Source organism: Vigna unguiculata, chromosome 3 (genome assembly GCF_004118075.2).
Source record: "Vigna unguiculata cultivar IT97K-499-35 chromosome 3, ASM411807v1, whole genome shotgun sequence".
Classification (NCBI taxonomy): Eukaryota; Viridiplantae; Streptophyta; class Magnoliopsida; order Fabales; family Fabaceae; genus Vigna; species Vigna unguiculata.
Genome location: NC_040281.1, coordinates 57,042,731 through 57,114,819, shown reverse-complemented (window position 1 = coordinate 57,114,819; position 72,089 = coordinate 57,042,731). Strand labels below are relative to the sequence as shown.

The following is a 72,089-nucleotide window of genomic DNA, read 5'->3' as shown; positions in this document are numbered from 1 at the left end:
TTGCAGCGACGAGTTGCTTGTTATGGATGTCTGTTGTGGAGGCAACGGCGGGAGATTATTGTTTGGAATGACAGTAGTCTCTCATTGGTTGTAGTGTCTCTCCTTTTATTACATTTGCATTCACTATTGTTCTTATGTGGTCGATTTGAAATGGCTGTAGTCTCTGGAATTGGTTATCGGAAGGTACATGTATCAGTCAGGAGCAATACTGTTATGGCGTAGATGTGCAAATGGTGCATGGAAAATCTGTGGACTGTGAGGCTAAGGGTTTTTATTTACCGGTACAGTGCTGTGTTTTCTGGAGTAATTCTTAATTGGCTAAACTTGTTTGCTTGAATCTGATCTTGGTTGCTACATTTTTGTGTTCTGGGTTTACAAAAGGCATTTTGGGATGAGCGTGGTTGACAAGTTCTGTTAGGCTTTACTCTTTGATTTGATGGTATGCTCAATTCCTTTCCATTCGTTATTTTCATTATTGTTTGATTTTGGATAGGAATTGATGTATTTCTGGCATGCCTGATACTAGAGTTTTGGAGAAGAATTTGTTAATTTCAGGATGCGATTCTTGAAATGGCATGGGGAATTAAGTCTACTAACAACTCTAGATAACTATTCTTTGTTTGCATGAATTTATTTTCAGCACACATCAAGGAGTCTGAGACTTCTCTTTGTTTTTGAGTAGAACGGTTTAAAACAGCACGTGATGACCGATCTTAGCTTGTTATTTAGAGTGACTAAAGGCTACCTTGGTTTTATGGGATCGTCTTCCGTGAGTTTTGATTTAGTTGGTTGGTAAGCTGGCAGTATCGGATTTCCTTGTTTTCTTATTAGGAACAATGTTTATGGAGTTTGATATAATGAAACAACGTATGTAATTGTACAATTTTGAAATATGTGATGTGCTTGTCAGATATTTTTTAGGTACGTAATGTACTTTTAATCGCTTTGAATTACATAGTGTCGGATCCTGAGACAATTACATAGTGTTGGATCCTGAGACAAACAAAATTTAGAGGGTTTCAAAAGAAAGGATTAAGTATATTTTATTTTTTGTTTCTGAACTTTGACATTTAAATTGAAATTTGTGAGTCTAAAATTTTAATACATTGTAATAATAAATTTTACAAAAATAATGTAAATAATTCAAATATTAACGGAATACATTTGACATATTAAAAAAATTAACCTAATTAGGTTAGTAATTAGGTTAAAGGAATTATATTTATTTAGTTTTTAAATTTTGTAAAAGAAATATATTAAAATTTTAGACATACGAATTAAAACTTCAATATTAAAAAAATTCAGGATAAATATATAAAAGTTTTGAAAATATTAAATACATAAAATACATTAAAATTAAAAGAAATATTATATATATATATATATATATATATATATATATTAATTAATATTATATAGAAGGAGAAAAAAATTGAAGGGGGCCCCGTATCATTGTTCTAAGGTCCGCCACTCCCTGATTCGTCAAAGATCCCAGTAACTTTTTGCAGTGACAAAATCTTGAGTCCCAAAATTCAGTTCTTTCAGATGTCTGGATTCCAGGGTTACGAGTTATGCAGCTTCATTTCAAAGAATCCCTCCATTTTGATTCATAGCTTCAAAAGAACATTTGTCCCCTCAGTTGAAGCTATTAGGAAAATTGTGTGCGACCAGAAAGATTTCATTTTTGTGTTACACAGATGTGGCTGGATACTCCCAAAGTACAAAAGGTTTATGGAGGATGTCTTCTTTTTGGAGAGGTGTGGCATTCTTGGGACTCATCTTGCCTTGCTACTCAAACTTCATCCAAGGCTTTTCCTTGCAATTCAAGAAACTTTGTTTAGAAAATCAGAGAAGAAGTCGAAAGTTGGATGAAATTCTCTTCTTGCATACAGGTACGTTGCCCAAGTCTGTCCTTATTCACCATGGACGGTCGCATGCTTTCTTGATGAAGTTTTCCAGCTGTTGAAATAAAAAAATCTCTGCAAGAAAGTCCCCAGTTATATTCATGCGTTGTGCTTGTCTGAGGAGATGTTCTTGGACAAGTATATATCACAATTCAGAAAAAATGCAGCGGGGTCATTAGTAGCATACGAAGGTCATTATTTCGAGGCATAACCAAACCTTCAATTCTGTTTTTTCACTCTTCCACAGGTTCTAATACTGAAATTATTTTGACAGTGTTGTGCAAGCTTAATTTAGTTTCTTATATTTTTGAGTTTTTTTTCGAGACAGGGTTACCATATATCCTTTCCTTCTACAGTAGCAAAGTAGACCTGATTAGATATGAGTTTCCTTATCTCAAGCAAAGCCCATGCGGGGAGTGAAGGAAATTCTGGGTTGATTTCAATCCCACAAAAGCACAAAAAGCACACAGAATCAGTTTAACGTTTGATTTTTAATTATATTGTGTGTTTTTTGTGGGAGGGATTCAATTATACGGTGTGATTGATCGATGTGCATCTGTTGTATTGAATTATATGGTGTGCTCTTGTCAGATGTTTAACTATCAATCGATGTGCTTTTGTCATTGAATAATGCAAGCATTATCACTTTTTATCGCAAGGATTATCACTAGATCGTGGAGGCAGGTGTAGATTATTTTTCTTACAACAATGCTTTATGTTTTATTGAGTTTCCATTTACTACTTTTCCTATGTGCTTAAGGTAGTCTCTCTTATTGTTTGTAAGAAGGTACATTTGTTAGTGATGGTGATTGTCTATGGAAGAGCAATACTTGATAGATGAATCATCGAGACTGTTATGAGACTTCTCCATTGGATTTTCAATTATTGTATTTGTTTATTCATCTTATCTTCTATGTCCTTCAACTTCTTCCCAGATTGATTTTAGTTTTCATGAATTCATGGGCTTTGCAGAGAAACTAAGAATTGAAGGGGGTGCAGGGTGTGCAAATGGAGTATTATTGTATTTGTTTATTCATCTTATTTTCTAGGTCCTTCAACTTCTTCCCAGATTGATTTTAGTTTTCATGAATTCATGGGCTTTGCAGAGAAACTAAGAATTGAAGGGGGTGCAGGGTGTGCAAATGGAGGGTGGAAATTCTATGATCTTTATATCTGGCTTTGACCTTTCTATCTCAATGTTTTATTTACCAGTTCACGGATGTGTATTCTGATTTATTTTCTTAATGGGTGGACTTGTTTTGTTTGATATCATCATGCTTCTATTGATGGTTTCTGGTTCAAAAGAGGCACTTAGGATGAGCATTTGGGACAAGTGCGGTTGGGATTTACTCTCTGGTTTGATGGTATGGTTTTCTTGCTTTGAAAGGTTTTACTCAATTTTGACGTCTTCTCTGGATAACTTCTTGTAATTGAGATCTTAGACTCTTTTAATAATTTTTCAAGACCTCTTTATTTGTTTGAATTTGGGATGGTAATGATGTGTTTCTTACAATAGTGATAATGGAGTTTTGGAGAATTTGTTTATTTCAGTTGAGTTGGAAGACCTTTTTCTACGAGAAATGTTATAATGAATTAGAACTCCTAACAACTCTGAATAAAATATTTTTCTTTGTTAATTATTCTATTTCTCTACCAAATCCGGTTGTTTGTTGAACTGATTGCATTAATCCCTTTCCTGTCCATCACATAGAGGCTGATACTTCTTTTCCTGTTTTGAGTTTTAAAAATCATGAAAGAATTTGAAACTGATCATGAAAGCATGTGACCGATTAGAGGGCATTTTGAAATTGTTATTATTACGAGTGGCTAAGGCTGCCTTGGTTTTATGTGATTTTTCTGAACTTGCTATGTTCTATGGGTTTTGGGTTGATTGTTTTCAATTTTCAATAATGTATGGTTGGCAGTATTTGATATTCTTGTTTCCATAAATGTGAAGTCACCCTTTACTATTACATGGTAGTGTTTTTTTGTTTGACGAAAAAGTATTTCCGGTTTTAATTGGATATCGTTTGTTGACATCATTCCTTTTGGAATGGGATTTGTTTGGGCACTACTATCAGAATGAAGCTGGAAGCTAACTTAAAAAGACAGCATCTCTTTTGATAATCTAATTTATCTGAGCTTCCAGGTTTGGACTAGCTATATTTTCCTGCAGCCGTGTTTAGATTGTTGTTTGTGCAATGATCTGCGTCTCATCTGGTCTCTGAAATCATGTGAAGGTTCACATTTCTTCTGAGTTTGCTCTCTACTCTAATTTCTTTTTCTTTGGACTTGATCACCAAACATAAGGATTGGTTTGTTGCTTGTTTCTCTGAAGAGTTTCTCCATTGGTTTTCATTCTTGAATTTTTGAATTCATGTGGTTTCTATAGTTCCATCTTCTAGGAAGACAAGCCATGTGTGTGTAGCTTATCTTGTGAAGTATTTGATGATGATGATGTATCAAATTTTGGTGTTTGTGCTCTTTCTTTGTAAGCATGTCCTCAAATGTACGATACCTTTTCTGATTTTGAAGCACTCTTCAGTACCCCAACTCACACCCTATTTACTTTTGGGGTCTCACTATTTGTGATAGGATTTGGAGGCACATGCTATTTTTGCTGGCTAAATTTCTCTGTTGTAATCCCTTACTGATTCTGTTCAATCTGAAAAAGCTCTTCACTTTGCTAATTGATATGTGGGAGACAGGTTTTGGAAGTAGTTGATGTATATCCAGAGAAACTTTTAGTTCTATTATCTTTTCATTCATTATTTTATTAAGTGGGAGTTCTTGTAAGAGGCTTTGTAATTTGTATAGTTGCGCCTTTGACTCGTTTTGTAGTGAAGACTTGCAATGGATGTCTGTTGGGTTGCAATGGTGGTAGATTATTGTTTGGAATGGTTGTAGTCTCTCTCATTTGTTGAATAATAGTGGGAAGGTACATTATTGTGTTTGGAATGGCTGTAGTCTCTCTCGTTTTGTTACGTTTCTATTCACTATTGATCTTATGTGGTCGATTTGGAATGTGGCTGTAAGAAGGTACATATATCAGTCACCGTGTTTTTATACAAGTGCAATAGTTGATCACTGAATATTATAATCTTCGAGCCTATTATGCAAGTTTCTCCGTTGACTTTTTAATTCTTTCTGTATTTATGAATTCATCTTGTTGTCTAGGTTCTTTATTTTCTACTTCATTTATCAAGAAGATTCGACAATTTGATTTCAAAACTTCATTTTGTGTTTTTTTGTTTGATCACAAACATAGGCATTCCACTGCCATTTGTTTGTCTGCAGAGGATTTTCTATTATGCATTTGATGAAGTTGGGCTTGTTATTGAAGAAGTGACTAACTTTTGTTTCAATTTTTCCTTCGTCTAGGATGAGCTCATCTCACATTGAACTCAAGTAAGTGTGGTCCTTTCTGGAAGAAATGGGCTATCCTATAAAATGATTTGGTGATTTTGTATTAATTTGGGTGAAGTATATGGTTTTCTCAATCTATCAGATTTGGTGTTTGTGCTCTTTATTTGTCGGTGTGCCCTCGAGTTTGAGTTTTAATATGCTAGTTGAGGTGTTAAAAACATAAAAGGGAGTAATTAAAAACTTGAAAGAGAGTTTAGTGCGACATGCATGCATTCTGATTCTTGCTAAATTTGTGGAGTGGTGACAGACACTATTTGAGTATAGGAGGTATTGGCATTTGTATTGTTTGGCCTTTAACTCGTTTTGGAGTAATGACTAGACTTTGGATGCCTGTTGGGTGGTGGAGGCAATGGAGGTAGATTGTTGTCTCTGTTAATGGTTGAATAGTGGGAAGGTATATGATGGTGCATCTGGAATGTGTGTTGGCTCTCGTGTTGTTATTTTTCTTATGCACTCGATTTGGAATGGTCGTAGCCTCTCTTATTGGTTGTAGGAAGGTAATTGATGACTAAACATTATGATCATCGAGCCTGTCATGGGAATTTCTCCATTTGTTTTTTAATTTCTAAATTTATGAATTCATCTTATGGCCTTGGTCTATCTTCTACCCAATTGATTTTATTTTTCTTGAATTCATGAGCTTTACAAGGAAGCCAAGAAATGGAGTGTGGTGTAGATGTGCAAATGGTGCGTGGAAGTTCTTAGATATGTGAAGCCAAATGTTTTATTTACCATTGCTTGCTGTGCTCTTCTGATTTATCTTTTAACTTACATCAAGCTGGAACGTTTTGCTCTAGATAAGCTAATTTCTTCTTAGAGTTCTGTCTGTTATTTAACTTTGTTGCAGTGCATTTAGAATCGTACGATCCGAATCAAAATTCTCCTTGAGCGATGCGTATCGTTTAATAGATGAATCAGATGTGAATCGTAAAATAGATGAATCAAAATTTAACCTGAATCGTAACGTGAATTGCTGAATCAGATGTGAATCGTGTGATTCGCGATTCGGTTTGCGTCACAATTCATGATGAAGGAAAAAAATTGAAAAAATTAGAAAGAAACACAGGAAAAGAAACTCAAAGAAGATGAAAATTCAGGAAAAAAGATAAACAGTGAAGAAAATGAACAGTAAAGAAAATGATAATCAACTAATAGAATTGCAGAATACAAAGTAAAAAGAAATAATAAAAGATGAAGTCATGAGAAGGGAAGAAGATGAATTCATGAGGTGAACATAAAAGTGAGAGATAATATTTTAAATATAAAATGTTTTCTCATATTCTTTTATCTAACAACTTTAATCATACTTCCCTACTCCCATCATTTAAAGTGACAGTCATTTATATTTATATTTTAATTTTTTATTCTAACTTATAAAAAAAAAAATATTATCACTTTGAAAAACTTAGTTCTATTTAAATTAATATATAAGTGTTCTAATATCCTTCGATTATTGTTTAATATTTTCTTTCTAATTTTTTTCTTATATTTTTCTTATGTTTTTTTTCTTATTTTTTTTATTTACATTAATCATTATTTATGAACTTTTTCATTTAATATTTTTATAAAAAAAAAAAATTAATGTACAATTTTTCTTATATTATATAAGTTATGTATCTTATTATTCAAATTCAGGATTCAAAATTTATGGAATGATTCAATAACCATTCTTTGCTTTGTTGCACTTGATCAGAAAAGATTAGGATTGAGTTGTGATTTGTTTTTTCTGCCGCCAGTGTTTAGATAGATTTTTGTGCAATGATCTGCATCTCATCTAGTCTCTGAGATCCTGTGAACATTTTGGTGTTTTGATTTTTTACCCGTACATTATCTAATGGGGTTATTCGTTGCCAAATATTTCATGACAAAAATCTACCAAAAGTGTTCATTTTTGTTCATACCATTTCATCATGCCAGGAATGAAAAACAAAAGTGTTTAAGTGTTTTAGGTGTTGAAATGTTTTGATTAATTTTTTTAAGCACGTGTTGATTGAACAACTCGGGTTTGACATTTGATCATAAACATAAGCATTTAGCTGCCATTTGCCTCTCTGTAGAGGTGTTTATGCAGTTGAAGTGGGTTTTTATATAGAAGAAGTGGTTTTCTCTTCTTTTTATTGGTGTAGCATGATCTCATTTCATCAATTTGTTGTGCTTGGTTTTGTCCTCACAGTGAACTCAAGTAAGTGTGGGCGTTTGTGGAAGAAGTTGGCTCTCCAATAAAATGACTTGGTGATTTTATATTCCTAGTTTCTGTTTTCATCAAGGTTGTGTTGGTTTTGGGTGAAGTATATGGTGTTTGCGAAAAATTGAATGTGCCCAGATTGAAGAAGTCTTGAATTAATAGTACGTCAGCTTAAGTCAATTGGATGTGATATTTTATTTGACAATAGACATCTATCAATCTGTGTGTTGAACTGTTTGTCATTTTCTTTCATCAGCACACTACGGGGGGGATTGGAAAACCTGATCATTTAGAACAGCCAATGGCTTTGGATGATAACCTAATTTCTTCTAAGTTGGCTCTACTGTCATATTTCTTTTCCTTTGGACTTGATCACCAAACATAAGGATTGATTTCTTACTTGTTTCTCTCCAGAGTTTCTCCATTGGTTTTCATTCTTGAATTTTTGAACTCACCTCAGTTTCTATAGTAACATAACATATACTAGGAAGACAAGCAATCGATGTGTGGTGTTTGAGCTCTTTCTTGAGTTTTCATTAGTACTAGTTCTATTCTAATTCTGAATATGGTTTGCACTCTTCACCCTCATAAACACCTATTTACTTATTTCTGGTTGGGTTCTCACTTTTTGTGATAGGATGTGGAGGCAGATGCTATCTTTTATTGGCTATGTTTCTCAGTCGAAGTCCCTTACTGATTTTGTTCAATCTCAAAAGCTTATTATTTTGCTATTGGTGTGTGGGACAGGCTTTGGAAGCAGTGGATGGATAATATCCAGGAAAATTTAGGTTTTATTATCATTCTATTCATTATTTTCTTCACAGTTATTCTTCGTCCTAAACATGTGGAGTGGGAGTTTGTAAACAGACACCATATGAGTATGAGAGGCTTTGGCATTTGTATAGTTCTGCGTATGACTAGCTTTGCAGTGAAGACTTGCTATTGATGTCTGTTGGGTTGTGGAGGCAATGGCTGTAGTCTCCCTCATTGCTTGAATAATACTTGGAAGGTACATGATTGTGAGTTTGGAATGACTGTTTTATTACATTTCCATTCACTATTGTTCTTATGTGGTGGATTTAGAATGGTTGTAGTCTCTCGTATTAGTTGTGGGAAGGTACAGGTATCAGTCACTTTTTTTCTATTCAAGAATACTTGATAACTTAACATTATGATCTTTGAACTTGTTATGGGAGTTTCTGCGTTGCTTTTTTAATTCTTGAATTTATGAATTCATCTTCTCCTGTAGGTCGTTCATGTTCTACCCAGTTGATTATATTTTTGTTGAATTCATGGACTTTCCATGAAAGCCAAGCATTGAAGTGTGGTGTAAATGTGCAAATGATGCATGAAATTCTGTGCTCGCTAAAGGTTTTATTTACAGGTACAGTACTGTGTTTTCTGGATTAATGTTTAACTGGCTAAACTAGTTTGTTTGATTCTTGACTGTAACTTGCACTACAAGAGAACTGTTACAAAGTGACATTTGAAGTGGACTTGTCGTTCTTTTGGGCTTTACTCTTTCATTTGATGGTTTGCTCAAATTCTTTCCATTCATTATATTTCATTTTTGTTTGATTTGGATGGGAATTGTTGTATTTCTAAGCATGGGCGATACTGGAGTTTTGGAGAAGATATTTTAAATGGTATGTGCAAGTTTTAAATGTGATGTGCTTGTCAGATATTTTCTAGGTATATAGATGCACTTTTAATAGCTAGTTTTATTCTTGCTTTGAACTACATAGATGTTTTATATTACTTGTTTATTAAGCTGTTACACTGGTTTTTATAAAATTATTGTGATTGATGTATTGTCTTTAATAATTTTTCTCATTGAAAAATAATCAGAAGTCCTGATGATTCTCATTTTTGTAAAATTTTTTTATGTTGGTTCATAAAATTTTTTTTAGTAATCATTGAACTAATGCTTTGTATGCACTCAAATTTATTTGTAGAAAGTTATTTGTATTGCCGTTGTTTAATAGAAAGTCATTTTTTTTAATTGTTTAATTTGGAATGTATTTCCTGATCTGGAAAGTATATTTTGAATTGTGTCAAACCTGGAAGATTATAAAAAATATCTGTTTTAATTCAATTTTCAAATCGTTTAATTTTTCATTTAATAACCTTGATAACACCAAGCCTCTCATTTAGCCTTTATAGAATATGTAAAGTTGTTAGCTTTTAATAAATGATCTTCCTTTCTAAAAGATTGCTTTACATTGGATTGATATCAACCTGAAATTTGTTTAATTTCCTTATTGACCGACACCAAGCCTCTCCTTTAATAAATGCTTACTGTACATGAGCATACTTTACATAAAGGTGTCGGTCATGTTAATCAAATTGATGACATTTTAATATTTTAGATTTTTCTTGTGCAGGTTTTTTGGGTTTTGTGAACTGATTCGGTCATGTAGACTTTTTTGGCCATTATTAATGATACAGTAACAATTAAAAAGTAACAACTTTTCTCACATCACAGACAGTTCTTTTTTTTTAATTAAATATTTAATGAAACTACCGCAGAAACTAAAAAATCATCAAAGAAAAAGAGAAACGATTTTTGTAAAAATCTTCTCTCTTCGATTGTCTTCTTCCATTCCAATTATCTTCTTCCATTCCTTCAACCTCTCGTCTTCTCCAAGGTTTGGAAAATGTACAAAGGCTCTACTTCTATGAAAAATTGTTTCATTCTTCTTTTTCCCTCTTTTAGTTGTGGAAAGGTTTTTCTCTTACCCAACATACGAAAGGTATGTGCTTCACAGTTGGAATCAATTTTGACAAAAAGGATTATTTTTTGTGCAGTTTGTAAATGGTGCGGTGACATAGTGATGTTAAGTGGTGGGTTTAGTGTTTGTCATTAACGAAAATTGAGTTTGTTTATTCTTTTTTCCATTTTTATGTCGGTGGAAAGGTTTTTTTCTTATCCAACATTACAAAAGGTGTGTGCTTCGTCTGTTGGAATCGATTTTGACCGAAAGGACCCATTTTTGGATGGATCTCTTGTTGTGATAATATTATTAATGTGACTCCAATGACCTCTACTTGTACTAACTCTATCTGAAAAGTCCTCAACATACGAAAGGTATGGGCTTTGCCGTTGGAATCAATTTTGGCAAAAAGGACCCATTTTTTGTGGAGTTTGTAATGGTGCGATGAATATAGTGGCGTTAAGTTGTGGGTTTAGTGTTTGTCGTTGACGAAAATTGAGTTCGCTTATTCTTCTTTTTCTCCAATTTTTGTGTCGTGGAAAGATTTTTCTCTTACCAACGTTATGAAAGGTGTGCTTCATCTGTTGGAATCGATTTTGGCCAAAAGGACCTATTTTTGGATGGATCTCTTGTGATAATATTATTATTGTGACTTCAACGACCTCCACTTGTACTAACTCCATCTGAAAAGTTCTCACTAAATAATTGCTAACCTACGTTAATTAGTTTGCGCATGTAAGTAAAAGTTACAAAAAAGTCATGCTTGGAGGTGTAATAATTGCTAATACTTCACTAATCCTGTCCGAATAGAAGGACATTTTTGGATTTTCATGAAATTTTTTAAGTTTGATTGATCTACATAAATAACTCTTCTTAAAAAGATCAATTATTTTACTCTTTATCATAATTTTTCTAATATAAATTTACTATTTCTCACCTATTTAGAAAAATATGAATTTGTCACCACTTAGTACACACTAGACAAATTTATCACATGCAAAAGAAAAACATATACTTAAAAAAAGTACAAAATAAATCAATTCAAAAAAGTAAATTAATTGATTTAAAATATTTTTTAACTCATCAATTTTATTGTGTTACAGTTTTATTTTGAAAAAAAAAGTGATATTGAAAGTAAAAATTGACATAAAAAAGAGAGATAGAGATGCAAAATAAAAAAAATAGAAAGAAAGTATGTATGATATTTTAAAAGAAAACTTACAAACTTAATATAAATATATAAATATATAAATAAAAATTTAAATATATATAACAAATTAAATAAAAAAAGAATTGGGGGAGCCGTATGTCATGCCGAAGGTCCGCTACTTCCACGTGGAATGGTTTACACATAAATATTTTATGTTTGGCTAATGTAAATATGAACAATTAAAATAATTGAGGATGTGGATATTACATGTATAAGCTTTGCGAGAGTAATTTCTAGTGTTATCGTACTTGAAATTTGAGTCTTATGTATTACGAGTGTGGAACCTCAACCAATAAATAAATTTGCAATATGAAGAATAAGATCCGAATGATAAAGACATGACGATATCTTCTTGATTGAATACAAGCATTATATGAAAAAGCATATATCTAAGTATAACAATGACATTCACATAGCACACTTGAATTACTTTTACTACCTTATTATCAATTGGCCTAATGAATGCGAGAGAAAATACTCATCATTCCATTGTGTTATAAATTTATTTTACTAAGAAAGAATTTCAATTGTTTAAAAGTTTTTGAATAAGGGAAATATATATAGATGAATAGATAGTCGATGTTATAAATGAACACAGTAATTATAACCAAAAATAAGAGAATAATATTGAAATAATATTTGGTAATATGACTTTTGTATCGTAACTCAATTATTTATGGATTAAATATGTTATTATTTTTTAACTTTTAATAAAAATTGGAATTAGTTTTTATTGAAACTTTGAATCAATTTAGTCCATCAAATTTGTAAATATATGGATTTAGTCATTTAAATCAATATTTTTTAAGGTTATTTGAGGTTTCAAACGCGTTTCTCGACTAATGTTAAAGCGAACATGTGTCAAACAATATAAACAAATTAAAGTATTATAATGAAAAAAGAGATTTAAAAGACTAAATTCACGAATTTATAAAGATGAGGAACTAAATTAGTTTAAGTTTCCAAGAATGACTATTCTAATTTTCACTATAAGTTGAAGAACCAGAGACATATTTAATCAATTATTTATTGAGCAAACCATATGTGGAATTAGAGTTAACAAAACGGGCTATTCGACCCGGCTTGACCTATCCCACCACGGGTTGATCATTTAGTGAGTCAACCCAACCTGACTAACTTATTAGCAAGTTAAAAAAATTCAAATTTGGTCAGCTTACCACGGGTTGGTGAGTTAAACAAGTTGATTCACTGACTTACTTAATTTAAAAAAAAAATACAATTTCTTTTTCTTCGGTCCCATAAAAACTAAATTATAATTGTGATTAAAATCTAAATAAACTTTAATACAATCTAAAATAATGTTCAACCCCAAATACAAATCAAAACCACAAAAATATTAGGTTTGAATTTTCCAACCCAATATGTTGACTAAAAAAAATAGCCCAATCCAACTCAAATACAAACCAACCTGACTCATCACGGGTTCAACTAAAGCGAATCGAGTTTCGGTAGACCGCATAAAAAATTAACCGGTAATAAAATTTGTAAAAAAATTCAATCCAACCCAAACCCATGATAAATTAGATTAACTCACATATTCTAATCCACTTTTAACACCTCTATGTGGAATAAATGTTAATCTCATAGTTGAAGCAATCTTTGGTATTTTGATTAATGTTGATTATTCTTTGTCTACAGGTTCTTATTGTAGATAGTTGTTTTGCATTTGATGTATAGTCATTCTTCTTCTGTTTCTAGCATATACTCTCCATCATTATTTATTTTTTTGTTGTGTTGATATGTTACTTGGACAAGAGGAAGGAAAAAAAAAAATGGGGTTGGGAAGATAAAGTGATGAAAACATAGTGATTTTGTTAGAGGGATTCTACTGTTAAGGAGAGGGGTGAGAAGGAAAGTTGCAAACCTATTGAAGGCGTGTGGATAGTGAGAGTTGTTAGAATTAGAAGAACATCAAACGTTCCTTAAATCCTTCGGGTTTTTTTTCCTACTTTCTAGATTTTCTTTTGTCTTGTTTTAATATAATAATAATTAAATTTTACGGTAATGTATTAAGATATATTGCACTCATGAGTAGTGTTTATAACAATAGTTTTAAATAATAATTATTTTTATTAACTATATTATTAGATAAAATAAACATAGGCTTAAATACCTTTTTGGTCCTCATTTTCGTAGTGTTCGTTGCAGATGGTCCTCATTTTGACAGAATGTTTAAAATGGTCCTCATTTTCGCAATTCGTGTTTTATTTGGTCCTTTTCTGTAACGCCATTTAAATCATTAACGGAGCATTGTACAGATGACACAGTTTGTACTAGGGTGTGTTACGTGTACGGTACATGTGTGGTAATTAGATATTTCGGATAAATAAGTGAGCTAGGGTTTTGTTAAGGAATTTTTGGGCAGTTGGTGAGTTTTGGCAATCTTGTTCTTCCATTCGCAATTGGTGTTGCTGCAATCCCATTATATAGGTATGTTACGGTCCCAATTTTCTTCCTTTACCTCTGGTTGTAATCATTGGAGGCAATCGTGTTGTATCACTTCGTGCACTGTTGGTGGTTTAACGAGAAATGGATTAACCCCGATTTGTAGCTGCGGAGAGATGTCAGCTTTGAGGATGGCAAGAACTCCAAAGAATATTGGTAGAAAATTTTGGGTAAAATCTGTTTTTATTTGTGTGTTAATAATAAATTGGTTTTAATTTTTGGTTTATTGATTTACAGAGTAGTGGTTCCAATAATGTGGGTTGCAAATTGATGAAAAGGATGTCACCATCATGACACAAATGAGGCAGATTAATGAGTTGGAGAAGTCATTGAAGGTTGTTGAGGAAATACTACAATTAGTAATAGGGTTCACTTGTGCTGAGAAGAGGCAGATTAATGATTGTATTATTCGTACTGTTATTGTGTGTAATCTTTTAAAGTCCAATTTGTTTTGTACTATTGTTAAATGAAGAAATAAATTAGTTTGATTAATATTAGTCCCAACATGTTCAAAATGACATCTTAATCTGAGCATTGAAGTAAGTGATATTGATCTAAGCTTGGGAAAGATCAAATTGATCTAAATTCGGAAGAAGTTAAATTCATAACATCAATTCATCATCATCAAAATGCACTACATCAATGATTGGTATGAAGTCCTCAGCATTGACATTGATGAAATTCATTGCTGCAATAGCATGGCAGCAAGGGATAGCAGTCAGAAGCCATTTTCTACAGCTGCAATGTTGAGCATCCACATTCACTATGCTCCTAGCAGCCTTTCGCATGAGTATCTTTAATTTTTGGCCAGAGAATCTTTTTGAAATTTGAATACAGATGCCTCATGAAAAAACCTGTGTTCAACAGTGGGTAATATGTCCTGAATGACAGACACTAATCCCTATGCAATGAAAAGATTATTAGTACTTACAACATTAAACAAAAATTAATAAATTGAACATATATTAAACATACCTTTTGTTGGTCAGACATAAAGGTCATTGTCCCACACACATCAATAACTCCAAGATCACCCATAAACAATTCCAAGAACCATGTCCAAGTTTTTTTGTTTTCAACTTCCACAACAGCATACGCTAAGGGCAGTAACTCTGATCATTAGCATCTCTACCCACAACACTCAACAACTCACCTCCGTATTTTCCTTTTAAAAAACAACCATCATGGAAGTCATTTAGAAACCATGCAGAACATCACAACAATCGAAGGACAAACAAACCCCAAAATAAAATTACGAAAACCCTAACCCACGAGCAAACACAATCCAGAAAACCCTAAACCCACTTACCTCGTTGATGATGATTAACTGGAAAATTGAAACGAATAGCGCAACTGCAATCCAATGATGAAATGACAAGTATTAACTGCTTCCTCTGCAAATCCGAGCTCAAAAAAGACGAAGATGAAGAAATTTTCCTAATTGCAAAATTTCTCTTAAATTGAAAAATTAACTTTAGTTAGCCATATGTACAGTACACGTAACACACCCTAATACAAACCTACAAACCGTGCCACCTGTACAATGATCCGTTAATGATTTAAACGACATTACAGAAAAGGACAAAATAAAACACGAATTACGAAAATGAGGACCATTTTAAACATTCGATAAAGAATGAAGATCATTTTAAACATCTTGCCAATATGAGAACCAACCGCAACAAACACCGAAAATGAGGACAAAAAAGTATTTAAGTCATAAACATACTGAGAAAATCTTTTATGTGGTCAAAAAGATTAAATTCTATTATTTAATTTAAAAATTATAAATATATTTAACGAAAAAAATTATTAAGAAAATCACAATAAAAGCAAATATTGATAAATGTTCAGTTAATAAAATTAAATGAGTAAAATGGTTTTTTAGTTAATCGTAGAGATAGTACCTTAAAATAAATTAAAATGTTTTGTTCTGTTATAACTCGGTTAACAGCTATTTATAATTAGAGTTACGATAGATTAACAATGTTTTTAACAAAGTTTTTGACAAATTTTCCATTTAAGTAAAAAAATATTATTTTATTATTTTATTTTAATTAAAAATTAAAAAATAAATCTATTTTAATTATACTTTTAGAAACTTTGTTAAGTTTTTCAAAAAAAAATTGTGAAAAAAATAATTTTCTTTATAATTAACCAAAAGATAAGATAAGGACCAAAATATTAATTGCATCATAACCGTGTAAATTTCCTCCCACCGCGTAATCTCAGCGGCCAATGTTGACTTTCCCTTTCTATATATATTCCACTGCCCTGGTAGTTATTGCAGTGCCAAAGTTCCTTCTGGCATATTCTGTCTGACATACATGTTATTTGTTTCTTGTTTCGATGATTGTCGTGAATGGCTTTGGGTATTGTGGTTCCCTCCTCGATCAAGTTTTTTCAGGGTTTTCGAATTTACGATCGATCAATGTGTTCTAGTCGGAATGAATGTGTTTTTGTCGGATTAAAGAACGAAGCATTATCAGTGTCTTTGTCGGATTGTTGGATTGAAGAACAATAATTATACGCAAATTCTGAAGATAATTCTTTATCTGATAATGTCGAGTTTTGGATTTTTTGCGTATTTTCTTTACACCTAGTGATCGCCTTTTCTTTGGTCGCCTTTTCTTTGACATTTCTTTTGCATATGGATGATATGGAAAGCATAATAGTTCAGAACAGCAAGGGCTCAGCATAACCTAAGTGTTCTTTGTGCCTCCTTTCTGTTATAATATAAGCTTTTTGGTATTGATCATCGAATGTAGGATTGAACTATGATGTGCTTATCTGCAGTGGTATTTGGAATGATTTTGTAACATCCGGAATTAAGACCCGTTATCGTTTTTTTGAATTTTGGGTGTGTACAGGACAGTGTATGGATGTGTGGTGTAGGAGATCATGTAAGTATTAGGATTTGTTACACTTATGTTTTCTTAAGACGTTCTGATTTCGGAACCTATCAGATTTGTTGTTTGTGTTTATTCCTTTGCAGTATGTCCCGAATCTCTGAGATTTCTTTTGGCGGTTGAGGATGTAGAATCGAGTTTTGATCGCTGTAGCTCTCAATATCCTAATTTCTCGATGAATGTTCTCTCTTATCTTCTTTCTCTCGACTTGATTACCAAACATGAGGATTGAATTGTGATTTGTTCCTCGGATTTTTGAAAAACTATAAATGTGAATATAGTTCTTATTTGATTTTTGAAATCTGTCAAATCTAGGTGATCTGCAATTGTGTTAATTCCTTTTCAGCACATTAGCAGTTGAGGATTAAATAATAATACAATATCCAAGGTAATATAATTTCTTGGATGAGTTTCATTTCTATTATTTAATTTCTTTGAACCTGATCTTGTTTTTCCGCAGCAATGTTTGGGGATTTGTTTAGTGTAACATTTGTCTCATTGAGCATATATTAGGAGCGAAGATGTCTCTGCGGTTTGGTTGGATTCATTGCTGACCTTGCAGTGTGGCTGTCTGTATGCACTATCAGACTATTGGAGGCACTATAAATTGGGGAGGATTTGTCTGGCAACTAATGATTAAATGGAAACTTCTCTTAAATAATTTCTTTCAGCTTTTTGGTCATTTTATTGTTTTTTTTGTCATTTCTTAGTGATTTGAATTTCTAATTTCATATATGAAGTACTGGATTCATAGTGAAAAAAAAGGATAAGAGGATAAAATATGGTGGCCATTTCATATATGCTGTTTGACTGTTATTTTGATTATCTTCAACTCCTTTTGCAGTCCTCTTGCAGTTAAGAGGATGTCTAGTGGATCATGGATGCAATAGCTGTAGATTATTGAACTTACTGCAAAGCTTTATGTTTTATTGGGTTTTCATTTAGTAGCTCTCTTATGTGTTTGGAGTTGAAATGACTATTGTTTCTCTTATTGATCGTAGGAAGGTACATGGTCAGCCATTGTATTAGTCGAAGGAGGAGTCATTCTTCATAGTTGAAATTATGATCATCGAGCCTCTTACGAAAATTTGTTTATTGGTTTTTTAGAAAGTTTATTTGTTTATCCATCTTATTGTCTAGGTCCTTCATCTTTTACCCATATTAATTATAGTTTTCTTAAATTCATGGGCTGTATAGGGAAACTACGAAATGAAGTGGATGCATAGTGTGCAAATGATGGGTGGTGGTGGTGGTCATGTTTTGGGAACAGTGAATGGAGATCCCGTGAAACTTTAGGTCAGGCAAAACTTGTGGAGTGAGGAGATCTTGTAAATACTCGCTATATGAGTGAGAAACTTTGTCATTTTGTTGTTGGGCGGTTGGCTCTTCATTTTGATTATCTTCTTCTACTAGTGTAGCAGTGAAAATGATGTTTATTTCATTGTGGAGGCAATAACTGTAGATTATTGAACATATTACAAAGCTTTATTTTTTATCACGGTTCTCACGATTCAATTTACTATTTTTCTTATGTGTGCTTCAGTTAGAATGGTTGTAGTTTCTCTTATTGACTGTAGGATTGTACATGTGTCAGCCATGGTGTTTGTTTAAGCAAGAGCAATACTTTATCATTGAACATTATGATTGTCGAGCTGGTTTTGGAAATTTGTCCATTGGGTTTCTTTAATTATTAATTTTGTTTATTGATCTTATCGTCTAGGTCCTTCATCTTCTACCCAGTTTGATTAGTTTTCTTGAATTCATGGGCTTTACAGGGAAACTAAGAAATGAAGTGGGTGCGGAGTGTGCAAATGGTGGTAGTGGGCAGGTCTCAGAAACAGTTGGATGGAGACCTGGTGAATCTTTAGGTTTTATTATCTTTGTATGCAGTATTTTCATTGTCGTTATTCTTCATGGCATACTTGTGGAATGGGTGAAACAGTTGGATGGAGACCTGGTGAATCTTTAGGTTTTATTATCTTTGTATGCAGTATTTTCATTGTCGTTATTCTTCATGGCATACTTGTGGAATGGGTGATCTTGTAAACAGAGGATGCGCCAGTGAAACTAAGAAATGAAGTGGGTGCAAGATATGCAAATAGAGGGTGGTTGGCAGGTTTTGGAAACTAAGAAATGAAGTGGGTGCATGGTGTTCAAATAGTGGGTGGTTCGTAGGTTTCGGAAACATTGGATGGAGATGATGGAGATGCGTTGAAACTTTAGGTCTTATTATCTTTGCATTCATTATTTTCTTTGTCGTTGTTCTTCATGCTAAACTTGTGCAGTGGTATATCTTATAAATAGGCACTATATGAGTGAGAGGCTTTGACATGGGAGTTTTTCGACTGTTGACTCTGTTTATGTTGGTTGTCCTCTTTTAGTCGTGTTGCAGCAATAAGGATGTCTGTTGGATCATGGAGGAATAGCTATAAATTATTGAACTTACTTCAAAGCTTTATGTTTGATTACGTCTCCATTTATTGTCATTCTTGTGTGCTGGAGTTTGAGTGGCTATAGTCCCTCATATTGGTTGTAGGCAGGTACATGTGTCAGCCATGGTATTTGTTTAAGCAAGTGCAATACTTGATCGCATAACATCATGATCATCAAGATCATCAAGCATATTAAGGAAATTTCTCTATTAATTTTTCTAATTCTTGAATTTGTTTATTCATCTTATCGTCTATGTCCTTCCTCTTCTACCCTGATTGATTTTAGTTTCTTAAATTCGTGGGCTTTACGTTTCTTAAATTTGTGGGCTGTGGGCTTTACAGGAAAATTAAGAAATGATGTGGGTGCAGGTTGTGCAAATGGTGGGTGGTGGGAAGGTTTTGGATCGGGATCCCGTTTGCATTCACTGTTTTCATTGCCGTTTTCATCATGTTAACTTTCAGGAGTGGAAGATCTTGTAACTATAAACTTTGTTGATTTTAATTATCATTTTCTACACTTGTTGCTGCGAAGAGGATGTCTATTGGGCCGTTTTTCATTATGTTAACCTTCTGGAGTGGGAGATCTTGTAACTATAAACTGTATGAGTTATAGGCTTTGACAAGACTTGACTTTGTTGATTTCAATGATCTTTTTTTGCATAGTTGACTTTGTTGATTTTAATTATCATTTTCTATACGTGTTGCTGTGAGGAGGATGTCTATTGGGTCGTGGAGCGAATAGCTGTTGATTATTTAACTTACGAATAGTTGTTGATTATTTAACTTACTACTAGTTGTTGATTATTTAACTTACTACGGAGCTTTTTTATGTTTTAATACGATACCATTTCTTATCTTTCTTAAGTGCTCGAGTGGAATGGTTGTAGTCTCTCTCATTTGTTCCAGGAAAGTACATGTGTCAGCCGTGGCCTTTGTCTAAGCAAGAGCAGTACTCAATCTTCTTGTTATGGGAATTTCTCCACTGATTTCTTAATTCTTGAATTTGTTATCCATCTTATTGTCTAGATCTTTCATCTTTTACTCGGATTGATTATATTTTTCTTGAATTCATTGGCATTTCAGGGAAACTAAGAGATGAAGTGTGTGCAAGGTATGCAAATAGAGGGTGGTTTGCAGGTTTTAGAAACAGAGTGGATGGACATTTGGTGAAACCTTTAGTTTCATTGTCTTTGCATTCATTATTTTTTTGTCGTCGTTCTTCAAGCTAAACTTGTGTAGTAAGATATGCTATAAATACGCACTATATGAGTGAGAGGCTTTGACATGTCTGTTGTTTGACTGTTGACTCTGTTTATGTTGATTGTCTTCTTCTAGTCGTGTTGCAGCAATGAGGATGTCTGTTGGATTGTGGAGGCAAAAGTTGTAAATTTTTGAACTTGCTACAAAGCTTTAAGTTTGATTACGTTCCATTTATTATAATTCTTTTGAGCTCGTTTTCGAATGGTTGTAGTTTCTTTTATTGGTGGTCGCAGGTACATGTGTCAGTAATGATGTTTGTCTAAGCAAATGCAATACTTGATCACATAACATTATGATCATCAAGCCTGTTAAGGAAATTTCTCAATTGGTTTTTCTAATTCTTGAATTTGTTTATTCATCTTATCGTCTATGTCCTTCCTCTTTTACGTTGATTGATTGTAGTTTGTTAAATTTGTGGGCTTTACGTTTCTTAAATTCATGGGCTTTGGGCTTTACAGGAAAACTAAGAAATGAAATGGGTGCAGGGAGTGCAAATGGTGGGTGGTGGACAACTTTTGGAAACAGTGTATGGGATCTGGTAAAAACTTAGGTTTAATTATTTTTCATTTATTATTTTCATTGTATGAGTGAGAGGCATTGACATTTGTCTCGTTGCAACAGGTGATACTGATGATTTTAATTATTTTTTTCTACTGTTGTTGCAGCAAAGAGGATGTCTATTGGGTTGTGGAGCCAACAACTCTAGATTATTTAACTTGCTAGGAAGCTTTATGTTTTATTATGATTGAATTTACTATTTCTTACGTGTTCGAGTTGGAATGGGTGTAGTCTCTCATATTTGTTGTAGGAAGGTACATGTGTAAGCCATGATGTTTGTCTAAGCAAGAGCAATACAACTGAACATAGTTTTATTATCTTTGCTTTCAATATTTTCTTTTCTGTTATTCTTTAGGCTAAACTTGTGGAATGGTAGATCTTGCATGTAGGCACTGTATGATTGAGAGGCTTTGACATTTGTGTTGTTGGACTTATTATGTTCTACTCGTGTTGCATTGAAGAGGATGTCTATTGGATCGTGTAGGCAGTAGGTGTAGATTATTATTATTACTAAATGTTTTATTAAGTTTTCATTTACTATTGTTTTATGTGATCAAGGTAGTCTATCTTATTGTTTGTAAGAAGGTACATTTGTCAGTGATGGTGATTGTCTATGCGAGAGCAGTACTTGATTGCTGAACAATATGGTCAGCGAGCCTGTTATGGAAACTTCTCCATCGGTTTTTCAATTATTGTAACTCATCTTATCTTTTATCTAGGTCTTTCAACTTCTTCCCAGACTGATTTTTGTTTTCTTGAATTCCTGGGCTTTACAAGGAAACTAGGATTTGAAGTGGGTGCAAGGGGTGCAAATGGTAGGTGTAAATTCTATGATCTTTGGTGTCGTCTCTCTCAATAACTTTTTGAAATTGAGATCTTTGACTCTTTTTATAATTTTTCAAAACCTTTCTATTCATTGTTTTCTGCAATTTTTTGAATTGGGCTGGGAGCGATTTAGGCGTTTTGGAGGAGAATTTGTTAATTTCAGTTGAGCTGGAAAACTTTTCTTCAAGAAATGATATAATGAATTAGAATTCCTAACTACTTTGGATAAAATAATTTTCTTTTTTAATTATTCTATTTGTCTACCTAATTCGGGTGTTCATTGAATTGATTGCGTTAATCCCTTTCCATAACAAAGGATATTGCAGTAGTTTTTATAAAAATTTTATGATCGTTGTATAATGGCCATTAAGGTTTCTGTTTCTTGTGTTGTGAGTGCTCTCTTACTTCTCTCTCTATTGCCACATATGTTTCACTTGAGACTGAGACTTTAAAATATGAGTAGTGGTACACATTACCACTCTCCTCCTCTTCTATTTATAATGAAGCAAGCAAGTACATATGAAAAGATATGAAAAGTCTACTCTAAGATACTAGGCATGATTACATGCAATAGTAGATACGGCAGTAGGTAGTGTAGGTAGTTTCCCACACTCAACATCCTACACATAGGTAATGATACAATAGGTAATAATTCTAACACTCCCCCTCAAGCTGGAGCATACAAATTGTATGAACCAAGCTTGGAACAAATGAACTCAATCCGAGGTCCCCTTAATGACTTGGTCAACACATCTGCAAGTTGGTCATTTGACCCAACGAACTCAGTACAAATTTCCTTGGTCATCAATTTTTCTCGAACAAAGTGGCAGTCAATTTCTATGTGTTTAGTTCTCTCATGAAACACTGGATTTGATGCAATGTGGAGAGCAGCCTGGTTGTCACAATACATCTTCATGGTCTGAATTTCACAGAAGTTAAGCTCTCGAAGAAATTGTTTTACCCATATGAGTTCACACGTGAGAGACGCCATTGCCCGATATTCAGCTTCAGCGGTGGATCGAGCCACTACATTTTGCTTCTTACTTTTCCAAGAGATAACATTTCCTCCAAGGAGGACACAATACCCCGTAGTAGAGCGTCTGTCAATAGGAGAGCCTGCCCAATCAGCATCACAGTACCCAGAGATTTGAACATTTCCTTTATCTTCATATAGCAAACCTTGTCCTGGAGCCTTCTTGAGGTACCTTAAAATACGGATGATGGCATTCCAATGTCCAAGACATGGAGTCTGCATAAACTGGCTAACAATTCCAACTGCGAAAGATAGATCAGGCCTCGTAATAGTGAGATAAATTAACTTTCCAACGAGCCTCCTATATCTCTCTGGATCGGAGAATAATTCGCCTTCTTCTGTTGTTAACTTCTGATTTGGGTCCATAGGACTCTCTACTGGTCTGCAATCAATCATACCTGTTTCTTGTAATATATCAAGAGCATATTTCCTTTGAGAGATTACAACTCCATCTTTTGACTGAGCTACTTCAATGCCCAAGAAGTATTTGAGGCTTCCGAGATCCTTGGTTTGAAAATGTTTACACAAGTGCTCCTTCAGTTGAGATATTCCAGTAGTATCATTTCCTGTAATAACAATATCATCAACATATACTATTAGGTAGACACATTTCCCAGGAGAGGTATGTTTGTAAAAGACTGAGTGATCTGCCTCACTGCGTCTTAACCCAAATTTCTGAACAATGGAGCTGAATTTTCCAAACCAAGCTCGTGGTGATTGTTTGAGGCCATATAAAGATCGATGCAATTTGCATACCATACCTGACTCCCCCTGAGCAACAAACCCAGGAGGTTGCTCCATGTAAACTTCCTCCTCAAGATCACCATGAAGGAAGGCATTTTTGATATCCAATTGATGAAGAGGCCAGTGACGAATTGCTGCCATTGCAAAGAAGAGACGAATAGTAGTCATCTTGGCCACGGGAGAGAAGGTGTCACAATAGTCAAGGCCATAAACCTGAGTGTACCCTTTTGCAACCAATCGGGCTTTGAGTCGATCAACCTGACCATCGGGGCCAACTTTAATTGCATACACCCATCGACAACCAACAGCCTTCTTACCCGAAGGGAGGGGCACGAGCTCCCAAGTATGATTGCTTTCAAGAGCCTGCATCTCTGCAATCATGGCTTGTCGCCATCCAGGATGATCAAGTGCTTCATGCACATTTTTGGGAATAACAACAGAAGACACTGAGGATAAAAGTGAACAATAGGAAGGCGATAATCGGTGATAGCTAAGAAAATTATAAATGGGATGTGGATTTCGAGAGGAACGAGTACCTTTTCTGAGAGCAATGGGCCAACCTGAATCACCTTCACCAGGAGTCGTGGGATCAAGAGACGAGGGAGAAGAATCTGAAGTAGGGGATTCACCATGTTCTTGAACAACTGGACTATTCGTCGGTGTCCTGTGTTGGAGAGAATCAATAGGTGGAGATGATGGCTCAGGAGGACTTTGGTCGAGACTTGGAGGGACAGGGACATTGGAAATATTGTACTCAACCACGGGAATAGGAAGGACCTGTTGTATGACATGGACGTCTTGAACAGATGGAGAGAAGTAAGGGGTCTGTTCAAAAAATGTAACATTGGCAGACATGTAATATTTCTTGGTTTCAGGAGAGTAACATCGATACCCTTTTTGAAGTCGTGAATAGCCCAAGAAAACACATTTGAGAGAGCGAGCGGAAAGCTTGTCTAACCCGGGAGACATGTCATGAACAAAACATACACAACCAAAAACTCTAGGAGAAGTGTGAAAGAGAGGATTGTCTGGAAACAGAATGGAGAAAGGGACCTTATGATTGAGAGAGGAAGATGGCATCCGATTAATAAGAAAACCTGCAGTTAAGATGGCATCTCCCCAGTGATGGACAGGAACGTTGGCACTAAGCAAAAGGGTACGAGCAGTTTCAACTAAGTGTCGATTTTTTCTTTCTGCTATACCATTTTGTTGTGGCGTATGAGGACAAGTAGACTGGTGCAGGATACCATGGGAACTCAAAACATTAGAAAGAGCAGACGAAAAATACTCTTTGGCATTGTCACTTCTTAAGATTTTAATTACTTGACCAAATTGATTCTTGATTTCATTCAAAAAGGATGTGAAGAGGGATAATAATTCAGAACGATCTTTCATAAGATAAACCCAAGTACATCTCGAATATTCATCAATGAAAGTAACAAAATACCTAAAGCCAAAAGATGAGACACGACTAGGTCCCCAGATATCGGAATGGATGACAGAAAAACTAGAAGTACACTTTGATTGAGATCTTTTAGGAAAGGTAGATCTAACATGTTTTCCTAGTTGACATGACTCACATTCTAAAGTCTGGAGACGACTAAGTTCAGGAAACATTTTCTTTAACTTGGACAGGTGAGGGTGACCAAGCCGATCATGTAACATTTTAGGATTGGGGGCTGCAACACATGACACACGTGGACGAGATCCAAAATGGTATAATCCGCCCGCTTCATATCCTTCTCCAATCCGTCTCCCCGAGCCACGCTCCTGTATAACAAAAGATTTGTTATCGAAGGTTACAGAGCAATTCAATGTTTTGGTTAACTGACTTAAGGAAATTAAATTGAAAGGACAATTAGGGACAAAAAGGACAGATTTTAGATTTAAGGACGGAGATAAGATGGCTTGACCGACTCCCTTTGAGGATGTTTTAGAACCATTTGCGAGGGTTATAAAATGAGATTTTTCTTGGAATGAAATGGTTGAGAACAAGGAGGTATTACCAGAAATGTGATCAGAAGCACCAGAGTCAATTACCCATGAATTGTGACCTTCCATGGATTGAGAGATGCAAACAGTTGATGTACTTGGAGCTTGAGATGATTGTGCCAAGCTGTTGGATTTGAGGCGCAGGTACTCTTGATACTCGTCCTCAGTGAACTTGGAGTCAGTAGTCTCTGCCTGGGAGACATTGGCTGTTTTGGCAGGAAATCCATGTAAAGTGTAGCAATTTTCTTGGGTATGACCCATCCTTTTACAATACGTACACTGAGGGCGCCCACGACCTCCACGTCCACCTCCTCTAGGTCCACGTCCTCCTCTTCCTCGAGTAGCGGCCATAACAGATGAATCTACTCGAGCATGAGATTCTTGAATTTCAAGTGTTGGGACTTTCGGGACACGAATCATACGCTGGATCAGGGTGTCCATGGAAGGGACCTCATGAGAGGTCAACAGTTGATCTCTAATGTGATTGAAGTCTGGATGAATGGCGCGAAGAATCATCACCATATAGTATTTGTCCAGCTTCTTCTTCATTTCATCTGAAGCGTCGACTTCGAGAAACATCCGCAGGTCTTCCACGGCTGATTGTGCTTCATTCATGAAGGAGATCATGTCATGATTGGTCATTTTCAGAGATGCCAACTTGTCCGCCGAATCATATAGGCGTTGGATATCGTTGGCATAGATATTCTGAGTCCTCTTCCAAAACGAGTGACATGTTTTGAATGCCCTAAGAGACAGTAACAGTCTCGGCTCCACGGATTGCCACAACAAGGCACACAATTGAAAATCTGCTTGCTTCCACTGTTCGGCTTTTTCTTGAGGCACATGGCTTCCGTCTTTCTCAAGGTGGTCATGATGTCCTTGACCAAGGAACCACATCTCGACAGCAGCGGACCAAGAGAGGTAATTTTGTCCATCTAGCTTCTCGGAAGTAATGGAAGGACTTCCAGAGAATGAAATAACACTTCCAGAGGCCATTCCTGATCAAGGGAACAAAAAAACAGAGAGCAGAAACGCAGAAACGCAAAAAACAGTGGAGATTTTTAAACGACCGAGGGAGATGTCCGCAAGGGTGACGTCTAGACCTCACTGAATCGGAGTTTTGAGGGTTGGAACAGCAGCAGAAGACTCCGGCGAGAGCTACGGAGGTGGCGCCGTGAGGTTCCGAGCAGCAGAAGGCGGCGCGTGGGCTGCACGCGCCTGTTCGCAGCGGAGAGAGAAGCGGCGCGTGGCGGCGCGTCGACGGGAGGCTGGTTCCGGCACCGGTGGGGTTGGCTGTCGCTCGGAGAGACGCTCCAGATCCAGTGGTCGCCGGCGAAAACTGAGGTGGCCGGAGACGGCGGCCGGCGGCGAACAGTGGCGGACTGCGGCGGACTGCGGCGGAACAGTGGCAGACAGCGACGGTTTTGTGAACAGTGACAGTGGGTAGCTTTGGATAGTGTTTTATGACAGTGAACAGCTGCAGACGGTGATTAACAGTGACGAATAGCGGCGGACAGCCGCGGACGATGGCAACAAGTGCCAATGGACAGACCAGACAGAAACCAGAGCGGGATCGACCCGCTCTGATACCAACTTGAGACTGAGACTTTAAAATATGAGTAGTGGTACACATTACCACTCTCCTCCTCTTCTATTTATAATGAAGCAAGCAAGTACATATGAAAAGATATGAAAAGTCTACTCTAAGATACTAGGCATGATTACATGCAATAGTAGATACGGCAGTAGGTAGTGTAGGTAGTTTCCCACACTCAACATCCTACACATAGGTAATGATACAATAGGTAATAATTCTAACAGTTTCCAATTTCTTTTTCTTTTTTCTTTTGGACTCTTGCACATTTCTAAGTAATTTGGGTTTCTCTTAGCTTTCATGAGTTCAGGATTTATCGTGAAATTTGACCCTTTTAAATGATGCAATTGAATATTGAAAGGAGATATTATTGATCTTTAGTTTTATAGTGGTGATTTATTTATTTATTTATTTTCGTAGGTGTAGCAAAATTTAAGTAAGTTTCTTAGAGTTTTTACTTCATTTTACTAAATATTAAGAGCATTGGACAATTTGATTTCGAAGCTTCATTTTGTGGTTTTTTGTTTGCAGCATTGACAAATGAATTTTGCCTTGTATTTCAAATGTATTTCAGACTATCAATAATATGTTGCCTTTATTTTCATTTGCCACTTGAGGATTTAAAAATTTAAACACTTAAAAATCTAAAAATCTTGGTGCCTGTTGTGAATTTTAGGTTTTGTTATCTTTACATTCATTATTTTCTATGCAATTATGTAGTAAGAGCCATAGTCCATTGTGTTGTTTAGACTTTTGACTCTTTTGATTTGATTTGATTATCTTCTATTTTTTTTTGCAGTGAAGACTTACTGTGAATGTATGTTGGGTCATTGACACTATGACGGTAGATTATTGGACGTTACTTTGTTTCTTAATAAATCCAAGAGTTGGTTGAAATGATTGCATTCATCCCTTTTCAGCACACGCTGCTTAGCCTTTAAGATTTCTTTTGCTGATTGCGTATAAAAAATCTTCAGTCAGGATTACGACATGGAACCTAATATCTGAGTTTGCTCTCTATATATTTCTCTGCATTGGTATTTTGGATTTGTTTCTTGTATTGTTAGCCTATTATTAGCATGTGATAGGATGTGGGAACCAGATGCTATCTTGTTGCAGACTATTTTACTCAATCTTAGGCCCTTGCTGATTTTGTTCAATCTGAAAACTTGTGCTAATACATACGTGGGCATAGGTTTTGGAAGCTGTGAAGGAAGATCCAGGCAAACTTTAGGTTTATATTATCTTTGCATTCATTATTTCTCTGAAGTATTCTTCTGTCTACATTTGTGGAGTGGTTACAGACACTATATGTATATAAGAGGCATTGGTATTTGTATTATTTGGCCTTTAACTCTTGCAGTGATGACTAGACTTAATTTGGATGTCTGGTTGGTGATTGACGCAATGGAGGTAGATTTTTGTTTGGAACGACTGGTCTCTCTTAATGGTTGAATAGTGGGAAGATGTATAATTGTGCGTCTCGTGTTGTTGCGTTTCCATTAACTACTTTTCTTATGCGCTTGATTTGGAATGGCTGTAGCCTTTCTTATTGGTTGTAGGAAGGTACTTGATCACTAAACATGATGATCATCGAGTCTGTTATGGGAATCTCTCGGTTGGTTTTATAATTATTGAATTTATTATCTCCTATGAAGCCAAGCGCAATGAAGGTGTGGTGTAGATGTGCAAAATGTGCATTGAAGTTATGTGATATGTGAAGCTAAAGGTTTTATTTACCGTCATTTTGTTGTGCTCTTCTGATTCAATTTTTAACTGGCTAATCTTGTTAGTTTGATTCTGATCTTGGTTGTGTTGATGGTGGTATGCCGACAATGTGGGAGTTTGTCACGGGCACCACAAAACTGACATTTGAGGAGGATTTGTCTGCTATTTTTTTATTAGTTCTGAATTTATGGCATTTTGGGATGAGCGTTATTGACAAGGTTTGTTGTTCTTATATTGATGAAGATATTTTTTCAAAATCAAAAAGAGCGATTTGGTAAAAGAAAAAGGATTTAATTAGTTTTTTTATCCTAGAACAAAAATTTTGGCGAAAAATTGATTAGAGAGAGCCTCTTTATGGGTTTTACTTGTTTACTAGGTATATATTTATACATATAATTTGGCTTGATAATCCAATGAATCTCTGATTCTTTCTTTGACCAAAAGACGTTTTTTAAAGGAGCAATATCCAGCATATGTAGAGCATATGTAGAACCCTGTAGATCTCGTTTGATTGGATGGTTTCCTGAATTCTTGATTGTTGTTTTGACAGCAATTCTTGATTGTTGTTTTGACAGCACTTCTGAGCAGAGTCAGAAGTCTTCTGGGTTTTTTGGATTAGGATATTTCCAAATACCAACAGTGTACGTACTAGTTTGAAATATGTTTTGTGATTGGGGTACTCAACATCACAACGCCTTTCTGGTTGGGTCTCTCTATTTGTGATAGGATGTGGAGGCTGGCTATATTGATCAATCTTAGTCCCTTATGGTTTTGTTCAATCTCAAAAGCTTTTGGAAGGATATGGGGGACGGATTTTGGAAGGAATGGATGGAGATCCGGGAAACTTTTGGTTCTATTATCTTTTCATTCATTATTTTCTTTTTTGAGTGGGAGTTCTTGGAAACATTCACTGTATGAGTATGAAAGGGTTTGGCATTTCAAAAGTTGTGCCTTTGACTCGTTTTGCAGCGAAAGAGTTGCTTGCTATGGATGTCTGTTGTGGAGGCAACAGCGGGAGAAGTCTCTCATTGGTTGTAGTCTCTCTCCTTTTATTACGTTTGCATTCACTATTGTTCTTATATTGTTCTTATGTGGTCGATTTGAAATGGTTGTAGTCTATGGAATTGGTTGTCGGAAGGTACATGTATCAGTCAATCAGTCAGGAACAATACTGTTATTGTGTAGATGTGCAAATGGTGCATGGAAAATCAGGAACAATACTGGTATTGTGTAGATGTGCAAATGGTGCATGGAAAATCTGTGGACTGTGAGGCTAAGGGTTTTCATTTACCGGTACAGTGCTGTGTTTTATGGATTAATTCATAATTGGCTAAACTTGGTTGTTTGAATCTGATCTTGGTTGCTACATGTTTATGTTCTTTTCTTGTTAGCATGTCTTCGAGTCTGACTTTTCATTTGCCCGGTTGAAGAGTTAAAAACCTAAAATAGAGCATTTAAAAACTTAGAAGGGAGTTTAGTACTGGATCTTAAATATGTTGCACTATTCACTAGTCCAACATATCATACAGCCCTATTTATTCCTTTCAGATCTTATGCTGACTATATTTCTCAATCTTAGTCACTTGTTGATTTTTTTAATCCCAAAAGTTTGTTAATTTGCTTATAGATATGTGGGTGCAGGTTTGGGAAACAGGGGAGGAGATTCAGGGAAACTTTAAGTTTTATTATCTTTGCATTCATTATTTCCTTTGCGGTTATTCTTCTGGTTAAACTTGTGGAGTGATAGTTCTTGTAAACACGCACTATGATTATGAGGGGCTTCGGGATTTGTACCATTGGTTATTCTTCTGGCTAAACTTGTGGAATGGTAGTTCTTGTAAACACGCACTATGATTATGCCCGGCTTTGGGATTTGTACTGTTGGATCTTTGGCTTGTTTTGCAGTGAAGACTAGACTTTCTATGGTCGTGGAGGCAATGGCGTAGATTTTTGTTGGAATGGCCGTAGTCTCTCTCCTTGGTTGAATAGTGTGAAGGTAAATGGCTCTGTTTGGAATGGTAGTACTCTCTCGTTTTATTATGCTTCCATTCACTATTTTTCTACGATATGGAATGGCTGTAGTCTCTTTCTTTGGCTATAGGAAGGTACTTGTATCAGTCATTGTGGTCTGAGCATGAGCGGTACTTGATCACTGAACATTATGATCATTGAGCCTGTTATGGAAATTTCTCTTATAGTGAGGGAGACTTGCATGCAGTAAATAATGCTATCACACTGAAAGATTGGTAGTTTTATGCATATTGGTGAACATTATGGTAGGACATTGAAGCTGCCCTTTTTTTTTTTACCTAATTTTTTTTTCACTAGTAGGTAGGGTAAACTTATAATCCCTTCACCTTTTTTGTCTAAATCTATCAAACCTCTATTCAAAGATTCAAAAACAAAACGTCTACTGTAGAGTTCAAATCCACAACCACAAGGTTAAGAGCCTTACGCTCTACAAAATTTACCAACTGAGCTAGACGGGGCAGACTTGTGTCCAAAATTAGTAGAGTTTTTTTTTTTTTTTTTGTCTCAAGTGAATCACTATGGTAGAAGACAAACAAATTTGTAATTCGTGAGTATTAACTATTCGTTGTGTATTTTATTTATATATATTCTTGAATATTTTTGTCATTCTTGTTCACAATTTATAAAGTAAAAAGGCAATAAATCATAATTAAATATGATAAAGTTACTTAATTTACAAGCTTGAATGACCAATTTCAAATATTTTCCATCCTAACAAATACATTTGTGTTATACTATGTAAATTATAAAATCATCATCTTACAGTTAAATTTTTATAATCTACACGTCACATGTTTATGATTAGTATGATTAACTAACAAATAAGGATTTAATGATCATCTTTCTTGTAACTCATTCCCTATTAGCTATTAAATATGCATTATTCCTTTTTGCAATTATTTGCCTTCACCTTGGCTTGTTGAACCTCTCATCCTAGTTATAACTCTGCCCATTATAGAGGTGTCAATTTGGCCCGTAGCCCATGGGTCAATCCTAACCCACTCTTCATAAAGTCCCTTTTAGGGGATCTTAAATGAGAGGGTAAAAAAAAAGTCCTAATCCCCAAAGTCCCTTCTTTAGTGGGTTAGGGCTAGGGTTAAGGTAGGTTAGTCCTCCAAATAATATTACATTAAACCAGAGTCAAAGATCAAGTCGAGTCCGGACAGGCTCAATGATCCGGATGAGCGCGATTACCAGGACGGGTCCAATGACAAGGACAGGCCCGACGACTAGGACATGCCTAACGACATGGGTGGGCCCGACCACATGGAGGGGATCAATGATCCTGGACGGGTCTGACGAGCCAGATGTGCCCGACGATACGGACGGGTACGACGAGGATGGGTAGATGACCCAAACGGGCTCAACGACTCGGACGGGCCTGACTACCAAGACGGGTCTGACGACCCGGACAGGACCCACGACCCATACAGGCCCACGACCCATACAGGCCCGAATACTTAGACGGGCGCGACAACATGGAGGGGCCTGACAACCAAGACATGCCCAACCAACCGGACAGGCCCGATGACTCGAAAGGGCCTGATGACCAGGAAGGGCCCAACGATCCGAACGGGCCGACGACTCGGACGAGTTCGACGACCTAGACGAGCCCGACGACCTGGACGAGTCTGAAGACTCAGAAGGGCTCAATGATCAGGAAGGGTCCGATGACCAGGACGGGCCTGACGAAACGGCGGGCTTGATGAGCTGAACGGGCCTGATGATCCAGACAACCCTAACGACACGTTTGGGTCGTCGGGCTACTTCGGATCGTCGAGTTCGTTCGAGTCGTAAGGCGTGTCTGTGTGTCTGGGTTGTCAGGATTGTCTGGTTCGTCGAGCCTCTCCTAGTCGTCGGGCCCGTCCATGTCGTCGGGTTGTCCGGGTCGTCGGGCCCATCCGAATCGTCAAACCTGTCTATGTTGTAGGGGCCATCCGAGTCATAGGGCTTATCTGGGTTGTCGAGCTCGTCCTAGTCGTCGGGCTCGTCCGGGTCGTCAGGCCTGTTCGAATCGTTGGGCTCGTCCATGTCGTTGGGTCGACCGGGTCGTTAAGCTTGTCTGGATCATCGGGTCCGTTCGGATTGTTAGGCCCGTTCGTGTTGTTGGGTCCATTCAGATTGTTGGGCTTGTCCGGATCATTGGGCTTGTTCGTGTCATCATTCTTGTCGAGGTTGTTGTGCAAGTTTGGGTCGTTCGACCTATTCAGGTCGTCGTGCCTGGCCCAGGGCTTTTGTAGGATTTTTGGTCCTGTGGGTTTCTTTGATGGACCTTTTTTCAATGTGGACTTTTTTTACCGTAGTTCACGTGGGCCAAGGCCAAGTCCTGTGGGCTGGACCAAATTGACATCTCTAACCCATTATAACATTTGTTGCATACTTATATATATATATATATATATATATATATATATATATATATATATATATTAAATAAACATCTATTAAGGAATATATTTCAAAAATCCTGCATAATTGGATTTCTAATCCCAAATCGGATAGAATATATTACCTCTTATTAGAAAAGCTTCTCGCGGTGAATGGGATGATATTAGAAAAGCTTCTCACCAACCAAAACGGAATGAATGGGATGAGGATTTATGTTTCTATTAATTTTTTAAAAATGAGTAATATTGGATTTATGTGTTTTATGGGAGTACATAATGAATATAATATTACCTACAATTGAGAACTAATAAACGAAAACTTTTTTAATAAAATAATATTTATGGAAAACAAGATTTTAAAGATGTGTCAATCATTCAGAATTTTCGAGTTCAAAAAAAAAATCAATAATCAATACACAAAATCATTTCTTTTTCATCATTCAATCACAATTTCAAAATCAATTTCTCTTTATTCCTCTCACACTTTGTCTCACTTCCTCTCTTATACACTGTCACTGTCTCAAACTTTTCTATGTTGAAGATAGAAGATTTTCTTTTCCTATGCCATATTTTCTTCTTCTTCTCCTTGATGTATGTAAGTACTTTTATTTGTTGAACACATTCATTTTTTCTCTCAAAAGTTTTTCTTAATTTTCTACGGGTTTTGTCACTCAGATCAAAGTTTTGATTTTTCTACAGGTTTTATTGAATGATCACAACATAATATATTTTTTAATTTTAACAGAAAAGACAAAATCATATTGCAACACATAGGAGAAGAAAAGCTTTGAGAAAAGAATATGAATGTGTTCATTTAGTAAAAATTCAAACTTAATCAATTTAAAAAAATTGAAACTTTCATAAAAAAAATCATAGAAAAATGCATACATCTTGCGGAAGAAAAAAAAGGTGTTCATTTAGTAAAAATTAAAACTTTTATCAGAGAAAAAAAACATAGAAAAATACATAACTCATGTAGAAAAACTCTAATAGAAGAAGAAAATGAATGTGCTCATTCAATTAAATTGAAATTTTCATCAAAGAAAAAGAAAAAAAAAAAAAACTCAAAGACAAAATACATACCTCTTGTCAAATAAATCTCGAAACTTTCATCAGAGAACAAAAATCATCGAGTGTAGAAGAAAAGCTTCTAAGAAAAGAAAGTGAATGGGTTCATTAAGTAAATTAATCGAAAATTTTTGTGACGGTGAGGGAGATAGGAAGTGAGACGGAGTGTGAGAGGAAGAAAGAGAGATTGATTTTGAAATTGTGATTGAATGGTGAGAAAGAGATAGTTTCGTGTTTTGATTATTGATTTTTTTTTTTTTAACTCCAAAATTTTGAATGATTGACACAATGTTTTTTTATTGTGGCAACAAAAATTTGAAATCTTGTTTTGCAGAAATATTATTTTATTAAAAAAGTTTCAGTGGTATATAGTATATAGTATTAGATATTAGATTATGAAAATAGTTCTATAATTTTTAAAAACTACATTTAAATTCAAAAACTTAAAATTGAATATATACTCATATATCTTTTATATTCGTATGTCGGCTTAATATTTTGAAGCTCAAAATTAATTGTTCAGTATTATTGTTTTCAACATGATGATTATTATTTTTAATTATGCACAAGGTAAAAACTCATATTTCATATTTTTAGGAACTGACTACGGTTAACTATTTAAATACAGTTAGAAAAAATATTAAATTAATAAAAATTATAACCTAATTAAGCACTTAACCAAAATAAAAATCAAATTAAACATGAAGACTAAGTATTAAAGTCAAAATATTAACTTCTCTTGCTTAGATTATAAGTCACTAACACAAAACTCATATATCTATCTATAAAAACCTCTACTGACACATGAAACATTATTTTCACACAAACAACTAAAAATAATGATTTGTTCATATTCTAACCATTTTAATCAAATAAATATTTATTTTGAGTCCTTAAATCTCACATGAACATAACTTATTAATTGATGATCCAGTTAAAGGTTTGACTTTTATTAATAAAAGTATTCAAGCTCTATTTTTAATTACAGTTTTTACCCTTTAATTAATTTTTGTTCCTTACAATAAGTTAGTCCTATTCATAATAATTGAGTATAAAATTATATATGTAAACAGTGTATATTATTTATTTAAAATTTATATATAATCTGATCAACAATTTATTTTAATGCTATTGATTCATATAAACTAAATAATAATAATAATAATAATAATAATAATAAAAGTTGTGAAAACATGTACTTATATTTAAAATTTGAAGCATAATAATTAATAATATAAAAGTTCACACACATTCGATTAGTTAAAGTTGATGAAAAATGACAGTCACATATCCCATGAATAAAACCAATTAGCACATATTAATCTGATTCAATTTGGAGTATTAGTTAAATTTGAAACAAAATTAATAAAATGGGTTTGAATTTTGAAACTGAGAAGCCACATTAGTACTAACTCAAACACAAACAAATGTAGTAAACTATTTATTTATTACACGGTATACTTTCCCGCCAAAATGAGTTGGCGCCAAAATCTCTCTCCTCTATATATAAAGAAAAAAGGGAAGAAATACAAAAGAGTGATTTGAAAACTAAATCCCTAACTTTCTCTCTCTTCAATGGAGCCACAGAAACTCACCGACTACGAGCTCAAGCGACTCGAGAACATTCGCCGCAACGATGAGATGATGGCAGCCCTCAAACTCCATTCCAGAGCCACCCAACTCTCCAATTTCAAGCGTCAAAGGTACTCACTCTTCCCTCTTCTCTCTCTTATTTCACTTCCCAATGATCAAAGGGTTCAATTTCTGTGACTTACTGTGTTTCTTGAAATCCTCAGAGTTGAAGCCAAATCCACCCGCGTGAAATTGGAAAAGAAACCTAAAACCGAAACCCCAATTGTCATCAGAGTCAGGCGCTCCCTGCGAACCAGGGGTATTCCACCAGATTTTGAAGGTCTTGACGGAGATTCCGTCGCCCCCACCGCTCCCTCCAAAGAAGATCCGCCTTCCGTCGTAAGTTTGGGTCCCCTTTCCATGGCCAATGCTCGTGAAAGTGCTCACTCTGATAGTTCCTTCATTGAATCGCTAATGGGTATGGCCCAAGATGGCAATGTTCCAAAAGGGGATGTGGGGGGCTCCCTTGAATTGAAATCTCTGTCTTTGGATCCCGAGAATATTGCGCGGGTTGTTTCTGGAAGGATAACCAATGTCAGTTTTTTCCCTTCAAGTAGTGTCAACATGATTGCCGCGGGTAACAAGTTTGGGAATATTGGGTTTTGGAATATGGGAGAAAGTGAGGTTCATTTATACCGTCCTCATAATGCTCCCATTTCTGGGATTTTGATTCAACCGCATTGTTGTTCCAAGGTACCGTGATGTATTGATCTGTCTCATTTTGCAACAATTATTGTATATTTGTTAAGTTTGTTTTGTAACTCTACCCGTTATTGGTTGACTTGAGACTCAAACTCTCTTATTGTATATTTGTTTTCTTTTCGCAATTGCCATGAACATATAATATAATGCATTTTAACAGTGTTTCTGTGGCATGTTTTTATTTCAGATGTATACTGTCCTCACCCCTTTTCCACTCTAATCACTTCATACGATTTACATCTTACTCTTTTGTAGGATTGTCTGATGTTGTCATTTGTTTTATATGCAGATATACACAAGTTGTTATGATGGAGTTCTTCGGCTAATGGATGCTGAGAAGGAAATCTTTGATCTGGTGTTTGAGAGTGATGAAAAAATATATGCTCTTTCTCAACCACCGAATGACACAAACTGCCTATATCTTGCTGAGGGTTCTGGAGGTTTGACTATTTGGGATAACAGGGTGGGAAAACGTTCGTCGCACTGGGATTTGCATGACAGTAGGATTAACACCATAGATTTCAACTGTCAAAACCCTCACATTGTAGCTACTAGTTCCTCTGATGCAACTGCCTGCACCTGGGATTTGAGATATACTAATAGGAAGGATCTCACAGCCTTGAGGACATTTACCCACAAAAGATCTGTCCAATCTGCTTACTTCTCTCCTTCTGGAAGTAGCCTTGCAACTACAAGGTATGGAGTTTGTTCCATTAAATAAATTACGACTTTTCGATACTGAAAATGTGCTATGTTGTGTGTTCTTAATCGTGCAATCTTTTATTTTCAGTACACTACTCTCTATCTTACCTAGTGGAAAAAGACTATTGTTGCTGTTGTACTAACTTTAGAAGCACATGTCAATTTGATACCAATTTTTTCTTTATCCAATTGTATCGAACCTGGTGTTTATGTAATTGTGATTTTGGCCGGAGGTTAATATAATCTCTTCCCTTGATGCAGCTTGGACAACACTATTGGTATTCACAGTGGAGTTAACTTGGAGGATACGGCTCTTATTTCTCATTTTAATCAGACTGGCAGATGGCTTTCTACATTCAGGTATGGTATCTGGGAAGTATGTGAAGGTTAACTAATCATACTTCTCATTTTCAATTATGCAAAAGTTTTTTTCCAAATCAAACCCTGGTATTTCAAACTCTTTAGAGCTGGTTTTTACATTTCAAATACGCTTAAACTCTTAGCACGCAGAGAGGAATTTTTATTTGGCATGAACTGAAACATGTGTGTAATACGAATTTGTGATGCCACTTTAAACTTGATATACCTTATAAATTGCCTATTTATTCTGAAAAGGCTAACTTTTGTGAGCGTGATCTTACTGTTGCAGAGCGAAATGGGGTTGGGATGACAAATATCTCTTCATTGGAAATATGAATAGAGGGGTTGATGTGGTCTCAGCAGTTCAAAGGAAAATAGTTATGACGTTAGAGAGCCCACACATGTCTGCCATTCCTTGCAGATTCGATATAAACTGTTACGAGGTTGGGATGCTTGTAGGAGCTACAAGTGGAGGGCAGCTTTATGTATGGACATCACGCTAGGATGTTTATTTAACATGATTTCTCTTGTGTATGGTATGGAACTACTACATTTTCTGATTGTAGATTGTTTTAGGTCGTATATTATCAGTTATGAGCTATAATTGAGTAGACATGATTTCATGTGCTTTGTTCTTTTGCCAGGCCATAATTAGTCATGGTTTGTGGATTGTGTTATACTCTTGGGTTATAGTTATATATAAAAATTAGTTAGTTAAGGATAGTTTTATGGAGAAAAATTATTTGAATGAAGATAAACTAAGATTTATCCTAATCTTTTTTTAACTTTCCAATGCCACATTTGAATAGGAACAGAAAATTAAGCTCTTCCACGTATTATTTTAACAAAATTCATTAAAGGGTGGATACCTTTTAATCTCCTCAACCAATTGTCTAGCATGAAAATTAACAAGATTTAGCCTTACAGATTCAAGATCTAATTCTCACATATTACAGTAGGATATCACAAGCTTTGTGTCTAAACCTTCTAGTAAATCCTTGTACACCATTGAAAAACCTTTTAGCTTGTTAAAACCTAGCATGACAAAGATGAGAAAATGAGATGTCTTACATGAAATCTTATAATGTCATTACAAAACCAGATGTGATTTAATTCGAATTGTGATTTGTAATGAATCTGGCTTAACAGAAAAACTCATTTAATTTGAACTTTTAGAATGAACTCCATCTCTACAAAAACCTAAGATTTAATACTTTTGATAAGTTTTGAGATAAGTCCATATTCAATCATGAATCAAACTAAAAAAATTGTGTTTAGTTCTAGTTCAACATGTAAATTCAAACTCTATTTTATGGAAAAATATAAGCATTTATTTTATTATCTCTAAGTATTCGCTCGATATTATGATTAATTCTTAATCCAATAACATGAAAATCAATAATACATTAATATTAGTAGCTTCCTCTTGATTTGCATGCAAAAGACTATCCATTGTGTCTGTTTCATTATTCCACCCTATGTAACCAGAAATGGTAACAAAATTCCCTAGAGTGAATGACTAGCACGAATGCCGAGACGTTTTCTCAATCCTCCATTATCTAATACTTGAAATGTAACCCAACTCTTAAAGGCTATGTTCGTTTCAACTGATTTGAATAATCAGTAGATTTGAGAGTGAACTCTTAAAGGCTATGTTCGTTTCAACTGATTTGAATAATCAGTAGATTTGAGAGTGATGAACTTTTAATTATATTTGTGTTCGATTGCGGTGAAATATTGTGATTTGAAACGATGGATTTTTCAAATGTAATGAAAACTTCATCTTCTTATTTATGAACAGATTTGGAGGAATAAAAATTTATGAACAGGAATAAAACTACATTTTATCGATTTACCCCTTATATGTATTTCTTTTTACTCTCATTTATATACTTGTCATTAATAATATATCTATATAATAATTAATAATTATAAATATGTATATATAACATAATAATTAATAATATATATAATTGTTATTAATAAGATACGTATATAATAATTAATAATTAAAATTAAAATATTATTAAAATTTAATATTTTTATTTATTTAAAAATTATTTAATTTTATTTTTATGTAGTTTGGTAATTTTCAAATTTTATTTATTATAAATTTTTTTTTAATTTATCACATCACTCAAATCATTCATTTATTCTCACAAAATTCATCTTTAAATCTATTTATTTTATCCTCTAAATCCACTCAAAAAAATATATTTATCTACACAAATCCACATAAATCCATCCTTAGTTAATAATACTTACAGTTGTATTTATGACATCTAAAAGAAATTGTATTTTTACATGACTCTTTACCAAATTATTCGTAATGATGTTACAATAAATGTTATAAATTATCAAGATATATCCATTACTTGTCTCATTGAAAAATATAACTATATATTAATTAGGTTAAAAAACAATAATAAATAAGAAAGAATATCATTTTAAAAATAATAAATTTATCAACTAAATCGATCGGTGAATGTTCTATCTGGGCTATCATTTTAGCCTTTTAAATATTTTTTATTAATCCAATGTTTGTATTAGCCAATTAAAAATAAAAGGAGATTTTATTAAATAGTAATACCGAATTGATTTGACATATTTGCTGTTAGCTGTACTTAATTTAAAAGTGTTTTATTCAATTTTATACTTGTTTTTTTCAAGTCTAGTTTTCAAGGCTAACTAAATAGGTTTAGGATATATTCGAATATCTATAAAAATTATATTATTTTAACATTTGATTATAAATTTAATTAAAATTAGAAATAATTTTCTCTAAAGGAATTTTCTATAAAGTAATTTTGAAATAATTAACTTTGATAAAAGTTTAAGTTACAAAAAATCCCTTCAATAAAAAATGTTAAAATTTTGTTGTCCATGGTAAAAGTGAAAATACTTATTTATGATAGGTTCAATGATCAATTGATCATATTATCTTATTTGCCTAGTAAAACTTGATAAGATAACTTACGTTTATAGGTAATATGAAAATTTATTCTTATAAACTTGTAAAAGTAACTTATCGAACACAATGAAATATTCAATATAAAATATTTAATGGTTACATTTTTTTAATTCATTATAATTATTAATCTTACATTTACTTTAGAGAGAAATATTTCCATTATAAGTGTAATGTTTATATTTTGTTTGATCTTTCTATAGCAATAATATTTTTTTGTTAATTTAAAAAAAGGGCAATGAACTTTATTTTTTTACCAAGATATTCTTCAAACAATAATCAGAGACTAATTAAAAAAGTATAAATTATTAGCAATTTCTTACAATGGTAAATTTACTTATCCTAACAGTTTTTTCATAAAATAAAATTAACATACTAAAAAACGTCTATTTATCTACCAAATGGTGTTTACCTTTAGTATAACTTAAGAATCTAAAGAAAAGGGAAGTTCAAATTTTTACTTTCATAAAATGAAAGAGATCCTTAAATTAACATTTAAATATATCCTTGTATATTTTTAATTCATATGAAAGTGTTAGCCACCACTACTTTTCCATCTTATACTTGATTACGGCTAAATTACCAACTAGAATTTCTTATATGATGATATACATTATTTTAAAATATGATTACCATAAAACAGGATCAGAGTTATCCACAATCAATGGCTTGACTAATACTGGGACATGATTTGACGGCAAGGTAAGATTTATTATCAGTAATAAGGATGGAAGCAATTTGTTTTGAAATAACCATTGGTATTTGCAGTTTGCAGGATAAAAAAATTGTTTACAAGTTCACAAAATTACGCTATACGTTAAATATTAACTGCTTTTAGAAAACAGTAGAACAGAGAATTTAATTAATTTCAAGGTCATTCTAATTTCGTCTAAATTATGATATACCTTTGCATTTTGCATACAACTAACTGGTGTCGAGAAATAGATATATCATGCCTTCCTAAATACAACACGTCTTTCTCTCTTGTACTCTATTTCATCCCTCTGGTGCATGATTATAAGAGCTCTTCTCACCTGCAAAACGTAGTTAAGTGAATGAATACCTAAACTACGAGTCTCTCGATAAATTATGCCAGCCAAGAGAAGTTAAGTGGATATTTGATACTTACGATAGACTCATTCATCCCCATTCTGCTAAGGTCGTCAATCAGCCTCCTTTCTGATATGTGATTTCCAATCCCAATTCTTCTCTTTATCTGAGTTTCAGCTTGCTGCTCACAATGTAAATCAATCCATCAGGATAAGAAGCAAGATGGAAAAAGCAAGATGACCCTCGTAACAAGACAAACCTTTATTTCATTTGCCATATCAGGTGTAAGATTTATTTGTTGGTTTATCCCGGACTTAGCTGCATCCATTGTGGACACAGTGAAAAGCCTTACTGCTTCTTGTACATTTTCCTCAGTAGCAAGATGAGATCTGGTGCAAGAACTAATCAAGGTACATTTCTTTATATGAAAGATGCATGGATCATCACAAGAATAAACAAAAAGACACTCCAAGAAAGAAAAAAAGAAATGATTAACTTTACAAACACTAGTAATATTGTTTAGTCAAACATTTGGGGAAAAATCACATGTAATGATGGAATTATTTTCTACCGGAAAACATAGGTGACTAAAACTTCAATTCGTCGGCCCATTGATCCAACCAATTTATAGAAAGTTTAGGAAAGCTACTAAAGAATGACACCCATTTTTATGTGATTTTTTGAACAAACGTGTTTTGACTGATGGGTTATTATAAATATATATATATATATATATATGTGTGTGTGTGTGTGTGTGTGTGAGAGATGAGTCTAATCCTTGTAAGAGATTGACAATATTTTTAATCTAAACACAAGATAAAGCTTTCTGTCTAATATGAAACTTTGACTCACTTAGATTATTCCCATATTGTTAAAACTACTGATCAAATTTAGACATGCATTATGAAATTTCTTGCACCATAGGTAGTAATATCCTATACATGCACCGAGTCATATTTTTCCAAGAAATTTTACTTAGAGCTTTGGAGAAAGGGGACCGTTGAAATAAAAAATAATAGCAATACTTACAGTTTCATCTTTGCAAGTGCTTCGCTCAACCTAACAATTGCTTCCAGCTGCCTTACAGTTATCGGTATTGCTGCAGCTTCTCCAGTTTCATTCGCTTGTTGCCTCATATCCTGTATAAACATTTTTTTCCAAAAACAAAATAAGTGAATTATATTCCTTAAAGATTCATTACACCAAATCAGCATTCACAGGAGAAATATGGCAACATTTACTAGCAATAAATTATTAATTTATGCAAGACATAAAACGAAACAAATAAAGGACCGAACGAATCTTCAACTTCTAGCGACTACGTTTAAAGACCAAATACAAATTTATTTAGACTAAACGATAATAAATTCATGTATACCTGTCTGATTTTCACATAATGATTCTGCAATAATGTAGTTGCAGATTCAGATAGGCGAGGGTGGCATTCATTTCGACAATATTGTAAATACCTATTTAAACAAGGTCAAGACTCATTTTCTCGAATGATTGAAAGAACAAATGGTTGAAATAACTGAACGAAAAGTCAACAGCATTGCATACCTCTTCAGCCAATTCTCTTCTTTAGAAGTTTTGCTCTCACCCATCAATGCACCAGCCCGTCCAGCCGATGCATGGACCTTTATGATATGATTAGCAATTATCTGAAACCAATCATCCACAATTGAAGACAAATCAATCCTTACGTGTAAAGAATATGGTCTGCAAAACTAGACGTTCTACACAGCACATTTGTTGACAACTGAATGTTACACTAGAATAACAATACAAAAATAGTCTATATGATAAAATATTTGTTTTGACCGTGTCACAACACAGAAAACAAATTTGACTTAACTGAACAAGGAACATTCAATAGTTGCAACGCAATGCATATTGCAAAAAGTACACAACAGTACCTTGTCTTGACTGTACATTCTGACATCTTTCACAATAAAAATCAAGTCAAACCGAGAAAGAATGGTAGTCTGCAAGTCAATGTTATCCTGTGCAGTCTGCAAAAACATTCAAGGCTTCTTCCATCAGTATCTTGTACAACTACAGTATGTTTTTTCTAGAAAATGAAAACAGATAAACTAGGGTTTACAGTAGACCTTGAGATCATCATAACGTCCAGATGGAGGGTTGGCAGCAGCAAGTACTGAAGTCCGTGAGTTAAGAACAGTTGTTATTCCCGCTTTGGCAATGGATATAGTTTGCTGTTCCATGGCTTCATGAATAGCAACTCTGCATAAAAAACAACATATGAGTTTCATCACAAATTTACGATTACGACTTACATAACAAAATGACAAAAATGTATACCTATCTTCTGGTCTCATTTTATCAAACTCATCAATGCATACAACACCTCCATCAGCCAAGACCATGGCTCCTCCTTCAAGATAAAACTCACGCTGAAGTACACAACATAAATCAGAGACTACTAAAACAAGATAGGTGAAGGTAAAAGCTTATGATTAGAAGTTAAGGAGTAGTATAATGAAAATTTGCTACCTGATACAAACAGTTTAAAAGAGAAAGAACTTACCGTACTGCTATCCTGTATTACAGAAGCTGTAAGGCCAGCAGCTGATGAACCTTTTCCAGAAGTATAAACAGCAATAGGAGCAGTCTTTTCAACAAACTTCAGAAACTATAAAAGGCAATGGTACACGCATTAAAAAACACAAACTATAAAGTGAATGGCAAAATTCTTCCACTTTAGTTTCAAAATTATCCATAAACAAGCAGCATTAGCACAAACAATTTCTAATAATACAATTACCAAAACTTGACTGAAATTCAAATCCAGTGGAGAAACACAATAGCTAACCTGTGACTTAGCTGTAGATGGATCCCCCAGAAGCAATACATTGATGTCACCTCTTAACCGGACTCCATCAGGCAAATGCTGTTTGAAAACAAAATGGTCATGTGATCAATTGCTGTGTTTTACCCCCCAATAAAAAAATGGATACTCAGACAACGGTATACCTTTCTTGACCCTCCAAACAGAAGACAGGCTACAGCCTTTTTGACATCATCATGTCCAAATATAGATGGAGCAATTTTGGAGCAGATATTTTTATAGGCATCAGGTTCAGCAGCAAATTTTTTAAATTCTTCTATCTGCAAAGAGTATCATTGTTGAGGGGACCATGACATTATGTAGGATTAAAAATTTAGTCAAGGTTCATAAAATGGGGGAAGAAAAGTATTCTTTAACTCATTAGAGTTGGGAAATCATAACTGGAATGCAGTAGGAGGGGGTACAATACTTCGGACACTATACTCATTAAGTTACACTGTAACCGAAATTTGACAAGAACCACAGAACCATTGATGGACCTAAACAATAACGGCTTATGTGCTTTTAGAAAGATTAATAGTAGTTGTTATACTGAAAACCACCAAATAAACTCTAATTTAAATTATATTCCTATTTTTATAATATAACTCTATTTGAACCCACTGAGTTCAGTATCTATAATATCCCCCGCAAACTCAGGGTCCTGGGTATGCGGCTGCACAGGACCCGGCAGGGAAGAGACCATCAATTCATAAATGTTTCACCACTGACCTCATCTTGTGTAAATGCAGCTGGACCCCGAGACTTTGTCTCGTTTGTTTCTTCTATGCCTACAACCCTAATATAAGGCTGTCTAACTGCAACGGCTCCTTTGTGGCTGCATATAACACAATATTTCAAGCCAGACATCAGTTCGAGATGAGAGGATGAGAGATTGAAACAAATTAAATGAAAAAAAAAACGACGAGTGATGAATCTCACGATGTAGAAGAGTTAGAAGCTTGGTAGACACTATAAATTCCCATGATTGACAGTCTTGAGCCAGGTACTACTGTCTGAACCAGATGTCGATCAACAGAGAGAAGCAGGTTTCTAGGAAGCTCTCCAGTTGGAACGTCCTTCAATGATCACAACACCATATATGGTTAGATTTCCAAGAGAATTTAAATATTTTTTAACAAATAAATGCGTATTGCTACCTCTGGATTTTCCTGCAGCTTCAAAGTTTGTTGGTCAACATATCTGCTCTTGTCAGGGACCACAAGCCAGGGATCAATTGGGCAAGGCTCTTCTCCAGGCTACAGAAGCCCCTTGTCCCGTAAGTAAATCATTAACATATAACACCAAACAAAGAAAGACATCGAATATAAACACAAACTAAACCTGAGGAACATGATCACAAGATCGAGGAACAATGGCTCCTCCAAGTCCTGGCCGACATGGAACCTGCTTCCCCTTCTTACAGTTTTTACATATCAGGGTAACATAAGTGGCCTTTGCCTTAGTCCTGGAGGCAGCAATAGTAATCCCAGCGATTTTAACAAGTTTTGATATGTACTGAGCCTGTATAAAGAAAACACCCCTATGACTCCACGAATTCAACTCTACTCAACAACAAAACACCCCAATTTTAACCAAAAGCATCATATGCACAAAATTTCAAATTGTAAACTGAATTATATTTAATCCACATACCCCAAGCGATCTCATGGAAATCGGATCCTCCTTGGAGGTGAGCAAAATCTGAACATCACCGGGAATAGGATCCTCCATGGCTCCAGTATCTCCAGCAACCTTCGTCTTCAAACTCACGAGAACCTGCGCCGCTGCCGTTTCGAACTACAAAAGCAAGAAAGAATGTCAGAATCGGAAACGACAACGTTTGAGGAGAGAGGGAGAAACCAACAGTACCAGGGGCAAAATATCGGCGGGGGAAGAGCGGAGTTTGGCTGGAAGATCGGAGTCGAACGTGTCGAGATCTCCCATATCGACGAGAAGGAACTTAGGGTTGTGGAGTAGGCTCTCTCTGTAAGGGAAAACGTTGTTGGCGGTCTCGAAGTTTCGGATGAACTCCTTGAATTTCTGGAGGAGGGAGTGGTTCGAATCGGTGCCGGCCTCCCCACGAGCGCCGGCGCCGTCGTCTCCGGCGAGCGCTTGGTCGCTGTAGTAGACGGCTCCTTCGTCCCACCCTGACATCTTCGCTCAAGCTCTGAGGCACGTTAGGGTTTCGTTTGGGTTGGATTGAAGGAAAGAATGACAAATAGAGTGAAGAACCAATCTCCCACGGTTTCGATTTCTTCGAATGAAGTAAAAAGAAGATAGAAAGAGACCAAGAAGAAGGGTGCTTTTGGCGGGAAACTATTAGCGGGAAAGTGTTGGCGGGTGACACTGGTGCTCGCACGTGCCTCGTGTAAGGGTTAAGCGTCTGTGGCATGTGATTAGAGCGTATAATTATAAAATTAAGATATTTATATGACATAAATATTTGCATTATTTATATTATATAGTATATTATATTATATATTAAATATAAAAAAAAGTCTGAAACTTAAAGTCCATCCCAAAATATTCGGATAAAACGCGATAGGCTAATTATGACAATATGAAAAAAAAAAACTTATTTGTCTGTATATTTTCTTGGTTTTTTTACAGAAAATAGTGTAATTTTATTTTAAAATTATCTATTTAAACATATTTTAAAAATATTATTAAAATAGGTCAATTTTAAAGAAAAATATTTTAAACAAAGAATTGAGATTTATATTTTTATACAAAATATGTTATGTTTTTATTTTATTTTATTTTATGTGTTAATATTATTTATTTTTAAATTTTTAGAATTTTGTTTTTTTATATTTACAAATTTTAACTTTTTAACAAATTGATATATGTATTTTTAGTTTTAATTTCTTAATAAAATAAAATTAAAATATATTATTATATAATTTTATTAATATAAAGTTTAATTTAATATTTTTTAATAATTTGATGAATAATTTTATATAATATTAAAATTATATAACAATATTTTCTTAATAACTTGATAAATAAGTTAATATTTTAAAAAAACATATTTATATATAAAAAAATTAATAATAAAATTATCTAAACAAATTAAAATGAAAAATATTTTATATAAAAAAATAAAACATTATCTTTGGTTCATTAATTAAATTATTAATAAACATTTAAAATTAAAAATATATAAATAATATATAATTTTATAAAAATACAAGAAAGATAAAAACTCAAAAAAATTCAATTACTATTTCAATTTTTTAATTTTTTTATGAAATACAAAGTTCGACAATTTTTATTCATAATGAACATTAAAGTTATATAACCATTGTGGTCGGTGTCCGAATCTAAGATTCTAAATTAATATAGACAATAATAAATTATTTGGATTTCAATCAAATAATATTTTCAAGTATAAAAAATAATCGGAAAAACAAAATCGTGAGAACAAATATATAAGGTTATTAGGCACAAAATAATTTTGTTCATATATTTGATAATAATTTGAAAAAAAAAAAACAGGAGTTTCCATTATTCCTTGGATGTTTCATATATTCATAATTTTAATGACTAAATTCATATATTTATAAAGATGAAGGACTAAATTAGTCAAAAATTTCAATCAGGAACTAATTCCAAATTTCACTGAAACTTGAGGGACCAAAAACATATTTAACTCTTTTATATAAAGAGCTTGATTATGGAGTATAACTCAATAATATTGTCATTTATACTTGACTACTATTATAAAGATCTTTCATGTTGTGTTCACTTGAAGGGGAGTGCATTATCGAAGATGGAAATTAGAGTGAATATCATGTTCGTTTATAGGGATACATAGGATTAGTGATCTCACCCATTATATGTTGATTTGCGTAGATTATGTTGCGTTATTACAAGTTTACCCTCTCCTCTCTCTCTTTCATGTGCAATGCATGGTTTGGATCGGATACGTGGTGTTGAGAATTCGATTCTCTTGGCATGGATTGGATACAGATTGGATCCACATAGTGCAGATCGGATACAGGGTTTTGCACACAATATAATTTAACCCCTTTTTTATACCATAGTGCAACCATAGTGCAGCATGCTTTCATTGTGCATATTCTCTCTTTTTTAGACCCCAATTGTCATACTTTCATTCAACATGAAACAAAACAAATATTTGTGAACTGAAATGAATTGAAAATAAATTTACTCACGCAAAGATTAATTTATAATACTTATTAAACTAAGGGCAAAATGGTAATCTCATTATTACTTCTATTAAAACATATTTTTTAATTTATCACATCAATCAAATCTTTCACAAACTTTAACAAAAAATATTTATAAATTTACTCACTATCACTTCTAAATTTCTTAAAAAAACAACACAAAATTCACTTTTAAATTAACTCAAACCTATCTATTCATTCTCTCAATTACTCTCCCGTAAATAAACACTGCCTAAATCTCTTACCTACTTAGAGATTGAAAAATCTTTTAGAAATTAATATTCTGTTAACTGAACCAACCTACCTTTTGGAGACACTCCCAAAATCTTGCAAACACAAATTTCAAACCGATAACATGAGTTCAGGTTCTCTATTATTTTATTTTTTGTGTTGAGCATTAAAAATATATTGTGTTAACGTTTTAAATCTCCTTTTAATATATTTTAAAACGTTAAAAATAATGGTAATCAGTGTATTGTAAAGACAATAAAAAAATAACACAACAAAAAATTCAATAGAGAATCCAAATTCGTAACAATGTATAATTAATTTAATTTTTTTCCTCCTATATAGGGTTTGAAAGTTTAAAATAAGTAACTAAGTGGTTTTATAATCCGAATGTAAATGATTTTGAGATCAACTTAGTTTGGTCTTGATATAATTCATCTCAACTCTGGGAAGATATTTTGTTATAAAAATAATAAGGATTTAACAAAGTTGAGTAAGGATTTATTGTTTAGTATTCCAAGGTTTCTCTTTATGAATTTGTTTTTTAGTGTTTTAATTTTCTTGTTTTCATTACTCGAACATTTCACTGAAAAAGAATTTAAGAAATATTTATTTATAAATACAAGATAATTTTAACATAAATGGAACACTTCAATACTCTAACTTTAAATCATTTAAACTTTGAATCAGAATTATATATATATATATATGACATTTACCGTTCACATTAATTATTGAAAAAAAATTAAATTTATTAAAATTGACAAAAAAATAGGATCTAATTAAACATAAAACAAAAATAATAACTAAATTAACAAAGAAAACGAAAATAGAAAAAAAAATTAAGCCTAAATTTTAACTAATCATGAAAATAATTTTAACTAACTTTTTATTTTATTTTAATATTGTTATAAATATCCATTTTTCATGGCCCATTATCTAACAAAATAAAGAATAAAAACATGAAATCAAATTTTATTGTTTGTGTGTATGAATGATATCCACTTACACGATAAAGAGATAAACATAAAAATAAAAAATGGACGTGCACTTGTTTTAATATTTATTTTATTTTATTTTTCATTACTCATATATATACAAGTAGGATAGGTACTCTCAGGAAAAAATAACTTAGGTAAACTTTGATATATCGAGTATAAATAATTATAGCTTTTCTCATTCACACATGAATAAGATGGCAAACCAACTGGCCAAACTGGTTTGTCCCCTTTTTTCTTAATTTTGTTTACATAAAAATATAAATAAATCATAGTTAATGTTTTTATTTAAATAATTTAAAAATTATTGTATTTACATGTTAAATTACTCTAACATAACTAATAATTGAAATTTAATTTATAAGTGTTAATAATTAAATTACAATATTATTATATATTTACACTTTAAAAAAAAAAAATATAGAAAAATTATTTTAAAGTATTTTTATTTAAATTTTTAATTAAAAAAAAGCAGGCCAACATACTATCTCATATTTTTATCCATCAAATTGATAAACGGAACGAAACAAATCAAAGTGGACTAACCAATTAAAATCTCTTTATGAAAAAAAAAAAATAAGGGTTAACATTTTCAGTACTCTAAATTTTTCGTTATAAAAATTTGTTTCTAAGTACCTGAATCTCATCCAAAGAGAATTTAAGAAAAATCTTCTTATAAAATAAGACAAATCTGACCTAGATGATACACTCGAATACTCTGTTTTGAAGCTATTTAAACATTGAACTACAACATGATACACCACTTAAGTCCTTGTTTTTTAAATTACACTCTTAATTCTTGGAAAAAGATATCAGTCTTATTTTTTTTATAAATGTTTTAGTTTCTAGAATTAATTTATGATAAACTGATAACTAAAGTGTCAATTTGTCTAGCATCACATCTCACATTTCTAGATAAATTATGTTTATCTCTCGACCTTTCTAAAAATCCATTTTTAGCAAGCCGTCAAAGATTATAATAATATGGGTGAAGGAACAAAATAAAAGCTTTGTGAAGTTATGAAGAGGATTAGAAAATCATAATATTTTGTTTTGGACATAAAGATACATTTTCAAAGGAGTGGGGAGTACATGAATAATAGAGATTGAAATTAGGATATATTTAAATAAATGACAACTTACACACTCAAAAGAACAATATATAAGCTAGCAACTCATCACATCACAACATTATTCTCTTTCTTCCTCTTTTTTTATCTCTTAAGAACTTGTTTTCATCTCTTCAAATTTGTCCCTTTTCCGCGACTTATCTCTCGAAGGTAAATTTATGATTACACTCTGTTTTCTCCGTCCTTTATATTTAACATAGGTTGAAATGGGGGTTTATTTTTGTGAATCATGTATGCAATATTTTGTCTATTGAATGTCACGTAAGCACGTGCTCGACATAATTCCTAAAAAATACAAACTTGTGTGATTTCGATTGTGGTTTGTACAAAATATTGTCATTTAGTACTTAATTATTCATAACCCTCATCAGATCGTATCTATTAATTTTCATAATTGTTATTCTATGTATGTGTGGGTAGAGATTTTTAGAATGGTTCCTTTTTTGAGTCGAGCCAACTATTAATCACAGAGTAGTAGTATAGTGATATCCATAGATGAAGGAAATTTAAGTTTAGGACTAATTTATTATGACTTTTGACTAAACAAGGAAGCCAATATAATGACTTTTTCCTTCGAGAAAAAAGGATCATATAGAGCAACGGTCAAACAATGATCATTTATATTTCAAATGTATAGAAAATTCACGGTTATATCTGAGGTGCAGTTTACATACAAGTTGAAGATCTAACTATGAGACCAAAACAATACATATCTATAAATTATGCTTTCCAATATATTACCTAAAGAATGAGAGCATTCAGAAATTGGAAATGACAGCCTCAATAATGAAGACATTACTAGAACAAATTACCTCAGACTTATGAGACATGATAGTTGTTCTGGAACATGTTAACTACCACTAGCAAAAGTAGCCTACCTGTTGCAGGTACCAAAATGCACCCTCAGCCGCACTCTCTGCAGCATCTTTCTTTTTCGTCCGAGGTTCGCCAACAAACTCTAAAATAGTATCAGGGGCCTCTTCTATCTCCAAGGTCATCTTGTAAGTGAATCTAAAAATGGAACAATAATAAGGTTATGGATATTTTTCTTATGTCTTTTCTATGGTTCTAATTATCGTTGATAGCTACTTCTCAACTTCTACCAGTGGATGAAATAAAGATTTTGAGTCAAATTCCAAACAAGCTTAAACCTGATAGTAAGGATATCTAAAGTGTCTCTTGTCCTATACCAACAATGAAGATTGGATTTTGATACTTTGACAAAGTTTTTGTTAACAAACTTTGACAAACTCTTTACCAAACCTTTCTTTTCTCTTTCCAAATCATGATAAATTATCTAAAAAAAAAAATATTGATCCAATTGAGTGCTATTGAATTGTTAAAATTGTCAAAAAAAGTGTCAAAAAATCTTTTCCTTTAAACATGTAATGTCCTATTACTATCCCAGTTACATCACAGGCTAAACAAATTTCTAGGTCAATAAAAAAAAATAACAAGGCACTCACTGTTTGAGGTGATCTGGTCCCTCTTCTTTGCAGCATTCAAATGAAGGAGGTTTCCAGCAATAAGCAGCACACAATTCATACAGTCGTGATCTTGCGGTTCCTATTTGCAAAGAATATAAAAAAGTATTTAGGATTAACAAGACACAGGCTCAGTGAGAATACAATGATTTTACACTACCTGTCCCTGATGATTCACTGCTGCAATGATTTTCAAATATTTCACTGGGTTTTTCCCTCGCGGAAGATTGAAGCAGTTGGCCAATAGGTTTCACACATGGAGAGCATATTTCATCTGTATCTTGGATAGGTCGAATTTCTGGGTTTGATTTGCTGTACAAGTCTGCAGTTACCATTATATTCTTGGCAATACTGGTATCTGTTACATCAATGGGAGTTTCATCATAGCCAATAAGTTTTGGTTCCATTTTAGAAGTTGATTCCAGAACTTCTTCCAAAGTTTTTGACTTTGCTTTCCAGCCTTGAGCCTGCACATCCATACCCATTACCGCTCAAATCAATTTTTAAAATCAAACAATATATAGCTCCTGGGCTTGCAGCTGGGGAAGATAAAAATGCATCTTTCCAATTGTTTTTTATAACAGCAATCCAAGACTAGGCTTCCGGACTTTGTATTTAACCCCCACCTCATTTATTTTAAAAAAAATCTCATGAAATTATTGGAAAAATTCAAGTCCTACATCGATTAGCAATAGAGTGTGAAAAAAGTCTTAAAAACCAATTTTGTGGAGTTGAGTTAGATACAAATCTAATTTAAGATGGTACAAGAGTTAAATCCCAATTTCAAGAAAAATAGTTGTTGAAAAAGGAAAAAACTATAATTGTGTTAAGGCACAGGAATGAGCTTAGAAGATACTACTTTCCATCAGTGCAAACTGAAGTATATAAAGAGCAGAAATTGACAGACATAATAAAACACAATTCACTAGATGACTCTACGGAATACCTAAAAAGAAAAAAAAAAATTGTAATGAAAATTTCTCCATAGTAATGGACATCATTATTCCGAGAGTGTAAAGCTCCAAACGAAGAAATAAGAAACATCTTAAGACTTCAACACTTGTTTAAAAAGCAGTAGAGTATTTAAAAATTTAAAGGTGATAAGCACTATTGATTTCAGAACAGTACTCACCTGGGGTATCTCACCAGACAACAAAGAAATGTAAATTCTATGGTGTTGAGTTGATAAAAGAGGATGAAAAACATACAACTAAACATGATTGTTTTACCTTGAACTTTGAAAAAAGCATAAGTGAAGCAATTCTACAAGCCTCCTTTTTATTTTGGCCAGTTGCGGAAGCTGTTTCACATACATTGTTCCCACTCGCTTTGGCTTCAACTAAAAACATTTTAGTCAGTTTTAATGGCACTGACAGAAACTCCAACTCCAAATTATGAGCTTGGCAAAGTTCTCGCAAATCCCTAATAGGACTCAGCTGCAAGCTTGATGAGAATTTCATGATTGGGTCCAAGAACGAAGTCATAATTTCCCAAACTTTGTTCAAATTGAACCCAGTATCTAGAAGGATGGCACCAACACAAGATTCCACTAAGTCACCCAGTGCCTGAAGCAATCAATGATGTCAAATTTATAAATCATATTTTTTTATGCAAAATAAAAAAGCAAGACATACCTATCAGAAAATTATGAGATGCATAGAATCTAACGTAAAAAGTTTCCTAATTCTCTTAGAAGAGTTACTCATGACATTAATTAAATCCATCTTATCTCAATTGGACAATAAAAAGACTCCTGGGCTTCCCTACCCAGCATTTACTGGTTTATTTTTTGTGATTTTTTCAAAAATATTGGCAATCATTTGGATGGGTTGGGGTTTACTTCCTTGAACAAGAGCTCAGGTTCTCTTTTAGTATTCCATTTATTTGCTCTTTTCATATTCCTAGTAAGAGCATAATGCCAGGGCTAGTGGATCGCATCACCTTACAACAAGCATCTATGGCAGAATAAAAATTGTATGTGTTAAAAAAAGAAGTAAAATATGAAAACTTTACATGTGTTGTGACGTGTGTGTGTGTGTGCATGTAAGAGAGAGAGAGAGAGTAGAGCATTATTCTAGATAAAATAGCCAAACCAAACTTTAAAATGGATCCAGATGTTTTACTAACTTCATCTGAAATTAGTAAATGTATAATAATAATAGCAGCAACAGCACCAAGGTGTAGTAACTTTGTATAAAGGCTGTACTATATACCTTGGGACATTTTGGGCCTTCTTTAATGCCACTCTCTGTTGTAGGACCTCGAACGTAGTCTACATACTTTTTTATCGCCTCAGACAAGCCATTTGAATCACATAAAAGATATTTATCAAAACTGCGATCTACTGTTACACAGGCAAATGCCTTGTTGTTAACAGATAATGATCTCAAATCTGTCAATTGACCAGGCTTTAGTTTGGGATAAGCTGAGAATAGATATGAAGCAATCAAATAATCCAGGACAGCATCTCCAAGAAACTCCAATCGCTGCAAGGAATTATCACATTTAAAAAAATTAAAGACCAAATATCTCACTGGAATTCATAGAACTATAAAGTAAAGGAAACTAGTTCTTTTATGAAGTCAAAACCAGGAGGAAAAAGAGAAGTTGCACAAACCTGATAACAGCCTCCTCCAAGCTTATTGTAAGAAGGGTGCACAAATGCCTGGAGAAGCAGACCCTTATGAAAAAATTGATGTCCTAGCTTACTTTCAAGAGAAGGAATGTCCACATCAGAAGAAAGAGGTAAATAGCCAGCACTTGCCATGCAAATATCAAGAACTTGTGAAGCTTCAAAATCAACTCGTATGCCAATCCAAGTAAGAAAGGCAATTGCGGCTTTAAAGCCACTGTCAACTAGGAATGCTCCAACCAGAGCTTCCACCACATCAGCAACTGTTTTCTTATGTAGCCAATGATGATTTTTGTTACATCTGGTTTCAGTTACTTTTCCTTGCTCCTTAACAGAATTTGCACAAAAGTGTATGCTTTCTTCAGTTTCTTTACAACAAATTCTCGGGCAAGGACGGCCTAATGCATAGAATTGAGAGGGATCAAATGTCTGATCGCATATATAGATCTGCAAGAGAGAACAGGGAGATAAAGTTGAAGACAATAAACATAATTATGAATCTTAAGAAAGTTGAAAGAGAAAGTGTTCTATCAATAAAAAAAAATGAAAGATTACAAAAAATTTGTGTGTAGATATCATGACCCAGGCGGAATGACTCAAACTAATATAACAATACAACCTAATTACATTAACCCATTCTAAAGCCAGATCTCAAGATAGAAAAATGGTATCCAGATTATAAGCCTTACTAAATTGTTTAGTCAATCTCTATATTTCAGTTCGAGGGGTACTCTAGTGCCTTCAATCGTCAGTTAAGATTTGTACTGGGTTTGTATTTATTGGGAGTATCTAATATACAATAGCATATCCAGTATTAGCAGTTGTGTTTATACTTTATCTTCTAGGAAGAATCTAAGGTTGTGTTTCAAATCTAATTTAAAATTTATATCTAACTTTAATCTTGTATGATGCTTTTACTTGTCACATGAGATTGAATAATACACATGAAGCTGATGTGAATACTCTTCTCATATATTGTATTTCTTTCTTCAATTCCAGACTAGCCCAATCCTATTTTTCTTGCCCCGATACAGTATATACTTTACTTTATTTTAAAACTCTAATAAAGGTTGTAACATCGATTGAGGAAAAAAGATGACAGAAAATTGGTTAAGGTGATTTCAACATGTACAATGAAAGCCACAAGAAACAGCAATCACAAAACTAGATGTCATGACTCGTAATTTTGTGAAAAAGTGGAGTGGGAGACCAAAAGGTATATTGGAGGAAGTTTGTCAAGGGAGATCTGAAGTTGAATAATATTCCAACTTTAAAGGCATTGAAGTTTGTTAACTCTTCAATTGAAGCAGGTTACTTTTGTATGCTTGATTCTTTCTTGTTGTTTCCTTCGTTTACCATTTACAAATAGTTTGTGACTTCTTACGGTTATCGTATTTGATGTTGTTATGGTGGACGCTTTTATAGTCAATTTGTTCAGTTATTTCCACAACACATATCCATTGATCTCTTTTTTTCCACTGCTATTGCTCCCTGTATCATTACTAGTTGTGGAAATTTCAACTTCATCTTCACTCGTTATTATCATCAGCCGCACGGTGTAAGATTTCTGAAAGACAACTTTTTCTTTAAATAATTTCCAAAGCTCTTCTTTCACATGTTTTTGAGTTTTAGTGCAGGCTACAACATTCTTTGCCATTAGATGCTCTTTTGCTTTGGTAATTCTACTTTCATAATTTTTCCACAATAACTACAAATGGATTGTGTTCAAGTTTGATTCATTCAGATGACAATGTTTCCAACTCGAGTCATTTCTATGGGATGTTCTTGAACAAACCTGTTCAATTGCCATTGTAGTTGTTGAAAAGTAGGAGATCATTTGTTTCATAAATTCAGAGAATAAGTATTGAGTGGAAAAAAACAAGAAAAATTAAGAAGGTAGGATGGCGCTAAAAGGAAAGGAAATAGAAATAAAAAGAAAAGGAAAGACTTGCAGTGGAATGACTACAACAACATGGTGGTAGCACGTCAGATACAACTGGACAACAAGTGTGGAATGCCAATAGCATGACAACAACTACAGGACCACAACGATATGGGGTGATGGAGCTGTGGGATGTCAGCAAATGTGTGACAACAACGACACTGCACAAGCATGAGAGGAGGTCACTAGGTAGGACAGCTTTAGGTTAAGGCTAGGATGCAATTAGGTTAAACTTTCTGCTATCGATGGTTGGATTTGGTTCAGATTATATTGCCCAACCCTCTTTTATATAAAAAAAAAAACCTACTGAGCCAACACTATGTGTAACCACCCGAAAAGAAAATTAGGGGATTTTAGTGCCTTGGGTGGGTTGCACAAACTCAAGGCTTATTCTTCTTCATTTTGAAAGGGAGCACTGTGCAGTTCACAATTTCTGCCATGGTTGCTCCAGACCGCCATGCGAGTTCGCCAATATGGTGTGTTTGTTGGCAGAAACAAAGACTCTAAATCAAGAGTAAATATGCCAAATAAACTCCTAATTTCAATCCCTTAATTTTATGAATTTTCTACAAACAAATCTATATTTATTAATAGAATCAATCTATATTTATTGTACATAGTAAATGTATAATATTTATACCCATATTTTGATGCTTAGTATAGTTTTACCTGCAAATTGCGCCTAATGGCCAACTTCAACAAATTGGAATTATTTACAGCATTGGAACGCCTTTTTGTTAGGTCTCCTTCATGAAGGCTGTCATGCATGAGAAAAAAATGGCGTGCAACAACAAATTTAAGGAAAGCATCACCAAGTACTTCAAGTCTTTCAAGGGAAAAGCGCTCCTGACACTTCTCAGTGGTGAGAGCCTCTAAAATCTGGTAATATGTTCACAATTGTTAGATAATACACTAATGAGAAAGTAATGTAAATAATACATTTAATTTAATATGACTTACTCTAAGGGCACTAACTTCGGCTGCCTCGGGAAAAGAAAAAGATAGCAATTGCTTTAGTTCAATAGCCACCAGCAAGTTTCCAAGTCGATGCATAATTGAAGGTAGCAAAGATATGGAACTGCCAATATCCTTCGAAAAGCCCATTATTTTCAGTTCACATAGCTCAGGAGGTAAATAAATTAAATATTCATCCAGCTCCTGTGGTTCTGTCAGACATTCAAAAGTTACCAACATTTAAATAAAATTCTGATGAATTATCAGCATATAATACAACTCAAAAACCAAAAATCAAATATACAAATCTGAACATAGTCAAGGTACACTTTTTAAATTGCCAACACAAAAATCATAAAGAAACCCTCACAGAGCTCACTGTTAGAAGAAATGAGAATATCTTCATTATTTATAGAAGAATTCATTCAAAGCAATCTTAAGAATGAATTTTGGATTTTATATCTGTATATTGTGAGAAGAGAGAAACAAAGTCAGTATTTTCTGAATACCCTCAAGTGATTTATCTATATATAATCAGAATTGGTATCAAGATACACTGAACCCAATTAATACTAAGCTACTTGGAAAGATATAGAACATCAAATGGTCCTTTTCCAACAATACCCCTCAAGTTGGAGGATAAATGTTTTTCATTCCCAGTTTGCATATTATTCTTTCAAAATTTGGACTGTGCAATCCTTTAGTCAGAATATATGCAAGTTGACTTGTGAAGGTACATGTAGAATACAAATAAAACCCTATAGCACGGAACAGGATTATAACCTATGTTGATTACTGATCTATTATCACAAAAGAGCTTCATAGGTCCATCCCACCCAATTAATCTTCAAGCCTTCTACGACATAATCCAGCCTAAGCAAATCACAAATACATGTGCCATAGCTAAGAAATCAGTTACAGCACTAGATATAGCTAAAATATTTTGATTTTTACTTCTCTAGATTACCAAGTTTCCTCCAATAAATGTATAATATCTAGACATGCAGATGAGATTGTGGCAAAAGCTCAAGGATGGAGAGGCACAAGGGTGCTGCTTCATTTTGCAATAGACAAGTTGCAATGATACATTCATGACATAATGTACTGTGATGCCCTCGTCACGGTCATGCGAGGCTTTGTCAAGGTGGCTTGACTGGTGGGAAAGAGGAGAGAAGAGGGTGAAGGGGAGTAGTAAGTAATGGCCCATCACAGTAGTGCAACAAAGAATAAAGAGGATCAGCACACAAAAGATGAGTGAAACCATAAAATCTAATTTGAAGCTATAAATCTAGACCAGTGAAGTTAAGGGTTAAATATAGATGCAATAAGGTAGCAAAAAATATTAATTCGAACTAAAAATCTGATGCATTTGCACCATTATGATGTTGTAAAATGGGCTTTTGTGGACAAATTTAGCCCACTGTATCCCAACAAAAGATGAGGTGAATTCAGGTCTAGGATTTAAAATTATAATTCTAATAATTCACAAAGCAAACATTCTAATTAATTATACACATGCAATTAAGGGAGTAATAGCAGTTTTGATTTGTTTCCGTGTCTGTAAAGTAGATAATTTAATATCCCTAATTAAGGTCCTGATTTGCTGTAACCCTAAAAGCTTTTTATGTCATCTGTATCACCCATTTCAGTATATGGGAATAAACTTATTTTCATGGTATCAAAGCAACTTTCTGAATTGTAACAACTAAGTTTATTCCCATATACTGAAATGGGTGATATAAATGGCATAAATAACTTCCTGAATTGTAAAAACAAACTGTTCCTGGAGAATACTACCCCTCTAACACATGAACTGCGACAAGGAGACACTTCTACCACTGAATACTACCACTCTCTCACAAGGCACTGGCAGCAACTGAACATTTATGAACACATGATGTGGTAGTGTCTTGGAGATAGCAAGCAGTACAAGCTCCCGGAGAACAAGCACCATATATACCATCCTGCTCGAACTAAACAAGAATTTGGATGAGGTCAGAGGGAGAATTCTGGGCACTAAGTCACTAATATCCATGAGGTTTTTGTTGATGTTAGAAGAGAGGAAATCAGGAGAAAATTATGTTGAGTGGAGAAACTGATGGCATGTGTTCATTGAAAGATTTGCACTTGCAGCAAGAGGACCACAAAAGAAAAACAGGGGATGATGCGATCATTCAAGACAGTTTTGGTGCATCATGATTTATTTTGTGGAGTTTCCTGGTCTGTTTTTTTCAGTTAGATTTATTTCCTAGTGTTGCTGGCTATAACATTCCATGTATTTCAAAATATTTCATGGTTGTAAGAAGTGTTAACAATTTTTCCTTTTAATTAAAACAGTTCTAGTCAAGATAACATATTCAGTACCTGCATCCTCACGCTTTCGGTTGTGTAGCAGGTTGTGCAAATTGGGGAGTGGTTTTACACGCAGAAGCGGTTGTTCTGGGTATTTGAGATGAATGGAAAACCTGATATCAAGCATGCACATTTTTTTGTCAAATAGCATAAGCAATATATGATATTCCAACTTATATGCATACACATTCAGATATCTAACTAAATCAGTTAATCAGGAATCTGAAAGATGCCCATAAATATGAATGTTTTTACCAATATAGAAGAATCGGGTATTCAAAATTAAAATGCAATAAGAATAAAGCCGTAATAATAACCAGATACCCACTTTTCAATTAAGTCATCCACGTAGCTTGAAGTGCCTGATTCTTTATGAAGACTAAATCCAGTCTTTTCATAATCAATATTTGTGACAAAATAAAATGTCTTTTTATGTGGGGCATACACTAAACCATTCTCCACATCTCTTACACTTCTGTAACCATTGGCAAGTTTCAGGTGAATATCAAAAGAGCTTTTTCTTTTGTCCATAGTATATTTTGGATGCCTGAAGATTGGTGACCAAAGGCATCTTTTCACTGTCTTCCAATCTACTTTCATGGCATTTCCATATTCTTGCAATACGACTGGAAGCAAAAGGTAGAAGGTCAACGAGCTTGTCTGAGCTTCAGCAGCCATACCCAAGTCTACAGTATCGGAAACAAATTCTAATCTATCCAGAATAATTTTGAGGAACATTTCTTGAAATTTCTCTGCCATCTTAATCTGCGGGATGGAAAACTCCAAGCATTAACTTTAAATTCTCTGTTTTTATTTTGATAAAAAAAATGTCATTTACCTCGTCTTTGTCAAATTCTACAACTCCAAATGGGACAAATTTTGTCATCACAGATCGTCCATGAGCAAGATGGAGATCAAGTTCTAATTTCTCAGCCTCCATTGGAAGAGGGGCCATGATGAAAAGACCAAACTCTTTGTAGACCCTATCCTCTGGACATGGACTAAATTTTATGTAGTACGAGTTGAGATGGGTGATTTCATCCTCGTTAGTCCATGACTGACCAAAGGCAGAAGGAACTAGCATCTCATGTAATTCTCCTCTTGAGATGGCATCTGCAAAAAAGGAAATTAAATATAGTAGAACACAACATAGTGATATAGTTACATTTACAGGCATAAGTTGATAAAAATCCACTTGGTAATAGTATTACATCTGAAAACAGATAAAAATCTTCCCATTAGAGACTATAAACAGGTAAAGATACACGAAGAATTTGATTTGATCCATTTTGGTATGAAAAACTTTACACAATCTTCTAATCATGTGTTACTGCATCACCAAAAGAGTTTATACACTGACAGTATGATTAACACTAAATCCATAGACATGTATGTTACAATAATAATTACCAAAATGGGATTGTGTAGAATTTCAAAAGACAGGAAGTGAATTGTATGGCAACATGCTGGATAAGTCATTCTACTTAATACGCTCATTGACCACTAAATATGCTCGACAGTTTGTAATAAAATACAACTTAAATGGTAAACTTTTGAAAACCCACTGAGACAATGAAAGTATTGGCTAATAGGAATGAAGCTGAAGTTTGACCTTCACATTCATCTTCATCAGTAGAGCCAGAAACCTGTTCTTCTGGTTCTGCATCATCTTCCTTTGGCAAGAGACAATCACTTAAAGCGCCTAATTTATACAGTTCTTCTATTGCTGTCAGGCAAGCATCTCGTTTGGAAGCCTCCATAGACAACTGTGGCGCACCCAAAATTTGGTGTATTGGTGCATTGGAAGGCAATCTTATGTGGCAAACAATTCCCTCTGAATCATCTAAGAAATAAAAATTTGGCTTGGGGTCAAAATACCTGCAAAGATAGATTATTATATTTTAAAACAGTGTTTGTATTTTATTTACTTGAAACTCCTTATTAGGTATATAATTTGGATAAAAAATTAAAACAAGGTCCAGTTTAAATAAGCTCATACTCATCATGTGGAAGCTTTGAACAATACTGGTGAAGCAATGAGATACTATATCCAGAACTAACAGAAGCACCAGTCGACTCAACTCTGAAAATTCTTTCCTCAGGGATGATGTGTGTCTCATCAGATGTTCGAAAAGTAACTTCCATATTCATTCGGTGTTCATCTTTCTCAAAACCATCAATTATGTCAAGCTCCTTCTTATTACCACTGCAACAAGAGGAAGATTTCAAAAATAACCAAATGGATGGGTTTGTTTAAATTACTTCTGAAATCTATCAGCAAGAGTACCTGTCCACCAAAAAAGCATATTCAGACTGAGGCATGCGTGCACGGCCTCTTGACTGTATAAAGCTGGCAACAGTTTCTGGAAGATCAAACCGTATGACGAGGCAACATGTCTGAATGTCAAGTCCTTCTTCACCAACTTTGGTTGCAACCAATAAATTCAACTGTTAACAGCATGAGAAACATCGGCACACACATTAGTGGAACTAACTATCTGACAAGCTAGGAAATATATTTACATATTTAAGCCATGATCACATTTATCTTTTTCCTCAGTATACCATCTACCACCTTTAACACCAATAAGGCTCAAAAGTATGAGCAGAAAAGTTAAAATTATATATTTTACAAAACTCCCCCAGTATCTCCCAACCATTCCATAGTTTTGCAATATAAGATACATTTAACATTCCCACAATACGTTTAATGCCACATCAGTATATTAATAAACAATCAAATAACCATTTCTTTAGTTTATAATAGCAAATGATTACAAAACTTTGCCACATGCATTACATAATTGAATTTCTAAGATTAATAAAGTCTACTTTGCATTGATGGGAGTTGATTATAGGGATATGCACGGGAGTTAGGATGAAGGTGTACTTTGGCAGTGAGCACAGGGCAGAGAAGCATTGATTCTTAATTTATTTCTTTTCAGTTTTCACAATTTTTCCTGCAATTTCCATTGTAATTAGAGCTTCCTCTCTGAATTTCCTCCTATTGTAATTTCGATATCTATCAGATATTCAATTCTATATAATAAGTAATTGATCATGTATAATTACGACTATTTAATTATAAAAATAAACAGTTCATCCTATGTAACCAGAGAAATGTCTAACCTCATACAAGTCATCTTATAGAAGACGTGCATCTTGTATTGCCAGAGTAGGGCATCTAGTACTTAGTGACTAATGAGCGTCTAGTGAAGCCACCTATCTCAGTGACGTTTTTACTCAGAAGTGTGAAGCATTGTTCACTTTTTTTCTCTACGTGTTTAGGCATGTTTCAAGAAAGTTAGTTACGATAGTTATGAACTAACATAGGAACCTGTATCGGTAGTTAAAACTAACTTAAGAGTTGTTGTCAACTAAAAGACTAAGAGAATGAGTTGAGCGAGAGTTCGTTGTAAAGAGAAAATTTTCGAAATGTAATCTGTGATAGTGAATTATGTCACGGACATAGATTGAAGTTCACACTTCAATTGAGCAAAGTTAATTTTTTGTGTTGATGCTTCCATTGTTAACCTTCTACGGATTCTTTGCAGCTTGTTTCTTTGTTATCAAATTCTGTTTGTGTTAGTAGAGCATCTTGTAGTGAGTATGCTTGGACTATTCCACAACATATATGTATTATTATGAACTTTTTTGTTATACTCGTATCATATCTTTGTTACTAGATGATATCAAATCTCTTCTATTTATTGTATTCATTTTTTTTTGTCAATAACAATAAAGCTCTCTTGCTGTCTTAGAAAGACGTGATTTCAACTCAATACTTCTCTCTTCCCTAGAGTTTATCAATAAGAATCCAATCAACTTTAGCCAAGATGTTTGTCTTCCCAAAGAAAACTAGCTAGGCACTATGTTTTGTCAAGACTTCTATCGGCAGCATCCAGGGATCAGCTACGACAGTGTAGAGAAATCATTTCCAGGAAAAGGTGCTAAAGTGAGCAAAGACCGTAAATGAACACTCTTCTCACTATAATGAATAATCAGGTAAAATCAAAGAATATCCTATGACAATTAGCAACTTGTACACACAAGTATAGCTTAATTCAGTTATTGAAACTGTAGAAATAGTTAGTATATCCAGGCAATCATTATGTGTAAGCTAGGAGGTTGAGTGTTGGATAACCTCTACACCTAGCACCTAGTTGTAGTCTTTAATGTTTCAACTTCCTTTGTATCTCCTTTATCATTTATATAAATATCAGGAACAGTAGAGGGGTCTCAACAAGCCCTCAAGCATATCTTTTTCTGTTTTAATCTCAACTGAAACAAAAACTAGCATATAGGATAGTAATGGCTTCTACATTCCCAAAATAAAGAGAAATCCAACAGTAGTACCTCTCCAGAGCGAAACTTGTCAAGAATCATGTTCATGGTTCTTCGGGACATACTCTTCAGCCCAGAATGTACTCCTACTAGATAATCACTCCTCCATTGTCTTAGAAGCTTGAGCTTCTGAAGTATGTATGACAGGGATCTCGCAATCACAATTCGATTCACAAAAATAATACATTTCATGTTCTTTTGCAACCTGAAGTTGGAACGTGACATCAGAATTTGCCCAAATGTATTAGCTTCATAACCTAATAACAATGAGACATGTGCTATATGAAAAACATGCATTAAACAGCATAGATTTGTCAACCTAAAGGTGGAAAGTATCCCAAAGAGTCGCAAGAGCTTAGCTGAGAAAAATGGCTCTTTCAATATTTCTGAAGAAGATAAATCATCAGATACATTGTCACCTACAAAAGACATGTTTAGTTGCAATAAAATGAATCATCTATCCAACAAGAAATCTGTTTTAAACATATAGTAAAAATTAACAATGAAAAAACTAATTTAGTGCTAGATAAAGGTTAGCCTAATATCGAGCAAAATGGATGGCTATAGCACCCAGAAAAGAGAAAACCTACTAACAGCTGCGGTGTGATTAAAAAACACCAGTTGATGTAAAAATACCTCTAATGCACTGTAAAGTAAATAGTTCGGCAGCCTGAGCAAGATAAGTGTCACACACAGAGTCATCACTTGAATTTCCTTCTGCCTCCACTAATTCATGCCTCTCAGAACGATCACCACTCAGAAGCATATGACTAGCCTTGGAAAGTTAACGCATATTAGAGAAGAAAACAATAAATATGATGGAAAACCACAGGAATGGACAAAAGAAAAAACGGATATTCCGAGATCTATAACTAAATGCAAAAGGATATATTAGGACTAGACCAAAACCAAGGAAAACATGTAATCAGAAGACTTGTCTAACTGAATTCTAAATAACATTCCCTTATCTTTAGATATCACATCTATACTAGCAAAATCAGTTGTAAAGGGGGGAACCAACAAAATGGAACAAATTACAGCAAACTATTATGTATTATATATAGATTATGCTAAAAAATATATAGACTAAATAATCTATTTTTAGTCAAATTCCTACAGAACTAAAATTTATAATCAAGAGTCTTACTTGCAGTGCTCCCCAAATGCCAAGATTCTGTAAACAGAAAACCACATTATCATGCATTCGGTTCAGAAGTTTCTTTGTATTCATCCGTTTCTGGTGATCTTCTGAACTCCTACCAAGGGTTGCTATGCACTATTGAAATAAAATTATGAAGTGATCAATAAACCTTATTTATCTAGTCATCTCAAAACTCATAGCAAAAGTGCACCTGGCGTTTAATCTCTTCAATTAAGTACATGCTAGTTTCCCCACTTGCAGTTGAAGCATAACGATATATATTAATCACAGGAGTGGTCACATATGATTTCAATTCCTTGTCTTCAACAGAGTAAACCTACAAATCAGATTAAACCATGAGAGATTGGTAACCATGTCTGGTATCTAACCAGTAGCACAACTAGGTAATTATCCACAAGAACCCTGCACTTTGCATACAAGTTAAATATAAAGAATTCAGAAGAGTTCAGACACCAGTATCTTTCTATGGAGATCAAATACTGGAAAGAAGATTTTCTCTCCAGGAAAGGACAGCAAAAGTTTTAATATCTTTTAACAGACAACAAATGCACATGGATTTAAGTATTTCAACATGTTGTACAAAATAGACCTACCTTAGCATCAAGCATATGTTCAAGACTGTTGATGCTTCTTGCCAAATTTGCTTCACTAGAAGCTCCTGAAAATGCAAAGAACCAGCAAATTATGAAATTGTGACAAGGATTTGACATATTTGTAATAAACTACAACAAGAACTCAGTTATTATGCTTATTGAAATAAGCATAGACAATATGAAAGGATCAATTATCAACAATGTAGGAAAATTTAGGGTAACACTCATGGAAAACAGACAAAAATGGGATATAAAAAAAAAAAAAAAAACATTAATATGGAGGAACCACCAGGTAAGAAAACAGTTAATCTTTTTTAAATACAATATTAAAATAAGTTCATTTATATCTATAAACAGAAAGCCCAAGGATACATTCGAAACTGCACAGACATGCATATCATTTATTGTTTCTAAGGACCAGATGGAACAGTCCTGGTTAAGAAATATAAACAAAGTTAAAGGTAAAATCTAAACAAATACTTTTTTGAGAAGTTGTTTCATTTGTTTTACATGGGTGTTTGGTTTAGTCTCCCAATGTTTTGTGCTCCTTCACTTTTCTTTTTATTTAATAAATTTTCATGTGATGATGGCCAATGTAAATAGAGATGACTAATGAGTTTTACAAAAAGAAAAATTAACTAACACTAAATTTTTCCTTAAAAATTTCAGGTCAATACTTATAAAGTTTATATAAAATGTCAGGGACCTTAGTCTGTCCCTTTCACTACCTTCCTGTCCCACACTCAAGAAAAAAGGTCCCCCACATTATATATTTTTCTCTCTCGCGGCATTTTAACCTTTCAGTGTTAACCAATGGCTTCTAATCCAATTATATGGAAAATGGACTAATAGTACCTTTCATGCTTTTTGCCAGCCATGTATAAAAATTTTCATTTAGTATAAAATTGGATTAAAATCTAGTTCAACTATATGCAATAATGGATTAATAAAACCTTCCAATTTTAGATTGAGATACTTCATGCTTTTCCAGCCATGTATAAAATTGAATTAATAGACCACAACCTGTCAGAAAAACTATTTCTAATTATCTATAAAGGAGCAATTGTCCTTAAATAGAATACAAAGATTTCATAACCAAAAATCCCAATTTATGATAAATATGATTTATTCCTACAATTCAGGATCAATGATTATGTACAATAAATATAAAATATATTGTCAGCCTATTAATCATAATTATAGACTGTAATTAAATATCTTAATTATGTAATTAAAATTGTACAAGGAAATATTATTTGCAGCATAAATCATTGGATTCTGACCCTCTCCCTCAAGTTGGTGAGTGGATGTCATCCATTCCCAACTTGCCAACAATAGACTGAAATGTAACACCACTTAGTCCTTTCCAGAAGATACAAATGGTATGAGGTCATTATCCAATTTCTCCTTTACAAAGTGTTTGTCTAATTCAACATGCTTGGTTTTATAATCTTACGCTGAATTATCCGCAACACAGGCATTGTTGCAACACAGAGGGGAGACCAGACTCAGTGGTGGTGAAAAACAATGGCTGGAAAAGAAACTAAGAACAGTGCCAGAAATAACAAAGCTTTTAGGAAAAGAATTAGCACCAACGAACAGTGGGTTCCTTGGAGAGGCAAGGATTAACTTTAACTCTAGATACCATGTTGAAATAAAAAGAAAGAGACATAAGATGAATCCCTAATGTGTATAGAACACGGGAACGGATTTAGTTAATTTTTATATCTTGAATGACCAACTTCAATTTTCCAAAACAAAAAAGTATAAATGAAACTAGTTAAAAATTGAGCAAATTAATTAAAGTTACGTGACTTCTCCTAGGAAAGGGTCACTGAATCCGTTCCCACAGGATTATGTATCTATAAATAGAAAAATACAGATGGATGGGCCTAAGCCCTGTTAATCTAACAGGTTTATTAACATAAATATAATAAACTCAATGGGGAATATTTAACACATTGTCATGTCAGAAAATTTGTTTCTAATATTATTCATAGAGGAGCAATTGTTCTTAAATAGAATACAAAGACTTAATAACTGAAAATCCAAGTTTGTGGTGAATATAATCTATTCCTACAATTCAGGATCAATGATCCTATACCATAAATATAAAATATATTAGTAGCCTATTAATACTCCTAATTATGGAATGTAATTAAATCTCCTAATCATGTAATTAAAATGTAGAAGGAAATATTGACCTTCCTCTGTGTGGCTGACAAATTCCCTTTCTCCATCCCACCGTTTTCCTTTTGTTTATTTTTTTATAGTGTGTCAAGTTAGCCATTTGGAATCAAAAAGTGTTTCACTTGGAATCAATTTTATATATCCAGCACATTTTTGTTTCATTAGGGGGGTCTGGAGGGAATGGAAAGCAGTTTATAATTTTTGCATTGCACAAACTAAGTTGTCCAAAGATTTCATTTTATCTTTCATCCAATAACAATAAATTTAGCTACTCTACCTAATGAACCAAACAAAGTGACCTTTTCCACTCTGCCCCTTAAACCATAGCAAACAAGCGGACCTCTCTTCCTCCCTCATCCCTTCCCTCCTTAAAATCATATGGAGAGACCTCATATTGAAGTCATCACAAGCTGTCCCTCCATAGCTAAAGGACAAGTTTCCACAAGGGTAGGCTTTTGTGAGTTTAACTCCCACTTACTTTCTAATCAGTTAGTTAGTTGTTTTGGTTTGGTTTCTCACTGGTGTGTTTGTTAAAAGGCAAGGAATGGTAAGAACTGTGTAGATGAGAAAATTTTGTATCAATTTTGAATATCTTAGAAGGAGATAATGAAACCCAGGATAACCTATACAATATTAAAGAGAACTTCACATTACAGATCTTATCTGTTTAAGAACCTTATCTTATTCACATCTCTAGTAAGTTGTTTGTTCTTTATTTGATTTGAGGTAGGAGCCTAATAATGCTCAGTTTAATTTCTGTGCTCTTTTGAGTCACATGACACCATAATACATCTTATCCGTTCAATTTTAAAAGTCTATTCTCTATTTTCCCCGTTCTTTACCAAAATCTTGTAATTCAATAATATTGAAAGGTATTAACAATCTTTGCTCTTGTTGGCACTCAACTTTTTGAAATTAAAACTGTCATATTACCTTTTCCAACAACAGGGGATGCGGTCATGCCAAATATACGAGGAACCTTTGAGGAATTACTTTTGTAGAACATCTGACATATTGTCAAACTAAATATTGTCAAAATAAAAACTATGGAAATGGAGAGATTTTATGGAGAAAATTGTGTAACTTCATTTTGAATGTCTGAAGTTGTGCAAAAGTACAGCATACTTTCATGATTACTGCATAAGCATGGTTGCTTTTGACTTGAGCATGATGACATTCATCAAATATCAAAAGTGCAATCATTTCCATCATGATGAAACAATGAGATAAGTTGTGAAGTAATATTTGTGGGGTCATAACAAGAACCTGAAGGGGAAAAAAAAAACATGAGGTGCAATTTTAGAAACAACAAACTCCACTAGATTGAAATTAAGATTCTAACACAGCAGGAGACAATTTTAATTTTTTGCCTGAACAGAATTTCCGGATGCACAATAAAATCATTATGAGAGAAACGTGATTAATTTCAACTTGATCTAACTAGCATTGTCACCTCATATTGTCCAATCTCCTGCTCCCAGTCTTGATGCCGTTTCAAGCGCTTGGAACCTCCACAGAAAATTTGAACCTTAAAATCAGTAGAGTCGGCTATAACCTTTGCTTGCTATATAAACAAAAAATAGGCTTCAGAAACCACATTATGTGGAATTGACCAACATAATAAAACTAAAATTTGGTGGAAGATTAACACAAGAACAAATCAATTCATCCAAATAAATATATTTATCTAGTAGAATATGAATACCAATTCACCTGCTGAACTAAAGCCACAGTAGGGGCAAGAAAGACACATATGTTTTTCTGCGGTTTCCGAATCAAATGGCCCATTTCATGCATAAGAAGCACAGCAATGTGAGTCTTCCCACACCCTGTCCCTAAATATACAATTATATTTTCTTCCATAGCTTTTTTGCACAACTCCAACTGATACCTTCAGAAAGAAAAAGTATTCGTAAAGAAAAGTATTCGTGAGAGTCTTGGAGTTTCAGAAGACAAGTGAGGAATAAAAAACATAAGCACAGTCAAAACCATTCTTCATACATCAGATCATCATGCATTAACTTAAACAGAACAATTACTTTTCAAAATAAAATGCCTAGATTCAAAAGTTCACAGAAGCAAGAAGTTACACTGCATAAACAATAAAACTTGCTGACGCAATTAAATAGTCACATTCCTAGTAGAATAATGAAACACGAGTTTTTCTTTACTTTACTCTATCTCTCATCAGCCAAACAAAGATCAACCAACTCACCACAACAGTAAACACCGCCAAACAAATCCGATAAACCCCAGTGAAAGATAATCTAAAGAACTAAACCCCACTAACCCACTTGCATGTCCCGGTGAAGAACATTATCAAAAGAAAAAAGGGGTGGCGAAAGATACTAACTTTCTTGCAATTTTCCGGGGATCTTTCTTGACTGAGTCATCGTCAAGTTTAAGTTGGGAAAGACTGAGGGACAGTTGTTGCTCAGAGAGACTTAAAGAAGGGTCCATGGAGGATTGGTCGCCGACCGCCACAGAGGACTCTCCGTCAGGCATTACCCTATTATGATGGGAGGGTTCACGGGATCAAAGAACTGAAGAGAGAGACTTACTTTCAATTCCCAATATTTCTTCTTTCTTAAGGAGTCGTCAGCCCAGAAGAGTTACCTTGGTAAGCACGGCCACTGACGACTCTTGTGTGACCCAACATTGATTCTCTTTCTTATAAAGTCTTTGTTCTTTCTTTTGTTTCCAAGACAGACAGACCACCTTTTCGCATCACTTCCAACTTACTCCCCTCTATTTTTTTTATTATTTTATTATTTTAAATCAAATTGTTCTTTTATACATTTAGGTTAAAAACATACAGTGGAAATGGACTGTGTTATGCTAATCTATAAAAATAAGTTATAGTGTATACGTTGCATTTGTTGTTGTAATTATATTTTATCAAATATTTTAATTTTTAGTTTATTTATTGAACAAATTTGTGCCTAAGTGTAATTTTATGACATATTAATTAAGAATAATTAATATATACCAAATATTAAATAAATTCTGATCTAATAATTATTTATTTTATTTTATTTTATTTAGATAAAATATACTTATAAGGATTTATAATTGTGTTTCATATTTTAATGCACACTGATAAAAAGTTTAAAAAAATAATTATATTTCACTGTTTTTAAAAATTAAAATATAATT

General features: G+C 33.9%; 3 protein-coding genes and 3 long non-coding RNA genes across 11 annotated transcripts; 4 read left to right on the top strand and 2 right to left on the bottom strand.

Annotated features, from left to right (window-relative positions):
* Positions 1-6,906: 6,906 nt before the first annotated feature.
* Positions 6,907-9,233, top strand: LOC114175802. Its single transcript, XR_003602923.1, has 2 exons — positions 6,907-8,524; positions 8,765-9,233. It is a non-coding gene; the product is annotated as an uncharacterized LOC114175802 (long non-coding RNA).
* Positions 9,234-16,174: 6,941 nt separating this feature from the next.
* On the top strand, positions 16,175-18,313 carry LOC114175799. Its single transcript, XR_003602918.1, has 2 exons — positions 16,175-17,706; positions 17,816-18,313. It is a non-coding gene; the product is annotated as an uncharacterized LOC114175799 (long non-coding RNA).
* A 1,124-nt stretch (positions 18,314-19,437) lies between these two features.
* Positions 19,438-21,381, top strand: LOC114175800. The gene is made up of 2 exons (XR_003602919.1): positions 19,438-21,044; positions 21,172-21,381. It is a non-coding gene; the product is annotated as an uncharacterized LOC114175800 (long non-coding RNA).
* An 8,634-nt stretch (positions 21,382-30,015) lies between these two features.
* On the top strand, positions 30,016-38,539 carry LOC114175795 (WD repeat-containing protein 76). Of its 5 annotated transcripts, none has more exons than XM_028060604.1 (7): positions 30,016-30,273; positions 30,886-31,256; positions 36,054-36,169; positions 36,263-36,791; positions 37,090-37,496; positions 37,764-37,862; positions 38,152-38,539. In XM_028060604.1, the coding sequence occupies exons 2-7, from the start codon at positions 31,254-31,256 to the stop codon at positions 38,363-38,365; spliced, it is 1,368 nt and encodes a 455-aa protein (XP_027916405.1). In that variant the 5' UTR covers positions 30,016-30,273; positions 30,886-31,253; the 3' UTR covers positions 38,366-38,539. The 5 variants fall into 5 exon arrangements, with proteins under 5 accessions (XP_027916405.1, XP_027916404.1, XP_027916403.1 ...); XM_028060603.1 differs by having other exon boundaries at positions 30,622-31,256; XM_028060602.1 differs by having other exon boundaries at positions 30,019-30,976; positions 31,082-31,256.
* Positions 38,540-41,567: 3,028 nt separating this feature from the next.
* LOC114176247 (DNA replication licensing factor MCM5) lies at positions 41,568-47,014 on the bottom strand. Its single transcript, XM_028061221.1, has 18 exons — positions 46,601-47,014; positions 46,385-46,528; positions 46,073-46,252; positions 45,889-45,987; positions 45,671-45,807; positions 45,461-45,566; positions 44,875-45,009; positions 44,714-44,791; positions 44,429-44,533; positions 44,203-44,294; positions 43,992-44,124; positions 43,797-43,892; positions 43,441-43,541; positions 43,259-43,349; positions 42,910-43,019; positions 42,140-42,269; positions 41,960-42,061; positions 41,568-41,864 (listed from the first exon to the last, which is right to left on the bottom strand). The coding sequence occupies exons 1-18, from the start codon at positions 46,883-46,885 to the stop codon at positions 41,781-41,783; spliced, it is 2,208 nt and encodes a 735-aa protein (XP_027917022.1). The 5' UTR covers positions 46,886-47,014; the 3' UTR covers positions 41,568-41,780.
* Positions 47,015-51,872: 4,858 nt separating this feature from the next.
* On the bottom strand, positions 51,873-71,612 carry LOC114177747 (dicer-like protein 4). Of its 2 annotated transcripts, XM_028063253.1 has the most exons (25): positions 71,287-71,612; positions 70,647-70,824; positions 70,387-70,497; positions 70,059-70,199; positions 69,867-69,939; positions 66,744-66,808; positions 66,341-66,466; positions 66,136-66,264; positions 65,625-65,763; positions 65,308-65,407; positions 65,001-65,193; positions 62,932-63,092; positions 62,644-62,850; positions 62,257-62,522; positions 61,483-61,757; positions 60,973-61,409; positions 60,657-60,757; positions 58,299-58,504; positions 58,008-58,217; positions 55,382-55,843; positions 54,978-55,250; positions 53,994-54,329; positions 52,925-53,231; positions 52,747-52,846; positions 51,873-52,291 (listed from the first exon to the last, which is right to left on the bottom strand). In XM_028063253.1, the coding sequence occupies exons 1-25, from the start codon at positions 71,436-71,438 to the stop codon at positions 52,141-52,143; spliced, it is 4,899 nt and encodes a 1,632-aa protein (XP_027919054.1). In that variant the 5' UTR covers positions 71,439-71,612; the 3' UTR covers positions 51,873-52,140. The 2 variants fall into 2 exon arrangements, with proteins under 2 accessions (XP_027919054.1, XP_027919055.1); XM_028063254.1 differs by lacking the exon at positions 70,647-70,824 and having other exon boundaries at positions 71,287-71,304.
* Positions 71,613-72,089: the final 477 nt, after the last annotated feature.

Excerpts from the sequence above, each read along its gene's own strand:
- LOC114175795 (XM_028060600.1), top strand. The coding sequence starts at position 36,042 with ATGGAGCCACAGAAACTCACCGACTACGAGCTCAAGCGACTCGAGAAC. Across the intron at positions 36,170-36,262 it reads TCCAATTTCAAGCGTCAAAG|AGTTGAAGCCAAATCCACCC; the intron begins GTACTCACTCTT and ends TGAAATCCTCAG. Across the intron at positions 37,497-37,763 it reads AGTAGCCTTGCAACTACAAG|CTTGGACAACACTATTGGTA; the intron begins GTATGGAGTTTG and ends CCCTTGATGCAG.
- LOC114176247 (XM_028061221.1), bottom strand. The coding sequence starts at position 46,885 with ATGTCAGGGTGGGACGAAGGAGCCGTCTACTACAGCGACCAAGCGCTC. Across the intron at positions 44,534-44,713 it reads CATCTACAGCTAAGTCACAG|TTTCTGAAGTTTGTTGAAAA; the intron begins GTTAGCTATTGT and ends TGCCTTTTATAG. Across the intron at positions 44,125-44,202 it reads AAAATGAGACCAGAAGATAG|AGTTGCTATTCATGAAGCCA; the intron begins GTATACATTTTT and ends TTTTTTATGCAG.
- LOC114177747 (XM_028063253.1), bottom strand. The coding sequence starts at position 71,438 with ATGCCTGACGGAGAGTCCTCTGTGGCGGTCGGCGACCAATCCTCCATG. Across the intron at positions 65,408-65,624 it reads TACTTTACAGTGCATTAGAG|GTGACAATGTATCTGATGAT; the intron begins GTATTTTTACAT and ends TGTCTTTTGTAG. Across the intron at positions 55,844-58,007 it reads CCATTAGGCGCAATTTGCAG|ATCTATATATGCGATCAGAC; the intron begins GTAAAACTATAC and ends TCTCTCTTGCAG.